The sequence below is a fragment of the Amblyomma americanum genome, chromosome 3 (genome assembly GCF_052857255.1).
Source record: "Amblyomma americanum isolate KBUSLIRL-KWMA chromosome 3, ASM5285725v1, whole genome shotgun sequence".
Classification (NCBI taxonomy): Eukaryota; Metazoa; Arthropoda; class Arachnida; order Ixodida; family Ixodidae; genus Amblyomma; species Amblyomma americanum.
Genome location: NC_135499.1, coordinates 66,547,634 through 66,618,125, shown reverse-complemented (window position 1 = coordinate 66,618,125; position 70,492 = coordinate 66,547,634). Strand labels below are relative to the sequence as shown.

At 46.3% G+C, this 70,492-nt stretch overlaps 4 protein-coding genes and 4 non-coding genes across 9 annotated transcripts; 3 read left to right on the top strand and 5 right to left on the bottom strand.

Moving 5' to 3' along the window:
- Window positions 1-3,626: 3,626 nt before the first annotated feature.
- On the top strand, window positions 3,627-5,442 carry LOC144123023 (uncharacterized). 2 transcript variants are annotated; one of them, XM_077655950.1, is made up of 4 exons: window positions 3,627-3,749; window positions 4,253-4,898; window positions 5,049-5,129; window positions 5,190-5,442. In XM_077655950.1, exons 1-2 carry the CDS (start codon window positions 3,632-3,634, stop codon window positions 4,444-4,446), a joined length of 312 nt encoding a protein of 103 aa, XP_077512076.1. In that variant the 5' UTR covers window positions 3,627-3,631; the 3' UTR covers window positions 4,447-4,898; window positions 5,049-5,129; window positions 5,190-5,442. The 2 variants fall into 2 exon arrangements, with proteins under 2 accessions (XP_077512076.1, XP_077512075.1); XM_077655949.1 differs by having other exon boundaries at window positions 5,040-5,129.
- Window positions 5,443-19,881: 14,439 nt separating this feature from the next.
- Window positions 19,882-26,146, top strand: LOC144124640 (uncharacterized). The gene is made up of 2 exons (XM_077657439.1): window positions 19,882-20,211; window positions 22,048-26,146. The coding sequence occupies exons 1-2, from the start codon at window positions 19,915-19,917 to the stop codon at window positions 23,212-23,214; spliced, it is 1,464 nt and encodes a 487-aa protein (XP_077513565.1). The 5' UTR covers window positions 19,882-19,914; the 3' UTR covers window positions 23,215-26,146.
- A 1,304-nt stretch (window positions 26,147-27,450) lies between these two features.
- On the top strand, window positions 27,451-54,280 carry LOC144124639 (uncharacterized). Its single transcript, XM_077657438.1, has 4 exons — window positions 27,451-28,415; window positions 28,500-28,677; window positions 47,798-47,969; window positions 53,363-54,280. The coding sequence occupies exons 1-4, from the start codon at window positions 28,062-28,064 to the stop codon at window positions 53,820-53,822; spliced, it is 1,164 nt and encodes a 387-aa protein (XP_077513564.1). The 5' UTR covers window positions 27,451-28,061; the 3' UTR covers window positions 53,823-54,280.
- Window positions 35,949-36,022, bottom strand: TRNAT-AGU (transfer RNA threonine (anticodon AGU)). Its single transcript has one exon. It is a non-coding gene; the product is annotated as a tRNA-Thr (tRNA).
- On the bottom strand, window positions 46,097-46,170 carry TRNAT-AGU (transfer RNA threonine (anticodon AGU)). The gene has a single exon. It is a non-coding gene; the product is annotated as a tRNA-Thr (tRNA).
- A 2,253-nt stretch (window positions 54,281-56,533) lies between the features above and the next one.
- On the bottom strand, window positions 56,534-57,358 carry LOC144123797 (uncharacterized). The gene is made up of 3 exons (XM_077656546.1): window positions 57,027-57,358; window positions 56,784-56,947; window positions 56,534-56,576 (listed from the first exon to the last, which is right to left on the bottom strand). Exons 1-3 carry the CDS (start codon window positions 57,306-57,308, stop codon window positions 56,534-56,536), a joined length of 489 nt encoding a protein of 162 aa, XP_077512672.1. The 5' UTR covers window positions 57,309-57,358.
- Window positions 57,359-57,767: 409 nt separating this feature from the next.
- TRNAT-AGU (transfer RNA threonine (anticodon AGU)) lies at window positions 57,768-57,841 on the bottom strand. Its single transcript has one exon. It is a non-coding gene; the product is annotated as a tRNA-Thr (tRNA).
- A 93-nt stretch (window positions 57,842-57,934) lies between these two features.
- Window positions 57,935-58,008, bottom strand: TRNAT-AGU (transfer RNA threonine (anticodon AGU)). Its single transcript has one exon. It is a non-coding gene; the product is annotated as a tRNA-Thr (tRNA).
- Window positions 58,009-70,492: the final 12,484 nt, after the last annotated feature.

Below are 70,492 nucleotides of genomic sequence, written 5' to 3'. Positions count from 1 at the left end.
TGCAATTATTAAGCATCTTGCCGCGCTGAATGTCCAAACAGCTTGCATTTATTCTAAAATTAAGTTGAACTTCTTTGTTCAGAATGTGTGTAACATGATGGATGTTTGTCTATGTCCCTTTTGCATAACAGGTCAAGATAGCAATTCGGCCAACACAAAGGCTGCATCTCCGTCCATTCTACTGAACTACCTGGACATAATGAGTTCGATGAAGGAAATTTTGGAAATGGGACCAACGAATGCGTAAAAAACGGTGTGCCAGGACGTGCTTAACAAAATTGTAGATCAAGGTTCGAAGGTGGCAGATGAAGAAATTTTGGAAGACCTCCTGAAATTAACGGCACGGCGGCCTGTGTACTACTGCCTGAAAGTTGTCGACAACAGTGCAACAAAAAAAAACAATCATGTGCAGGGACCGTGCAATAGAGATGAATAGCTTAGAGGCTGCTAAGTACCAAAACGACGTCGTCATCTCTTGCAGTCCCTGTAAACTGGCTGTCCTAACACAAGGCCAAGCAAAGTGTCCACGGTAAGTTATAATGGTAGTGAAGGCAATCTTTCAGCTGATTTCAAACCATTCGTTTAAAACGTGGAGGTGGCTTCAGGAACGCAGATATCGGATTAGCAGCACCAAATCACATTGTGTACGCACCAAAAGTTGTGAAGATGGCTACAGGAAAGCTGCTGAACAACTGAGGACTGCACGCTCATTCAAGAACGCTGCTATGTGTTACGGTAAGATCTAACTTCTATCTTGCACATTATGATGCAAAGCTGATGACAATGGCATGCTCTCAAGTTAAATATGAGATGTGTCGAAGGCAAAGTTGAAGCTCAAATGAGGTTCATTGAAATCAAGTGATTGACATGTGGATGAATTAAATGGAAAACTTGAATATTCAACAGGTATCAACACAGAAGCCAGAGCACGAGAGGAGCTGGAGCGGCGGCTTGAGGCATACATATTTCAGGTGCGATTTTGTGTTTGCTTTTCTAATGCGCATAATATGTGCTTCTGCCTTGCGAAGAACCTATTATTTCACAAAATCATTTTTAATTCCTTGCCTCTCCAGACAGGGATGGCAGTGCTGCCTGAGCAGCCATGGCTGTATTGTAGCCCTGATGAACTTGTGAAGCTTGAGAATGAGACAGTCTTCGTGGAGATAAAGTGCTGATTTAAATATAAAGATATATATGCCATTCATCAACTATGATGAAAAGTCTATAAAACTGCCCTACCTGGAATTCCGAAACGACCGAATTGAGCTTAGGTCCAGCCACCAATACTACACCCAAATCCAGGTACAACTGTATGTTTTGAACTTAAATAAGGCACTACTCTATGTTTTCAGTCCTCAGTAATCTATGATTGTAGCAGTAAAGAGGGATGAAGCATTTTTGACTGAGCTCATCCCAAACATGGAATACTTTTATTTCAAATTTCTCATCCCAAACCTTATCTAGATTTTAGTATATTTTTATTTTGTTTCCACTCACAAGCAAAGAGGGTTCTTGTAGGTCGGCGCTCAGTACGCCAGCAAATCAAGCTTTCTGTTTTAAGTGCAATATTTTCACTCCATCTTCTAGTCCGTAAACAATTAACAAGGTGAGAGCTTGCATCAGCAGGAAAAGGCCAAGAAGACTGGAACTGATGGCGAAGGGGGCAACAGGGTAGTGGTGGTGCCATATATCAACAAGCTGTCACACTCCCTCAAGAAGGTAGCACAAAAAGTGGGAGTGAAGGTGTATATGTCTGCACCAGAAAAATTGTCCCGCATTTGCAGAATAGTTGCACGATTCGGCATAGAAACCCTTTTGTGCAGTGTACTGAAGATATAGTCTACAGTATCCCGCTTTCATGCGGCAAGGCGTACATTGGGCAGTCAGGCAGATGCCTTAATGAGCGGTTAAGCGAGCACCATAGGGAAGTTGGGGATGGCGGTTCCAGCAATTTGGCACGGCACTGTCGTGTTCATAAATGCAAGCCTGGTTTTAAAGAATGCGAGGTGATAGCAGAACTGCCGATAGATTAACAAGGGATATTATCTAGGCTGCCGCAATCGAAAGTGCTGGACCTGAAAGCTGCGTCAGCAGTCCGTCATTGTCGCTGAAAAAGAAAGATATGGCATTTTTAGCCTCGGAGCAGTATGCCAACCGGTGAAATGTATTGCATGTGATTTTTAAGCTTTGTTCACAAAGTATCTTGTCTAATCTGACTGGTATCGTTCTTTACTTCATGTATAAATTCTGTTTGCACCAAATAAAGCCGTAGTGGAAGTTTAGCGCTTGTGTTTGTCCCCTGTATTTTTGCTGTGCTATGGATCATACCGTAAACATTGTTACTGCATTCTTACACAGCACAAGTAATCATGGCAGTTTTAGATTTTAATAATTTTGGGAGTATTAATTTATGTGTCTATGGTGAAATGCTGAACAGCGACAATAACTTATTTGAGTGACTTGGCTTTGTAAACAGCGATACTAACCGTACTCATGTTTTCAGAAATAAAAGTTTACTTTTCGCATCTCTATTGGGTACACCATATCATTTCACCATACTTAAGACCAAAACATAAAGCCTTTCATCGAGATTTATAAATCCGTTATGTCATAGAAGCAATGCTGCTTACACAAAATGAGTAAAATACACATAAGAAATGTATTTAATGCAGTTATCTACAAAAATTAAAAACAGCAGGCAACAAATACCACAACCCAAATGTTAACATAAAGTACCACACAAGGGTAGTATTGCCACTGCAAAAACATCCCATTAGGTATCATTGCAAAAAAATCTTCTGTCATTGGCATTGCACATGTGAAAGAGAACAGCAGTCAGAAAAAAAGTATGATAGCACCGCAGAGCATTGCAATAGTGGCACAGTGCATTCGTTCATTATTGTTGCACACACGACAATGCACTGGCTGGTTGTGTCAAAAGTACAACGAAGAGGTGCCAGTGCATGATACAAATATGTGAAATGCATAAATGAGCAAAACACATAAGGAATGTAAGTAATACAATTATTAGCAAATAAATAAAACTGGCAGTAGAATAACAAATACAACAACTAATATATGAGCACAGGAAAATCTTTTTCACTATCCATTGGCCTTTTCAAAGTGCATTAGGCTAGTTCGCAAGTGATTTGAATTCTTGTATTTAAGAACAGTGCATAAGCTTTCGAAAAAGATTGCCAGGTTCGAAGTCGATACGACAGTGAAGGTCTGCTCATTTGTTATTGATTCAAGGCTGAGCCACCTACTTTAAAACAATGAAGAACTGCTTAAGATCTTCGACACTAAGGTGAGAAAGGCAGAAGCATGGAGCCTTTTGAAGCAGGCTGGATTTATTAAAGCACTGAGCCAGAAAATACCATAAAATAAAATGCAAGCACCAAGCATTCAAATATCGTGCCAGAAGACAAAAGGTCTGTTCGATTCACCTGCACTCCCTGTACTAGTTCTCTTTGTGCTGCACTTTGCCATTCGTTTCATCAGTGAAGATGGCGCCCTCTGCACTACGTGGTTCGTTTCAAAAAAGTACCGACGTCGTGCAGGTCTAGTTCAGGAAAAGTTCACGAAAACTCTGCACCTCCTTGGCAGTCAGTGCCGAAATCGTGCAGCCGCCATGGATGCAGCCGCCTTGCGGGTTGTGATCGACGACCAGGAGACTAGCGTTTTCCCTATCGTCGACGAGAACGGTGCCAGAGTTCGGCAAGGGAACGGCTACGCATACTCGACACCAGGTATGCTAACTAGAAAGCAAACATGTGCATGCGGCATGATGCACGTTGTTGTAAAAACCGCGAACTTGTTTAACTTGGCGCGCAGTACACTTCAGTCAGTAAAGATCACACGTGCGATTCGCGCCAGCTGCCGCGTTGTGCACATTCATTGAGGCACCCTGGGCTGCGATGTATTGTTTTTTGACTTTATTCATCGAGACGTGGAGTACTCCTTGCGATATATTCCTTATGCAATGCCATACCTGTGTTGCCCGTGTTTGAGTCTGCACGCTCTTTTTGCCGATTCAAGGACCGATCATGTTGCGGGTGCTAGTAAGCAAGGAACAGAATATTGACTCACATCTGAATTCGTAACAGGCTGCGACCCTTTGTGCTTTCTGGAGCAAGCATGCTCGAACCAAACAAAGGAAACAATGCGAACTGCTCGACTTGTACTTCTACTGCCGCTGTGACTGCAAGCACGGTGCGGTGTTTACAGATTGGTTATTTTCACCTTTGAACAGATGGAAGTGTCGTTACCCTCGTCTTCGCCGACGATGCTAGCCCCGGCGGAGACCATACACAGCAAGATAAAGCACCAGAGATGGAAAGCAGCATCCCTGGGCCGGAGCTGTGGCCTCTGCGAAAGACTAGGTTCTTGATAGGCAAGTATAAGGAGCTGAAAGAACTAGTCGGGAAGAAAGGTGGCTTTCGGTAAGTTCTATTTTATTGCATTGTCACCGAACAATGAATACAAGTAAAAACGTGATAGTCGCAAAAGAAAAAAGAACTGTTTATACAAAACTTAGAAATGGCAGGATGGAATTATTCTGCACCAAAATAGCTATTCAAGCATCGTTTATTTTCCTGTAAGCAGTAGTATTATTTCTAAATTGGATAAAACATAAGGAAATAGATTGCTATGTTGGAAAACATTCTTGCCAGTGCCAAACTTGCACCACACATTTTTTCCCATGTTTTCCCATTTTTATTCAGCACAAAAAAGTCCCTGTGGCAGGCAATAAAAGATGCTATTATGGCAGAATTCGGAGACAGAATTACCGCCGTTCAAATCGAGAACAAATAGAAAAGCCTGCAGAGGGCATACAAAAGGGCCAAGACCAAGAATTCTGCCTCTGGCCACTCCCGTGTGTCATGCGAGCACGAAGAGTAAGCACACCAAACCTATCTGTGCAGCATTCACTCCCACATGTCATGTCAGCACCACATGTCATGCTTGGTGCACTTGCACTTGTAAGTGCACCAAAGCTATTCGTGCAACATTCCTCTACAAGTTGAATTTATTTCTAGGGAGCTCAGCACTGTCCTCGAGAGGGAGCACCACATACAACCAACGTTCCTCTTGGCACCTGGCAGAGTCATAGACCAGGAAGACGCAGGGTATGTATTTGAATTATGCATTTTGATGATTCATATAACCTAATCTTTCATTCCTGACAGCACGCCTGCCGACACAGGCAGCAGCAGCGGGCAGCAAAATGATGCTGAGTTGCCATCTAAAGCCCTCGACGAGCCAGGGCCATCAAGGACATCTGAGCCTCAACAAAGAAGAAAGCGCAAGGAAGGTGCTGCACTGCAGGCACTGCTCGATACATTTCAGGAAGCCAAGAAAGAGCGGGCCGAACGCTTTGAGCAGAAAATAGCTCTCCTTGAGCGCCTTGTAAAGGCTGTAGAGTCACAGGGTCTACAGCAAATAAACGACCATGCTGAATCCTAAAACAAATTTTAAGACTTTCCATCAGTATTACATCATAATTACTTGCATGCACCATTTAAAAATATGATGCACTCTATATGTCAAAAAGGCAATCACTAAAAATGTGTCACATGCTCAAAGTGCACATACAAAGCTAGCACACACTCAGAACTGCTTTTGGGCGATAGCGTTCCGCACTCTTTCGCACTGTTTGGTAGCGCTGCAGTCAAATTCCAGATCATTGTCCTTGTCGTTCTCCACTTCTTCCAGCTCGGGCAGCTGGCTCAGTTCATCGAAAAAATCACGCTCGTCGTTGCACATGTTGTGCAATACGCATGCGGCTATTATTATTAGGCAGCATTGTTTAATGCTTGCCGCGTCGACCAGATAGAGCCTCCTAAAACGTTGCTTCAGCAAGCCAAACGTGTTTTCAATTGCAACACGCTGTTGCGAGTGAAACTTGTTGAACTTTTTCTTCCACGCTGCAAAGCTGCTCCTGTTGTCGCGGTATAGTGTCAACAGCCATGGCAACAGCGGGTACGCCGAGTCCCCAAGGATGTAGTGTCCATCGGTGAATTTGTCGTCGGCATCTTCGAAAAATGGACTCTCTCGAAGCACCCTGGCGTCGTGGGCCGAGCCCGGGAACCCGATAAAGACATCAATTAACCTATTTCTGTCATCACAAATGCCCTGAAGAATCACTGATGGCCACTTCTTCCGATTGTAGTAAGACTGCGGTGACACATCAGGCTTGTTGATCTCAATGTGGCCGCCGTTCACGCAGCCGATTGTGTTACGTGGTCCCTTGCCACCAGATTTCGCCAAGAAGCTAGCCTTGCTGCGTTCTTGCTGTTCATGGTTCGGCCAAACGATGACGGAGGAGCTGATGCTTTTTAAAAAATCCAGCACTCTTTCGACGCAGGCATGCACCGATGACACTGAAACATCAAAGTGGTCGGCTAATGCATACATGCTACACTGTGTGCCCAGGTAACCGAGAACGACGAGGCATGTTTTTTCTGGGCTCATTTGCGGACGGCCTCCTATGGGGTGCGGGAAAAACGGCGATTGTCTAAACGACGCCACAAGAGCGTCAAACGTGCTTCGTGAGAGGAGGAAAAGACGCTTGAACTCGAAGTCAACATACCGACTCGCAACGTCCTCGCAGTACCGCGGCACACGGTTCCTGTCCAGCCTCACCAACTCAACTGCAATCATCACAACTAAGTCGTCGAACTCTTCTTCGCTATCGGAGTCCACCAGGTCCATAGCCGCTAGCATGACGGTAGGCAGTAAGCCACGGTTAATTTTTTTTTCTTCCACGCAGTAAACAGGAGAGATAAACAACGAAAGACCGTGGGACGACGCAACATCCAAGCGCAGCCAGCGCGGCAAAAGCAGAAGGCTTGCACGACATCTGCACTTTGACGTTCGTTTCTGATCGTCGCTAGTGTCGCGCTAGGTCTGCACTGCTGAACTGGCGCTGCATGGACGCGGAACTTTTTGTGAACTGAAGTGAACTGATTCACGCCGTGCAGGCCTAATCGAACAGACCTAAAGCAAAGTGAACAACTTATCAGCATGAAACCAGTGATTCCCTTCCCAACTATACCAGTTAAGCGGACATGCATTTAGCGACATAGTAATGATGCCTGCAACACATATCAAAACTTACAGAGAAGTAAAACTGAATTCAGGTCTTGAGTGTGAACTAAGTGTGCCATCATGTCGCTTGCGCAGCGTGAGAGTGGGGAGGGTTAAGGAGCAAACACAAGTTACTAACGCCCCACTTGAGATGAAGAGAAAATGGGCATGGGCAGCAAGGCATTGATTAGTAAAGGGGCTAGCTTATGGTCTCTAATGGTAACAGGCTGGATTCCAAGAGAAGGTAAACATAGCAGGGGCAACACATCTAGGTTGGGATATGACATCAGGAAGCTTGTGGAGTTAAGGAAGCCGCAGCTGGCATAAGTGGAGGGATACGGGAGAGGCCTTCTTCCTGCAGTTGGCATATTGGACCGATGATGATAGTTGCGGTGAACACACCAGCCTTATTTCTTGATGATTGGTGGCTGCATATTAACAAGAGCAGCACACACAGAAACTACTTTGTTCATGTGTCGCATAAACTTCAGAGGAATTTTGTTGCTCAGAATGCGGTAGATTTTTAGTCTCTGAATAACTCTCTCAACATGAATGCGAACGAATTCGATTTCATAAGTTTTTTCCAAGGCTTCTTGAGACAGTTTACCACCTCCTACATTAAAAGGAGGCATAAGTAAGACCGCACCTTTCCCCTCAGCAGTAGTTCTTATGCTAGGGAACCCTTTGTCACTAAGTACTAAATTACTTGGCTTTAGGAGTTCCAAGAACCCGCAATCTTGAGTTATAAAAGAATCCATCTGACGCCCACCATACACATTAGGCACAAATGCGATCATTCTATTTGGTATGATCCCAACAAGAAATTTTATAGTGTAGCTGCTCTTGTAGTTTGAATACATCGCATACTGACATTCAGGATTAGATTGTGTTTAAGTTCGTACTTCAGTGCAGTCAATTATGAATGTACAATTAGGGTAGTGTTCCCTGAATGGCGATGGCATAGACAGGCTAATCAACTCTCTTGGAGGTACAAAAATCCACTTTTCAAGGCCACACTAAGAATGTCTAAATTCTTCACAAACACATTTCATGCTGTCGTTGCTGTTACATTAAACATGACTGCCAGTGCGGCATAGGCAATCCCGAGCCGTAGCTTTGTAAGAAACAAGCACAGCTTGTCCTCAGCTGCCATATCACTTCTTCTGTACCTAGAACGGGGCATCAAGTTTAGTAGGAGGCAGCAAACCGGCAGTCTGACTCCACACAGGTCTTGCAGTGCTTCTTTGTTGTCTTTAAGAGAAGGAAATCCAGAAAACCCACAGCTTCTTTTCCACGATCCATCTGTCAGGGTCGCCTTCAAGGATGAAAATGAGTATTTAAAAACCAAGCTGAAAAGACACCTACTTAAATAGAACATTTTAAAGGTAATTAATAAAAATGACTAATGCACTGCATTAGAACACAGGTCTCTAGAACTTAACTGCAAATAAAGATTAGCCAAACCTGGTCTGTCAGTTCTGTGTGAGACACCTGGGTGGATGCTTCACTCCCATTGGTCACACACAGAAGCAGGGCCAGCCTCCCTGAAAAAGAGGGTGCTGTTTGGCAGTCCTAAAAGAATAAATTTATAGGTGTATAATCTTCAGGCACAATTATGTCGATGCTTCCCTGTACGATTCTAACCCCAGACAAAGTTCCACATCGCAAGGGCTTTTTAATCTACGGTGAACATCGCACAGACTGCAGTAGTTACAATTTCTTTATGAACACAAAAACTTACAAATTAGGTTAATATAAATTTCCACGAATCGCAGCTTTCCCCTTCCCCTAAGGCACACGTTTTCCTTACAAGCAGTTGCAACACTTTGGATTGCATTATATTTGGACAATGGTAGGTGCATGTGTTTTAAAAGTTGGGAAATTACATCATTTCAAAGCAGCATGGCTGTCATGGTACATTTGAATACGTAGTAATGAGTTGCATGGCTTATTCCTGTTATGGTAGCATATTACCTGCATTACCTTTATTTCGTTTATTGCTAAACACCAAACACAACATATCGTTTATGTATGCAAACATTTAGAGCCACACTTAAGCCGAGTGAGCAGCAGAGCATGCTGCCCCAGCCCCATTCATCACACAAGTAGAAAGAATTTCCACGTTCAGCAGGTTTTGTCTAGCAACTCAAAAACAAAACCTGCTTGAATGTCATTATCTTTGTTACAGCTTCTAGAACTGAAGGTGATAGTGAAAGTTCCCTACAATGTTTCGAAGGTGCTCTCTGGATACACTGAAGTGTCTGAAATTAAATATGTACTTACAACATCAGCATGTGTTGGGAGGGGAGCTTCAGCTGCAGTGCTGTTCATAAACGCAAGCTGCAGGTCATCCATGGAGTTCGCCGAATCAGCAGCATATGTAAGAGTGGAGTCATTGTCCGCACTTTCTGCTGCTGCTGTGATACATCAGCTTCCTCAGGTGATGATGCTGCCTGTTTAAAACGCTTCAGCCACCTGCGTTGTATAAACAAAAAAGAACTATGACTGCCATCCTCTGAAAGATGAATGAAGACATGCTTTGCACAATATCTTGATAGGATACCTACGCATCTTACCACTCTTTACAAATTGTCTGTGCCACTCGTTCATTCAGGTATACATACTGCTATGGCATTTTACATACCTTTTTGCCCTCTCTTGGTTTGGCATTTTTTTCCTGTAGACTGAAGGGAAGATGCTGGGCACATACGAAGGATGGTGACTGATATCACTCTTAGAGTTGCTCACGAAGTGGTCGCTGCGAATTCTTAATGAAGAATTTGGCTTCCATGTGGTGCCGTCGGGACTGCATAAAGAACAGTACGTAGTGTAGTGAGACACTAGGCATAAGCCATGAAAATCATAAAGAAATTGTTAAAGCTGTTTTCTATGCTTTACTGCATTTTTTAATGTAACAGCAGAACGTAGTAATATTTATTACTGGAAAAAAATCACAGTGCGAAAAAAAACTATTGAATCCTAAACCAAAGACGCTGAGCCTCCGCATTAAATGTCATTGATAAAAGTGCCTGTCAGGAGCTGTAGCCCATAAATGAGCATAATATTAATATATAGCGCAAACGTAGCGTGCCATGGTAACACTAAACAAAAAGTAGCCTTGGCAAAAGCTGTTGAGGAAATTAATAACGGATAGTTGTTCTAACTGTCCTTAAAAAGCGGCCGCCCCACCAAGGCCCTCCCTCATAAATCAGCTGACGATGGTGAATTCGCTTATCACGACACACTTACCGGGCGAAGCCAACAATCCGGTGCCTTCACGACCTGTCACTAACCGTAGCCGAAACGAAAACTGTCAAGTATCTTAGTGCCATTTCGAAAAGCACAGCGAAAAACACGAGAAGCGATACAAGCGTCTCTTTTCGTTCGGTGTTTCGTCCTTTTGCGCTGCTAATCTAGATTGGATTAAAAACCCACTCAAATCCCTAGCCTGCAAATTATGCAGAACTGTCATACTCATTACAATCTACCTGCTAAAAACGCGCGCTGCCTTAAGTGCGCGATAAACATAAGAGGCCATCCACACATACAACTGCCGTGCGCATCGGTTGCGGGCTAAGCCAGCCTTCGCGCTAGTTAGCCTCACAGGTATGACTGGGATCACTAGTATTGCTGCGCGATACAAATTAAGCTCATACTACCGCAAAGGAAACACTTACTTGATTCTGCGGACTGCTGAGATGCACGCTTGGCACCTCTGTTTCTCGTACCACTTGCCAGGGAAGTGGTAAAATCTCACCGGCGGTTCCCGGTTCTTCGTGTTGTGCAGACTGTTATGGCACTCCACAACACAACAGTAATGGCTTCGAGGTTTACGTGGACACGAAGAAGTTGATGCCATTGAAAAAACTGCAATCATATCACGCGAGATGAGCGTTTGGCACTGTTAAACGCGCCGCTGCGCTTGGTTTTCCTTGGCGTGGCACTCCCTACAACTTCGCCTCACGCCGAAGCGGCGCTGCTGTCGCGCCGTCAAACTTGAGCTTGGGAGCCCTAGTTCTTTCGAAGCGAAAAGCTTAACTACACGAGTCAGAGCCGAGCTTCGCGTGAGCCGAGCTGGTGAGTTATGCGCATGAGCGAAAACGAGTGACGTCACGCGCGGCGCAGGTGGTCGCTCCTCGCCGCTGCCGCAGTCGCCGCCGCCGCCGACTCCGTCGCCTGACCTTTCGGCGCAGCCGCTGCCTACTGCACATGTGCGTCGTGTGCATGCGCAAGGAGGCTATATATTGCGCTTGCCAGAGAATAGGCGTGCGCACTCGACATGGAAGGGAAGGAGAGTGCGGCTGCTGCTAGACTACGCAGAAAAGCTGAGAAACTAAATTCGTCCGATCCAGAAGTACTGCACAACAGCGAAAAAATTTGAAATCCAAAGCTGAACGTGCAGCCGAAACGCCTGAACAACGGGAAATACGCCTTGCTAAACGACGTCGGAAAGAAGCCAAAAAGCGTGTCTTGGCCGCATCTTCAGCCAGCAGCAGCCAAGCGAGTGAGGAAGAGGAAACAAGAGAATCGGAAGAGGAAAATCCCAAGACTCGCCATTACAAGCTTTTCGCTTCTATATCCAGGCTTAACCAGAGCTAAGCCACTGCCTAATTTTTTTCGCCTTCCAGATTTCGACGTCGACTCTGCTACCCCGGCTTCAAGACAACTCAGTGTGACGTCAGAGATTTCCGCGCCACTGTTTCTGCCGGCCGAGCTGTAAACGAGTCAGACGAGCGGCCGCGACGGTGGTGACAGGACGCCCACCTTATCCATTTCTTTTTCGCGTTCCAGGTTGGTAAAAACAAATTTTTTTCTGCTTAACGATTCGTCGGTTACCACCGCCGCTGCTGCCGTGTTGCTTACTAGGACCGTATTCTTCGCTATGCTCTCCTAGCTGGTGTTGCGCGAAAGTATTTTCTTTTGAAACGTGTATGTGCAATAGTTGTACCAAAAGCCATCATTCCTGATATGTTCCCTTCCTGCAAAAAATGCCTACGAAGTGAAGGACGCGCCATCAAGTGTGCCGAATGTGAGTGCGCGTATCATCTTGGTGATTACTCTGGAATTTCGTAGTCAGCATATAAGTCTAAAGGCGAGATTGGTCGTAAGACGTGGCGATGTCCACATTGCCGCAAAACAAAAGAATACTCTGACAAATTCAGTATGGAACCTGAACCTGCTAGCTTTTTAGCAGGTATATGTGAAAAGCTTAATGCTCTCGCTGGTCTACCTGTGGGAGTCGATGAAGTGAAGCTTTCAATTGAACTAATGTCAAAAAAGTATGATGACATACTCGAGCGACAGGTGCAACATGATAAGGAAATCTGTAGTTCGAAGAAACGTGTAAATGCGCTTGAGACGAGCTCCGATACTAATGAGATTCACTCCTTTAAAATGACAGTGCACAACCTCGAATGGCGCAGTAGAAAGCTAAGCCTTGAGTTGCACGGCATACCAGTGACTAAAGATGAAAACCTGATGGAAAAGATAAATGATGTAGCAAACTCCGTTAACGTACCAGAGCTCACACTGAGTGATGTTGAAACTATGCGCAGACTCCTGTCAAAGCCAGGAAAGGTACCCGGGATCATTGTGCATTTTTCATGATACTCAATGCGTGACGTGTGGTTTCAAAAGCGGACAGCAATAAGAGACGCCAAGTCGGAGGTTTCAGTGGCCGAGGATATGACGGTTCAAAGTCGCGAGCTGCTGCGCTGTGCAAAGAGTTGGGCAGATGACAATGGTCACAGCTTCGCTTGGCACCGGAATGGAAAGGTGTTTGCTAGAAAGAAATAACGTGATCCTGCGATTGTCATTCATTGTGAAGCAGATCTTGACAAACTGTGAAGCAAGTAATTTGTGTTGAAAAACGGTGTAACTTTTTTTCTGTGGCGTCCTTTTTTACTGATCCAGTCGATTTGTGTGAGTTCAGTAGTTACGTTAACAGTAATAACTCGCAATGTTGCACCTGCATTCATTTTAATTTGAAATCAGGTCGAAATAAGCATGATGAACTTGACTGATTTTTTTTTTTTGCTGAAGTGCAAACACGCTTTAATGTTATGTTTTCGGAAACTTGGTTTGCCTGTGTAGAGGATGTTTGTCATTCCAAAATACAAGTTTATTATGGGAACCGTCCTGCTAGAAGGGGAGGAGGTGTTTCTAGGTTAGTTTCGAATGATTTTGAATCGAAATACTTCTCGAATATTGTTGTATAACACCTTGTTATGAAGTGCTTACAGTTAGGTCTGGCACGTGGATATTTTGTGTATGCTATCGGCCACCCGGTAATAGTTTTAAGTTCTTCTCATTTTTAGATTCATTCTTAGAATTTGTCCACATGAACCAATATCAGTTAATTTTAGGTGGTGACCTTAATATTGATGCGCTAGCCAATAGTAACACCGCAATCGAATTCAAGAGCCTACTAAACGTTCGTTCCTGTGAAATTGTTATCATGTCACCCACACGAATTGCCTCAAAGTCCGAAATGCTCTTAGATCTCGTCACAAATTTTAATCCAGAAAGCCTGAAATCCGATGCTATCAATCGCGCTATTAGCGATCACTTGCAAATAGTTATATCTGTCAATATGAGTCTCAATTCTAAGCGAAAACTAGAACGATCATCTTCTCGGTTTATAAATGATCGCACATTATGTGAGTTTAAGCACCGCTCATCTATCGTTAGCTGGGAAGAGGTTTTCGCAGAAAGCGACCTTGATGAAGGATATACAATTTTTTAGAAAAATTTTGCGAAATCTACTATGTTTCTTTCCCTCTGAAAAAATTTACACAATCAAAGAAAACTAGAAACACCATGGATCGACAAAGAAATACTGCAGTTAATAAAGAAACGAGATAAATTTTACAACCTATTTATGAGAAGCAGGTGTCCTGAAGCGTTGAAAAAGTTCAAAACATTTAGGAACTTTGTCACTAAACAAATTTGCGTTGCTGAAAAGCAATATAATTTTAACTGCTTTTATTTCAAATGAGGGGCGATCTGAAAATGTGTGGAAGGTGTTAAAGTCGATGTTAAGAAACTCTCTAGGACCAACAGTGCAAATTATGCAAGATGGAAATGAGTTAAAGGTGTTTGAGTTAGCGAATGCTTTCAACGACTACTTTATTTCTTTTGCTGACTAATCAGATAGTGACGCAGATTTGTCCTACATGATTGGCCAAACCGTGAAACAATATTTTTAGAACCGGTTACAATAAATGAAGTAGTTACAACATTCTTATCGCTAAATAACAGTAAGGCTACTGACGCGTCAGGTTTGCAGATACATGGCATAAAGTTTGCTATCGATTTTCTTGCGCCTTGCCTTGCCCATATATTTAATGTGTTTGCTGTCTGGCATTTTTCCGCTTTTTATATAGACAGGGAAAGTTATAGCAGCGTTTAAAAAAGGAAACAAAAATGAATTGGGGAAACTATCGCCTTATATCTATCTTCCCTGTTTTTTTAATGGTTTGGAAAAAGTAATACTAAAACGGCTGTCGTCTTTCATTGATAGATATAACATTGTTACTACTTCTCAGTACGGCTTTTGAAAGAACAAATCTACAGAATTAGCTCTTCTTCTTCAGAAAGACTTCATACTGCAAAACTTTGAGTAAAAAAATCTGGTGCTCGGATTATTTTTAGATTTCTCAAAATCGTTTGATTAAGTTAATCATTCTATTTTGCTTGCAAAATTGGATTATTATGGCATTAGAGGCAAAGCCCACTTGTTAATTTCTTCGTATTTACGTCTTAGGTCCCAGTTCGTTAGTATAGCTGGTGAATGTTTCCAGCTGAAACCGGTAGTTTCTGGTGTTCCACAAGAGAGTATTTTGGGCACCTTTCTTTTTGTTCTTCATGTTAATGACACTGTCCACGTCGATAGAACTGCCAAGTACATAATTTATGCTGACGACACTAGTCTGTTTTTTTCTGGTATTTCAACTGCTGACCTTGGACGAAAAGAAATACGCAACAAAAAATGAAATCACAGATAAGGCCAAGGGATACTGTGACCAAAAGCCCAGATTTAATCCGGCAAGCTTTTGCAGATTACTACCGTGATTTAATTGGTCGGAAGAAAATTGTAGACAACAGATTTGACACGAATTTCTAAGCCTCATGCCGAAGTTAGATCAGGATGTGACGTCTGCGCTAGAAGAGCCAGTCACACTGGAAAAGATAAGGACAGCAATTAGCATGGGCACATCATCACGAAGGAGTTTTTTTGGTTTTACCGCGCCAATTTCTTCTTCTTTGTTTTGACGGTATGTGTTTAACAACGAGATTTCTTGATCCGACAATCAGGACTGAGAAAGAAGCTGGTTCTCTGTGTTTGGCCGTGATTTAGCATAATGCTCATGGTTGCACGCGACAATACGGGCAAGTTCTAAGGTGGCTTTCTTCAGCGTTTGATCGCATTTAGCGCGGTTGACAGAAGACAGATCTACGGCACGCTTCTTAAAAACAGTGAGACATTTAGGAGCAATGGACGCAGCTAGGTACGTCTTTACATTAGACACATGTAGATTTCAGCGGACTCTCTTTTCAACTACTTTACGAGCCCGTAGAAAATTGCTACTTATGCCAACAGAACGGGCCGTACTAGAAGAATGCTAAGGGCCTAGTCGGTTCCGTGTAGGCAACCTGGACACCTCGGCGGGGCTTGCGCACGGGTGAAGCGCTGGACCTAGAGGGGCACAGGTGGCGGCGATAGGAGCGCTAGATGACTTGTAGGAAGGGGGTCGAGTGGAGCTAGACGTTCGACGACGAGGAGAAGGGCTGAGTGGCTCAGGGCCATGGGTCGAAGTATGCTTTCCTCGCGGTCGTTTACGTGGGGGTTGGGCCGAAACTGCTTCCCACTCCAGGTTGGAAGGGCCCGCTGTAATCCACAGACGGTGACGAACATGGTGGTTCAACAGGCGCAACATTTAGGGACACACCGGGCAGTGCAGGGTTGCGTCCACTTTACAGGGAAGACCACGCCAGGCAGAGGGCCAGGATTGCGTTTAATCCAGCTGCCCATGATTGGTTGCTCCGTGTCCCAAAAGGGAACCAGGCAATGACTGAGGAGCGGTTGAGCTAGATTCATTCTCGGCAGAATTGACAAAGGCTGAGTCGCACCAAGAAGGCGAAGAGTGGTTGTTGGGCGGCACGCAGCACAGCCTAGCGGAGGTGGCTCGCAATCAGCGCTACCCTCTCGAAGCTGGGGTTGATTCCGTCAGCAGCGAGGACACGGGACGGGGGTAGCCACTCCAATCCATGGTCAACGAAGAAGACGTGTCGTGATTAGCGGCAGTGATTGCGTAGAAGGGCAATGAAGATGCATGCTTTGTTGCAACGACGAACGAAGGCTTGGTTTCGAGCCCGCCGACGTTGGTTCACAGAACTAGCCAGGATCAAACTAGCGTAGATGCGCTTGACTTCAGGGCGCTGATCCCAGATCGGTACTCGTGAAAAGCAGCACGTCCAGAACTCGGGACGATATCATTGGTGCCCACATGAAGAATTAAGGTCCTCGCGGTACATGGAATGAAGTCGAGGAGGTTTCTAACGTCGTCGATGACGGCGCCGCTTAGAGACACAAAAGCAGGTGTTGCAGGCTGACTTGCATCAAAATATTGGTGCAGATGATTTGTTTGGGAGTCACCCAAGACGAGAGTCGTTGTCGTACTCCTTGGAAATTTCGAAGTGATGTGTTTCGCCGTGATCCGTCCGGAATCCAAAGTTGGAGACATCCGAAATGAAACGGCGTTGGTTTCCGGGGTATGTAGATTATAAGAAGAGGGCACTGGCGAAAAGCACTTTAATACTAACGTTTCGGCCGGGGTCCGGCTTTCGTCAGTGACCATTATCGTTGTTGGCAGGAGGCTTTTAAGCCAGTAACTTTCAGAGTGTATATATATATATATAATATAAAATCACCAAAAATTGAAGAAACATAACAGGATTTAACTCACGACGTTTCGGCTGGAGGACCAGGCTGGTCCTCCAGCCGAAACGTCGGGAATTGAATCCTGTTATGTTTCTTCAATTTTTGGTGATTTTATATTATATTGACCAAATCAGCTGCCAGAAATCACTTTTGGTATATATATATATATATATATATATATATATATATATATATATATAGAGAGAGAGAGAGAGAGAGAGAGAGAGAGAGAGAGAGAGAGAGAGAGAGAGAGAAAGAAAAGGAAGAAACAACAGGAGACACGAATACACAAGACACAGACACAAATATGCTATAACAGTGACATATTTGTGTATGTGTCTTGTGTATTCGTGTCTCCTGTTTTTTCTTCTTTTTTATATTTCTCTCAGCTGTTGCTCTGCAGTTTTCTCTGTGCATTATTTCTTTTTTGCTTTCCTGTAATCAAGCCTTTCCATGTGGTCCTCGTATGGAAACCTCATCTGGTTTTAGCGGCTCACCTGTCACAATGTGGGCAGTCGCAGCCTGTTCTGCCTCCCTGGGCCATCATTTGGAGTCGCGCGGGGCGACACAAACGCTGCCAGAGGCGTACAGACGCCCACAATTGGCGGACACTTCTCATCTTTTGTTAAACCACCACCACGTTTTTTCTTGATTTGTTATTGCTTTTCACTATATCTTTTTTTCGAAGTAACCGCCTGCCAACCAACCCCGGCCTTTCTCTTACACCTCCTATGTGTGCAGTGAGTTGGCGCGTACGCGACGTGGCACCTTTCTTCCCTAACATTGGGTAGGTGTCTGCCGTGTTCCGCTCTCCCCCTCCTTTTTTTTATTTCTTTTCTTTTTAAGCCATCTGTGTGCTGTACTATAAGAAGACGCGTCCATGCACTGTATGGTCATTCTTCACAAAGACCAGCCCCTGGTCGAAACGTTGAATATATTCGTTACGTTTTTCAATGTCACTTCCCCAACTTACTATATCTTTAAGCAGTGGCCATGAAGAATTTCATATCACTTTATATATATATATATATATATATATATATATATATATATATATATATATATATATATATATATATATATAAATATGAAGGAAGCCAATACAAATAAAAAAAATATTCCCCTATGCACCTTGGTTTTGGTGAATGTTGGGTTATATATGTGTGTGTGTGTGAGTGGGGGGGGGCGTGCGTGCGCATAGGAACCTTTGTCAGTTAGCTCATTTATTCATGAGAGGCTGCTCGGGAAGGACAACATTGTTCTCGCAACCCAACCCAAGCAAACCAAATCACACCTATGGCAACACCTGCTTTTGAAAGGCAGTGGCGCATCTCAATTTGATCGCTGCACCACTGCTCCAGGAGTGGCAGAAGGACTCTCAGGGATCTATGAATGGACAGAAAGACCAATCCGCATATTTGGACATTAACCCATGATCGTTAGTCGATCAACTTCCATCCGTGAACACTGGATCTGAACACCAGAACAAAAGAAAAACCTAACTTCTAGCACACTTATAGTTCGCAGTTAGCCTAACTACGCAAATCGACCATCATGTGTCACCGTGGTGGCGGAGTGGTCACGGCGCTCGGCTGCTGGCCCGAAAGACGCGGGTTCGATCCCGGCCTCGGCGGTCGAATTTCGATGGAGGCGAAATTCTAGAGCCCCGTGTACTGTGCGATGTGAGTGCACGTTAAAGAACCCCAGGTGGTCAAAATTTCCCGAGCCTTTCACTACGGCGTCTTTCATAGCCTGAATCGCTTTGGGAGGTTAAACCCCCATAAACTAAAATCAAATTGACCATAGCTCTTAAAAACCTTTTTTCCTTTACACTTTTTTGATATTTTGTTTTTGTTTTCTGCAGCTTTTTAATGACACGACTATCATTAGCATACAGTCGATCAGCAAGGCGTGTTGCCGGGCTAGTTGGTTCAGCTTTTTAGAACTTGGAAAAAACACCTTGGCGCAAATAAATTCACACGGACAAAAGAGACAAGGAGACAAAGGCGCCTGTCCCTGGTCGCCTTGTCTCTTTTGTCCGTGTGAATTTATTTGCGCCAAGGTGTTTTTTCTAAGTTTCAAAAATACAGTCGTTAGACAACGCATATAGTAAGTTCACCTTTGTTCGCCAAGATGCAGCGCGATTTTGTTCAAAAGGAGTTACGTGCTTGCCTCATCATCTAAAAGCCGCGCGCTCAAATCCCCGCACCGTCGGCAGGAATTTTATCTTCCTCTGACAGCACGGTAACGTAATCTGGGGTAATTCGGGACCACTGCTACTAAGTGTCGTTGGTACCAGGTGTCGATGGTAATGTGAAATGCTTGTTAGACTTTCACAAACATTTAGTTAGTCTTTCATCGAAAAATAAAGTCTTGCACTAACATTTGCTTTGACCATGAATGGTCCAGAAAGACCGCAGTGGTGGCCAAGCGGTTGAGCATCCGCCTTGCATTCGGGAAGTTCGGGACTCGATCACCGGTGCCATCGGGTACGCACCGGTGATACAATAGGTAAAAGATTTCCTCCGGCCTGGTGCTCTGCTTATGAGAGATGAGATGCTTGGGAAAACGGGTCTTTGACCCCACCTTGAGCCGTCGCGCTCTTTGGCCATAGATGCCCTTGCGCCATAAAAATACATAGTCATCGTCATCATCAGTTGTCCCGAAAAAAGTTGCAGAAACTGTAGAGCTGACTGCCGACGCCTTTCAACGTACTGTATTCGCCTGATGCGCGACCATCCTCAAGCCACGAAGTAGAGAATGGAGATATCGGCGCGATTGTAGCTATGGCGACGCTCCGAACAGAAAGGAAAGAAGAAGCGATAGCGCGCGGTCAGGGGGCGGAAAAAGTCAGTTCGGGCAGGCAGTACAGAAGCAAGCGGATGCTGGGAGCGATGCCTCCTGGAAGTATGCAGTACACCCTTGTCGGCTTCTCCACAGAACTGGACTGGAGGCCCCTGCGCTTCGTGAAGCCCATTCCATTGTACAGCGTGTGCGGCGCCTGTGGACTGGTGCGCAAAAAGACTGCCTTGCTTCCTTGTATGCACGCACTGTGCGAGTCTTGCTACGAGCAGAGCGCCCGGGACGGTGTCCACGTGTGTCCTCTCGATGGCCATCAGTGCGAGGAGGAGGACGTCTTTCTGAAGGAGTTTCCTGTCGACGAGCTGCTCAGGAGAGAAGTAAGAGTGGGGACAAAAGAATCCGAGGGGTTATCGTTTTTATTTGTTTATTTTCAACTTCATTCTTTAGTAATTCTTAATGTGTAGACAGGCCGCGTTGTCATGACAACCGTGGTGGTGTACAGTGTACGAAAAATGACTGCACCGTTAGGGGAGGCTGCAGCAGCGCTTCTAGGATAAATATGTTTAAACGAAATATTTTCTGAAGCAATGGGGGAAAACAGAGTTAAACTCTTCATGTTGCATGTTGCGTTTGAGAGAACTTTTGGAAAATATATCTGGACGTGTTTAAGCATTCTCGAAAGACTGAGTGCGCTGCAGCCTGAGGGCGTATGTAAGAAGCCCGATTTAGATGAGGCTCCCATTGATCGAAAAGATGGAACGGGAAAAGTTAAAATAAGTGTTTGGAAGCTTAGAAGTTAGCTTTGCAGGGTATACGTACGCTGTGAAATGTATGAACACCTAAACGAAAGAAAAAGATGATGTTCGCACGTTGATGTTCGCACGGAAGTAAATAGTTATCACTAATTTGAATTTTGATGCATAGTTATTGTACCTAATGTCAAAACTTCTTCATTTGCAATTAAGGGCCACCATTCGGTCCAGTAGCACGCTTCTGCAGAGTGCGCAAGTTAACCGGGGTGTGAATTCGGAGCTTTACAATTGACACGAGCAGAGCCATTGTTCCTGTACTCTTCGAGCAAGCGCATTAAACCGCACCTGCTTCAAGTGCAGCTCAAAGTTATCAGAGAGGGCAGAGACCCCTGTTTCCTCTCCTCGTGTGATAACATATCTAGGGGGATCTCAGCAAGCCTGGCTGGCTCTAACACTTTGGCGTTGTCTTTATTCCCGCAAAGTTTCCTGCGATCTCTTACCTCCCTCGTTGCAATGAATTCCTTACAGCACTTGATCCTGGCTAAATCGTTGTCATCTTTAACCCTTATGTGCTTTTCTTTGGTGTTTTCAGCTATGTAAACGTAAAGGTTTCAAGTTTAACCCCTTTCTTTTATCATTTCCTTCATGATTTGCGGGCACTCCACTCCCGGCAGCGTGCAGTGTACGAGGGGCGTTTAGAAGTGCTCTGGGCTGCGTCGTTTGTACGCCCTTGCCAAGAATGACTGCAAAGACTTCACGATACGTAAAGTGCTAGGCACGTTCAAGGGTTCGTCACATGACCGTCCAGCTGACCAGTTAACAGCGCGGCGGCGTAGAGCTGCCCGTAAGTGGCTCTGACTGTAACGTTTAAAAGATTTTGCTGTAGAGGTGGAATGTAGAGGTAAACATTCGGAAGTTGCACACGGGCTATGAGCTGCGCTGCTGTTGGCCACTGTGTCGCATACAACAGGTGCATGAGAAAAAAAATTTGGCAGATATACTTAAGACTGCTTACGTGGTGCTTAGATCGTGAATGCTGCTTACGTGCTCATCATTAAAGTACTGATTCGTGCAACGCTGTAGAAGGAAAATATGTCATGACTATGACCCTGCGTCTTTAGAACGCATACTTTGTACGGCCTGTATGCACCTTACATTACGTAACTTGGGAAGTGCTGAGTTATGCTACGTTGCAGAATAAATTATGAGTCGTGACTATCAGAAGTCATATAGCGTTGTGTTTCATCATTCATGACTATACATGTTCGCTTAGGTGGGTTGTGAGATGGTACACCGGCCTTCTCACAAACTCCGAATTCCGTGCCATAGACGTCGGACGCCGGCTTTTGTGTTAATAGGGCATACAGTGCCTTTGCATTAAAATGGAGCGCAACTTCTTGCGCAGCCCTCGATGATGGAATCATGAGGGCTCAAAAATTGATCCGTGCTTCAATTTTGCAGGTGAAATGTTGGAACCATGGCAGTACCTGCACGGCAGTTCTCCCAGCCTCAAAAATAACCGAGCACTTCCAGCGGGAATGTCGCCACCACTCCATTCGTTGCCCTAAATGCTCGGCCATAGTTCTGTGCACAGACGTTTGTGCGCACTTGGAGTGGGAGTGTTTCACTGATGCGCCGCCTGCTGAACCGGAATACAACGAACACGCATTCAGCAGAGAAGAGACGGCGCCAGCGACGCTGCTGACGTCCTTCAGACAAATTCTAGAACAGGCCACTGAAATCAAAACACTTCTCGAGCGGCTTGTTCCTAGCAGTGGCGACTATAGAGACGGATTCAGCGAACTTGTTCACGTGGTGAACAATTGCCAAGAAGCACTGAGAGAACTACGACAAGGCATTAGTAGCGTGAAAGACACTGTGAGGCAAGAAGTAGCACGAGTGATAACAGAGCATCGTGAGAGTGCAAAGAAATGCTCGGAAGAAATAGCCGTGTTTAGCGAAGAAACGAAAAGGCATTTCACTGCAGGCGGTGATACCATGAACACCATTTCGAACAGCATGATTTCTCTGGGAAAACTACTTACAGACGAGTTGGCAAAGGTGGCCAAATTAAACTGGGGCAATGATTCAGAGGTTGCACGATTCTCCGAGGGGTCTACAAATGAAGTAGAAGACACTAGCAATGCAATGGGCATCGTGAACATGGTTGTGCCCAAACAACCTGATCCACAGACATCGGCGTGCGAATTTGTCGTAAAAGGTGTCAATTCACTCGAAGAAAAAGCGCGAAAGGAACGTCGGGCTGATTTTGATAGCGAACGTGTATACCTCCGAGGGTACTGCATGTTGCCTGGTGTCCAGCTTTACAAATCGCTAGGAAATGTGCGGCTGCATGCACTCTTCCGCCTGCACAAAGGCGACATGAACGACGTTGTTCAGTGGCCGTTCAGGCACACAATTAAGCTTCGTGTCGTCCATCCAAAGAGTGGTGAAGAACGAGAGATCGTAGCGACTCTTTCCGGTTTCTTCTCTGCGGTTAAAAGGCCGGAAAAGGGACGTGTACAAGCTGCATATTACAGTGATGAATCTCTTCTCCTCGAGCATCTCATCCGTGACGGCTATGTGGAAGACGACAACCTTCATGTGAAGTTCGAGCTTCCCTCGTGATTTAGGCTTGAATGTGGGGTGCGGCCATGCCAGGATCATCGCAATGACTGCCCGTGCACGCAGAAATTTAAGACGCTTTAAAAATAGCAATAAAAACATAAGTGCCTGCCCGTAATTATTGATTGAGTGTGGTGAGCAAAACTGTCCGAGTTCTCGAAACCATTGCACGCAGTAATTCTATAATTCTAGGAGCGTAGTTCTCCATGAATTTCGAAATTAGACCCGATTCGCTCGAAACAACAATGAAACATTCGTTGTTATGCCTGATTGAATCGTTGCGGTAAAATGATGTGTTTGGTTTTGAAACAATTAAGTATTTTTATAGTGTCTGGCAAGTCCGTGTTTCTCGTGAAGGGGACACAAAATTCAGCACATACCACATGACGACATGGCCATCCAAGCAGATCAGATATGATCAAGCACCGGAGAACTGCATGCAATCGGGGCATACGGTAGGGAAAGTGGCCTGCTTTGAGTATTGTAAAAGAGGTCGACTTATGTCTCACGCAGCTCTTAAGGCTTTGAAAACGACTGACTGGAAGTTGGCTCTGCGAAAGCATTCTCATTCCTTCTAATTCCCCAGTAGCGGCCGAGAGACATGCCTATCTATAAAAAAAGAATGTATCGATCGACCGATTGAGTGATTGTGGCTGGCAACGTTTCAGGCTTGTGGTGATCACGGACTATTCCAAGCTTCGGGAGGATTAGCATGCGCCACAGGATTCATTATCTATTTCTGCCCACTAGGGTGCCTTCCTCACCAGTTTTTATGCGCCCCTCATCGGAGCTCCCACAGAGAAACCCATGCCAAAACCGGATAAATACTGTACATAGGCCAAGTTTTTATTAACTGCGAATTGTGAAAAAAGCAAAGAAATATATTTTCAGTAAAAAGTTGTGAATGAAATTTATTCCTTGCTTAAAGAAGCACGGATTGAAGAAGGATTTTAGACAAATGATTGGCAGTGTTAAGTGAGTTAGTTAGTTATATTGATTTTAATGGCGCAAAAGCAACTGAGGCTATGATGCGCCAAACGCACGGTTAGAGCTTTTGTTAAAGGTTACGCTTTTTATATCTAAAGTTTGTAGAAAACATTGGCTTCTCTGAGAAATTTAAAAATGCTTGAAAAATCAACCAGTGCTTGATCTCCTAAAAGTAACATGGGGTGTAGTGGGATGCATTCATTGTACAATGTTGTGAAATATTTTTTCCTCAGTTGTTCCAGTTTTTTGCATACAATTAAAATGTGGTTTACCGTGAGTTCATCGCCACACATTTCGCAGAGAGGTTTGTCTTTTTTTGTCAGTAAGAAGTTGTGAGTAAGGTGTGTGTGTCCAATGCATAGTCGAAACAAAATAACTTCTATGAAACGCTCCTGATGTGTACATGATCTCCATTCTCCCAAAACAGGTTTTATAGAATGTAGTTTTTTGTTTGTTTGTTCGTCCCATGAAATCTGCCACTTATTCCTGAGTTTACTGTGCAGTAATTTAGAAAAATCCCTCTGTGGTATGTTAACTTGTTTTATATGGCCAATTCTAGCTTGTGCTGCGCAAGCATCTGCTCTCTGATTACCTAAAATTCCAACATGACTAGGGACCCAACAGAATATAATGTTATATTTTTGCTTTGTAATTTTAACTATGTTATGTATGATTTTTCCTATTATGGGTTCAGCAGCGTTTGTAGAATGCAGCGCTTTTAGCATACTCAGTGAATCGGTGTAAATGATGCTATTTTTTTATGTTTTGTTCTACTATTTGTTCTGCAGCTACAAAGATGGCATAACACTCCGCAGTAAATACCGATACATACTGTGGCAATCGTATCATTTTTTCATTTGTTCCTTGAATTACTGCACTTCCGACATGACTTTCTGTTTTTCAGCCATCAGTGTAAAATTCAGTGTAAGTGTCATATTTTTCTTGTAGTGCAAAGAACTCTTGCAGTATGTGCTCGTGGGGTATTTTCTCTTTGTTTACGTGTGTCAGTGTGAAGTCACACATCGAAGGAAGGCTGTACAATGGTGGTAGATATTCATGTCTTTGTGCAATATTAGGTGGGGCGTCCAGCACTGCTAAGCCTTCACATTTATCTTCAAAGCGCATTATTAGTGGCCTGATAAAATGTGGTTTATTATTGAATAATCTCCTAGATGGGCACTTGGTAACAATGGGATAGCAGAGATGTTTAGGGAGAGAACGGGCTTTTAGGATGTACGTGCATGTTAGTGTGACTCTTCTATCCTCTGGTGTGGGCTCGTTAGCTTCAACGTAAAGACTATTTACCGGGGATGTTCTATATGCTCCAGTTGATAGGCGCAAACCAAGATTATGAATAGGGTCCAGTCGTTTCAAGTAGGATGCTCTTGCCGAACCATATACCACACACCCGTAGTCCAGCTTGGAGCGCACCAAAGAGCGATATATTTGCAATAGGCATGCTCTATCGGACCCCCACCGTTTTCGCGAGAGTACCTTTAATACATTGAGGGCTTGGGATGCTTTCTTTTTCAGGTTGTTAATGTGTGACAGAAATGTAAGTTTCTTGTCAAAAGTGACGCCTAAAAATTTATGTTCCTGTTTGACTGGCAGTGTGGTTTGATTCAAGCACAGATTGGGATCGACCTGTAGGCCTCGTCGTAATGAGAGCAAAACAGCTACTGTTGTTTGAGGGGAGAACTTGAATCCATTTTTCTCTGCCCAAGCAGCCAGTTTATTTAGTGTGATTTTTATTTGTCTCTCGCAGGACAGTATGTTGGAAGACGTGTATGATATCTGTATGTCATCTACATAAACTGAATACATTACGGACTTAGGTATTACTTTGGCCAAAGAATTCATTTTTACTATAAAGAGTGTCGTACTTAAAATGCATCCCTGGGGTACGCCATTCTCTTGGGTGAATGTCATTGATAGAGTTGCTCCCAGACGGACTCTGAATGTGCGGTTAGTCAGGAAGTCGTTCAAGCAGTGCAGCATCCTGCCGCGGATCCCTAGCTCTGCTAGGTCATGGAGGATGCCGAACTTCCACGCGGTATCATAGGCCTTCTCTAAATTGAAGAAGACCCCGATACAGTGCTGTTTGTGGATGAACGCCTCCCGGATGGTGTTTTCTAGGCGGACAAGGTGATCAGTGGTCGAGCATGCTTTTTTAAATCCACATTGATGTAAATCTAAGAGTCGACAAGATTCAAGTGTGAAGGTCAGTCTAATGTTTATTATGCTTTCGAAAGATTTAGCGATGCAGCTGGTGAGGGCTATCGGTCTGTAATTGTTAGGACTTGTTGGTTGTTTTCCAGGTTTCAGAAAAGGTACTATTATTGCTTTCTTCCACTCCTCAGGTATATTCCCAGTTGTCCATATTTCGTTAAAGAATTTCAACAATGCCTGCACGGCAGCCTCAGAGAGATGGGCAAGCATAGCGTAATGCACATTATCTGGGTCTGTTGCTGTCTTTTTACCAGAAGATAATACCCTAATCAATTCCTGGACTGTGATGGGTTAATTGTGATCCTCGTGCATACCTGCTGCAAATGGAAGTTTTTGTTTTTCTGCTATTGCTTTGTACTTCTGGAACATGTTTGTGTAATTGGACGAACTGGAAACTTCAGCAAAATGCTCACCTAGTATGTTGGCCTGTTCTTCTAATGATGTTTGTGTCCCAGGTGTAGTCAATAGAGGAAGTGTGAAAGGGGTATGGTCACTACTGAATCTTCGAACCTTTTCCCACATTTTTTTTAGGTTATTGAGCTGTTTATTGAGGACACATATTTCTGCCACGAGGATTTCTCGACATTTCTCCGAACGAATCGCGCTCCGGCCTTGGTCCTCTTAAAGGCAATCAAGTTCTCCGCTGTGGGATACCGACGCAGAGAGCCCCAAGCTTTATTTTGTTGTTTTTTTGCCAATGTGCATTCTTGTGTCCACCATACTTTATGTTTTTTGTGTACGAGTCCTGTTGTTTGTGGTGTGGCTAGTGTAGTGGCCGATATTATGCATGTAGTAAACTTTCCATTAATTTCGTCTATGCTGAGATCTTCACAAAATTCTTTTTCTAGTGTGGCACTTGCTGTAAAAAGTGACCAGTCGGCGAGGTGAAGTTTCCAGCGCCGTGGTCTTGTGGGGATGACTGCAGTAGACGATGAGAGGCTGATGATAATAGGTAGGTGATCACTTCCCAGAGGGTCATTTAAAACATTCCATTTAAAATCGTTAAAAAGCGATGGTGATGCGAAAGCTAAATCGAGAAAGCTCATTTTTGCCGAGCTTGGGCAACAATAAGTTGCTTTTCCTGTATTTAAAAGACAGATGTTATTTGAGAGGATAAAATCTTCGATTGTTTGCCCCCTAGAGTCGCAGCGCTCGCTTCCCCAAAAAGGGGAGTGAGGGTTAAAATCCCCAACTACCAGATATGGCTCTGGAAGTTCATCTGTCAATTCTTTTAGATCATGGACTGTTAATGTAAAATGTGGAGGAATGTATACGGAACAGATTGTTAGTGTTTTATAGCTGACGATGCTGACTGCAACTGCCTCAAGTTTTGTATTGAACTTGATTTCTCGAGCAGGGACGCCGCTTTGGACGACAATTGCGACGCCTCCTGAGAGTCGATTTGCCTGCTCGCGATCGCGTCTAAAATTTTGATAATGTTTCAGGATATGCACATGTTGTGGACCAAGATTGGTCTCCTGAAGACATAAAACTATGGGTAACATTGACCCTAATATATGTGTTATGTCACTATAATTCCGCATAAGTCCTCTGCAATACCATTGAATTAAAAAAGCCATGCTTGTGTTTTTGAGAGAAAATGAAAGGGGATTTACTTATGTGGTAGGCCCGTTATGAGGGGCCTGCCTTTTTTTCGCTCAAGAGAGCTGTTCCGCCGCTGTAATGGAGGCGGAGTGGGTGTTGTACCCATCACCTCAACAGAGGTGCTGGAGGACCGCGCAGTCGCGGTTGTGTTAGTTTCAGGTTTCTCCCGACGGGGGGAGGTCCTGCGGGATGCCGACCCGTGGACCGGTGCTCTCTGCTTTGGCAAAGACAGGACAGCTTTCTCTGACCCTGCCTGGGGCATGGATGGCCCTGCCATCGGCTCGGTGGGAGCGGCCTTGGCAGGTGCCGGAGTGCTGTGTGGTGCTACGCCCCTGCGCACCACATCAGCGAAGTTTTGTTTTGCTGTGAAGGAGAATGTGTTTGTAAGCGCAAAACGCCTTCTCGCTTCTTTAAAAGAAATGTTTTCTTTTGTCTTTATGGTGATTATCTCTTTTTCTTTCTTCCAGGACGGACACGCCCTGGAGTATGCAGCATGTTCTCCTTCACAGTTTGCACAGCACAGGCCTGCGTCACATACATCAGACTGGTTATCGTTCGAGGCACATTTTGCGCACGTTTTGCGACCGCGGCAGCTCTGTGAGCCGTGGCCGAACCTTTGGCAGTTGAAACATCTGCGAGGGTTTGGTATGTATGGTCTTACATTGATTTTCAAATATCCCACGTCGATTGTGTCGGGCAGGGTGCTGGTGTTGAACGTCAGGATCATGTGTTTTGTGTCTATTGCCTTGTTGTCCTTCCGGATTTTGATTCGGTGGACATCTATGACGTCTTGGTTGATGAGCCCTTCGAGCATTTCTTTTTCAGTTATGTGAAGAAAATCATTTTTCGATATTACGCCTCGGACAGTGTTAAGTGAGCGATGAGGAGTCACGGAGACCGGGATTTCCCCTATGGACGTTAGGTTGGAGAGCATAGATTGTTCGACATTGTCACACAGTTCGAGCAATAAGTCGCCGCTGGCCATTTTTGACAGCTTATAGCCAATGCCTAAGGTTTCAGTCAAGAACTTTGACACAAGGAAGGGGGATATTATTCTTGCCTGTTTATCTTGTCCAATGTGGATCACATGATATTTGGGGAAAGTTACTTTTCTTTTTTAAAAGAAGTTGTCTGCCTCGTTCCGCCCTCTTTTGAGAGAGCGATCAGGTTTTGAAAGTTGGGGAGCCATAAAAAAATTTTGTTTTTCAGTCATGGTGCCAGCTACCCACCACGGAGTCCAACAAGGGGACGGACAGGAGCTTGATAGCAAGTCCTGCCCACGCCAACTGTACACCTCAACTATAACCAAATATGAGGCAACTCAAGGTAGTTGGTCACACAAGGTTAACCCTCGCCGCCAGGAAAAAAGGAAAAACCAAGAAGAGAGTAGGATATGGGAGAGTTGTGAGACAGAGATAGGAAAGTGAAAGATGGAGAGGAGGATAGGAAAAGGCGACTGCCGATTCCCCCCGGTCGGGTCAGGCCGGAGGTGCCGTCTGCAGGAAGCTGGGGCCAAAGTGGTGTGTTGCCTCCGCCAAGGGGCCTTAACGGTCCAAACACTCGGCATCGGCTCAACCACCAGGATCCCCTTTTCCCCGGACACGGCGATGCCACGCACGGCGAGGCGCGGGTGCTCGGGTCCGTGGTGATGCACAGTTCACCATCATCCCCTTGCGGGGATGTCCCTGCGGATGCTCGGGAACCCGCGGTGTCGCCACTCACCGTCGCGACGCCTGCAAGCTGCAGGCGCCCCGCTGCGGGGGCAGTGTTAAGTGAATTATCTTGGTTGCCATGACTATCGATAAATTGCAGGGATGTTGAAGAGCTCCGTTAGCCATGAGAGACGGAATAGACGCTTTAGAACCGTTTTAATGATTAACTATGCACTCGTTGATTCGACATCTGATCCCATTTTTGTTGTTACTTCCATAAGTCTACGGTCGCCGAGATGCTCGACAACTCAGCGTTATTGGTGTCGAACAGTTGTTAGGCAGCGCTTCCTAGTTAAGCTGCGCCATTTTGTTTGAGATATTCTCGAACCTTTAGAAGCATATGTGATCAACGCACATGTGCATCTGCTGCGTTCATTTACCTGGTTCAGCGGTTGTGTTTTGCCTTGGCTCGCATGGCAGCGAATGCCGCTGGTTTGCGCCCTCCCGATCTAAACAAGCACTCGGCCTTGCAGACAGACGCTAGTGACTCCGTTGATTGAGCTGTTTTGTACCAGCAAAATGAGGGCAAGCTACGCCCTGTCGCGTTCTCTAGCAGCATGCTCACATCGGCGGAGCGGATATAATTGTTTACCGAAAAGGGATTCTTGAATACCAAGTTCGCATTGTCAAGCACGTGCCTAGACGAAGCGGTCTTCATCGTGCAGACAGATAAAGCGGTCATTGCCACGGCTAAAAAGGCTGAAAAACCTCGCAGGCAGAGTCGCCAGATCGGTGCTCACGTTGCAAGGTGACGCGTATGCGATTGAATGCTTCCCAGATTTCCTTAGCCCCCCTAGCGTTTAACGCATGCCAAAATTTCTTTGCTGAAATATGAATATTTAATTGCACCTGCCACAATTATCATGTATAGGATTTTTGCAACACTTATCTGCTCACATTTGTGTGATTGCGACTGGACCATTATTCTGCAGATTGAAAAGCCACATTAACAAGGTTTATTTCGATTTTTGAAAACGTGTTATGCGCTATAGCACGGCGTTTAGCTCTGAAATGCTGACGTTGCGACATTTATGGAAGCCCTGCAGCGTCAATGCAGGACTTTTTTAAAGTTTGTTTATAGTTTATGAGGGTTTAATGTCCCAAATCAACTCGGGCTATGAGGTACACCGTAGTGAAGGACTCCGGAAATTTCGACTACCAAGGGTTCTTTGATGTGCACTGATATCGCACAGTGCACGGGCTTCTAGAATTTCGCCTCCATCGGAATGCGACCGCCTGAGCCGCGATTTACACCCACGTCTTTCGGATCAGCAGCCGAGCGCCATAACCACTGAGCTACCACAGTGGCATAACTTAAGTGTTTCAGAGATATCCGTTAGGTAATAATATACAGAGTACAGAACATGGCAGTTTGCTTTGTCTTCAACAAATACTGAAAAAACTTCAGTGTAACAACTGCGAAAGACAGTCTTGGCGGGGACACGCTTGAAAAACGATGAAAAATCATTCGTCTGAAATTCTTTCACAATATCTTTCATTCCAAAACAGGTATAAAACCCGATCGGCACATGCTGAGCCCCAACTACATTTTGTCGCGTGCAGATCACAGGAACAAGGTGAAAGAAATATTTTGCAGAGCAGACCTCTTCGGAATGTCAGAATGTCATTTTTTCCCTGAAGTATCATGTAATGGAATCGACTTGATAGTGCTGTTGCAACTGTCGTATCAAATGACTCTTTTGTTTCTATGCTGAATTGATTCCATTGTTGCATATTTCTGATTGTTGATGTAATTCCTGCATTTAAGCTCTCAATTGCCTTGCGTTTTCCTTCCCCTCACTGTAATGCCTTACATGCGCTGTGGGTACAGTGATAAATAAATAAATAAAATAAAAGTTACACTGTAAGCGACTGGTTTAATTCATTTTGAGGCATGAACAATGATCGCTAACGGGTGAGTTGTCGAGCCTTTCGGTGGCGGTTCACGGCCAGTGATTTTGACATCGTATACTACTGTCAACAAGAAAGTGTGAGCGGAAAGAGAAACATTTCACTGTAAACCTATACCACAGAACATATGCATGTAATCCCCACACATAATTAAATGCTTTATGTTTATTTCATGCTTTATGCTACATCACAGCTGTCATCCTCTAAATATATTTCTTGAAATTCTGCTTGTGATAACCACTAGATATGGTCCAGTGTATCCTATTTCTCTATTTATACGGAGTATTCTATCCTGTCTGTAGCCGATAGTCGCCACCATGTCAACCCACCGAGCTGATTCTGGCTTTTACTCTACCTGTGAGCCAGTTCACCAGCTCTCACATCATGCTTAAGTGGCCTATATAGCCATTTGCACAATACTAAGCAAGTAGTTTGGTCGGCTTCGCACGGGCACATTTAGAATGCTTTGGAGTCGCACAAACAGCATGCCATATTGTTTTTGCATGTGTAAACATTGAATCTGAGCACAACTCCCCATGCTTGTTCGCACTGCTGCATTTCGGCTTGTGCAATTTTCATTGCAACATGAGCTTAGGCATGACTGCTAAAATAAAGCTTTTGGACCCGATTCAATGCCGAAAAAAGAGAAAGCCATGCAATTCACCCTTGTGATGCAATGGTTTGGTCTTTTATTTGTCGCCACAGTGCGCTAGATCTATTTTGGCTTTACTAATGGACTGAGAAACATGACAAAAATCATCATTGCTTAACTCTCACTGTTCAGTGAAATGCTGAACCACCATACTTGCAACCGATCTTACATATTTAAAATTATTGCGATCTCTATAATTTTCTCATGTATATAAATTCGTATTTGACACCAGTGTGCTAAAATATGGTTATCTTGTAATGCATGATGCCGGCACACAATTCTTCTATAAATGAATAGATACGTGTCTTTTGCAATTTCTAGTTAAGTGGGGAGATAGCGAGGAGGCCTGTTTACATAACTATGACAACTAGTGCACATAGAATTATGAGAAGGCTGCAAAATGAAGGCAAGTAAATACATGTATTAAAACTGCTGTGGGATATATAATATAGCTGATGGTGCAGCCTGTACATCATCTTAGATGTTTTCATTCTTACAAAACCTGCTCAAATCCCTGCGTTACATAGGCGACACTTTCGTGGTAGGGCAACACGAAGCTGAGACCCTAAAAGCGTCCCTCTCTACCATGATTCAATCTACTTTAGCATTAAATTTACCTTCCACTACTGTAGAACGCAAGTGATTTTTTTGACACCTCTGTTCTTTGTGAAAGAGGCCATCTTCAAATCGCGCCCTGCAGGAAGCCTAGAATGACAGCAATAAACAAATTTAATTAGCCGTCTTCCTAGACACTGAAAGCAAGGCATGCTTGTAGTACGGAAAACGCATCTCTGAAGAGTGTGTACCTACAACAGCGCCTCTTTGGAACAAATTTACTCATTAATAAACGTCCCAATTGACAAAAACCATCCCCCGAGATTGCTTATATATTGATTTTCAATGAGCAATCAGTCTAAAACGAGGCGCTGTACTTAATAGGCGCCCAATAGTTCTCACTGAGTGGCCCCCTTCCTAACGTTGAGAATATTGTGCAGAAATACTGGTTTATTTGAACTGACAACGACCACCTCAAAAATAGTTTCCGATACACAAAGGGTGACATACCAACCCAACCCAAATCTGCCTGTTTCTCTAGTCCATGATAGGCTTAGTATTAAGCCCCCGCCAGTATAAGCCCATGCTCTCGGCTTAGATGTAAAACATTCAAGCATTTACAAAGATTGCTTATATAATGATTTTCAATGAGCAATCAGTCTAAAGCGAGGCGCTGTACTTAATAGGCGCCCAAAAGTTCTCACTGAGTGGCCCCCTTCCTAACGTTGAGAATATTGTGCAGAAATACTGGTTTATTTGAACTGACAACGACCACCTCAAAAATAGTTTCCGATACACCAAGGGTGACATACCAACCCAACCCAAATCTGCCCGTTTCTCTAGTCCATGATAGGCTTAGTATTAAGCCCCCGCCAGTATAAGCCCATGCTCTCGGCTTAGATGTAAAACATTCAAGCATTTACAAAGTGACGCGGCAAGCTACGTCATCTTCAAAATGAGGACTACTTTTAACTGCGCATCGGCTAATGTCATCTACATGCTTGACTGAGCGCATGACTGTGAATAGCCAACGTGCTGACTGAGGAAAAAAGAACATTATTATCAACGTGGTCATTACTTCGATATGCTAAAAGCATTCATTCTCCAATCAGGTTTGAATTCTGCAAAGAACTGAAAGCATAGAGATGCATAACTAATACAAAAATTTAAAACCTTACAACCCGCAGGATTATTATACCTCCAAAGGAAAAGAGGAAAAGTAGAATTTGTCCGGTACATTCCGGCAGTGAAGCTATCCTTAAAAAGGGCTTGCATCTGTTCAGAGCAAAACTAACGCCACAAGAGAAAGACACGCTTTAACAGCCTTTCAAGTACTACACATCTCTGTTTTAAACATGTCTTTCATCCTGCCCCCTCCCCCTTTTTATAATCTTTTATTTTTATTCATTTTGACCCTACACTCGACACCTCCTGCATTCATTCCTCAAAGACAATTGGATATTGCACTCCAAGCACCACCTCCGTTCGTTCTTTCTCTCTCTCTCTCTTCACTGTCCATTTTGTTTTTTAATGCGACAGCGTTTGAGGCCCCGTTCTCCAGAAAATCCGGTGTCGGCGTTGTTTGCGCTGTGAGCGAAATATCACGTCCATGGCTATGGCATGTGATAGCTGGCAGCTGATATGGCCGGGCACTGATTGGTCGGAGGATTGTGCGACGTCACGTGACATGGCCGATTTTGGAGAAGCTGCCAACTCGGGCTTCTCAAATCAGACGGGAGGCTGAGGGGAATCGGACCCTCCAGCATTCTTCCATTCAGAGCGGTACATGCTCCCCCTAGGCCACGTAGGAATTTTTTTTTCATTGCATGGAAATAGTGCTGAAAAGAAAAACGTAAGCATCCTTCCGCCACAAATCACCAGGCCACCATATATGGCTGGTTGCTGTCGGTGGAACGTCCATAGGCTCAGCACGAGGATGGGTGACTCTCACTGTTGAATCCTCTGGCGCTGCAGCCATATCTTTTGGAGCAACGTCAGCTTGCGCTGTAGGTCTCGCCGGCTGTCCAGGCGTGGTTCCATAACAGAGGTGCCTCGAATTATTCGGCACGAGGAAGAGTAGACGTAGTCGCCTCTGCTACTGGAACACTCGCTTCTTTCGATGCATCCTCTGCATCTGCCTCATCCACGAGAAGTGAAGACGTGTCCTCCCTGTTCACGGGCCCTGCGACGCTGGCGTGTGTCCGAGCGCACTGGTCCTCCTCATGCCCGAAGCGACGGCAAGCACCGCACCGTGGAATCCAACAATTTCGCCGAATATTTCCAGTGCCGCGGCAGTGCACGAAAAGGGGAAGCCTGCCTGACGCGACCACAAGCGCCGCCTCTCAGGCTACGCTCACCTGGTGAGGCAGGTCATCCAGCTTCACACCGGCGTTTAACTTAAGGGCCACCGGCCTCGTAGTTGAACCCTTGTCAGACACGTCTTTTACGCGCCATCGCTATCTTGAGATGTTGTTCACCTTCCCAAACGGCGCGAAGACAACCCGCACGTCTTCGTCCGGTACGCTGTGAAGCAGTCACCAGCTTCATTCGGACATCACGGCTGGCGGAATCGATCACAAGACACCGGACACTTTTCACTTTCAGCTCGCCGGCACTGACAATCTTCTACACAGCCTCAGCGTCCTTAAAGGTTACCGCCCAAACATGGCTCATGCGATAAGCACCTAGGGCGATAACTTCCGGCAGGAGCGACAGCGGAGCGAGCACATCTCGAAAATCTTCTACGCTTTAAGAGCGCACACTGATCTTCTACGCTTTAAGAGCGCACACTGATGCCCCCATGCAGAAAAACAGCATTCACAACAAAACGCCCTGTTGGCAGACCAGGATGTACGACCTGGTAATCGTTGTTCGTTGCCAAATCGCTGTTTCCGCGGCCAGCCATGGCCGCCGTAGCCGCTCCTACGGAGCCAGTCATCACACGTCCGTCACGCTCGGTGGCCGAAAGTGTAATCCCTCTAAGCCACGGTGCCGACAAGTGGCACGATGCTAAGGCTTCGTTGAAAGGCCGCGCCGCTACCGAACGGGTTTGTAAAAAGAACCTTAAGGAGCAACAAAGGAGAGGAAGACACCGGTGAGATTCGAACTCACGACCTCCTGTTTACTAGGCAGGCGCTTTAACTAACGAAGCCACGGCGCCTCTTTTTTTTTCCTTTATTGCCTCTTTCGACAGTTTACAACAGATTAAAAACAAGTTATGCGCTGCATCCTCAAACATCAAGAGCGGACATGAGTTTCGCTCACGTGATATAATCAAAACTGTTTTAAAGAACACAACCCTCCCATCAGCTCGATAACTTCATCTCCAAAACATGCGTCCTTGTACACTTCACGCAGCTTAAATATGTTTTCTTTAAAGTAATCTCGGACAGACCGCGCATTTTCATCGCAGTGTCGTACAGCGATCCTGCTTCGCCAAATGCCGTGGAGGCCAAGGAGGAAAATTTCATCGTATTTCTAAATATCCGGCTCAACGTCCAGGAATCGTATCCCATATGGCGTTAAGGGTGTCTTTTTTTATTGTGCGCTGAAGCACGTCCCAAAAAAGCTGGGCATTCCAGCAATCAATAAAGACGTATTCTGTTGACTCTGGTTTGTGACATAACAATCAGTCAGCATCCTATTATAAAAACAGTCGCTTCTCCTCCATCCTTCTTTTAACCGGCATTGTACTAGTGTGCAACTTGAAGAAAAACGTCTTCATACCCGCTGGCATGACCATTTTCTTTACTCTTTAATATATTTCCTCCTTGGCCTCCACTATACAGAGATCGATATATTGGCTCAGGGAAGACACAGTCAAGCAAATCTTATAGCAATTGCTTACGCGTGACATTTGAAAAATATTTCAAACTGAACCGAGCATTTAGAAACCGGAAAGCAAAGATTCTACTCGCACTGTATCGCATCCCGTCTACAGTGGAAATAACATAGTTTGCCACAGCTGAAGAAAGCCCCACTTGAGTAAAAGTCCGCAGGAGAGGGTCGCGTTGATCTCGCAGAAACATAAATCTTGACACCACCTGCCTCAGGTACAAGTTTGGCAAATAAAGACCGCCCTTTCTCAAATGCAGAAATTATCACGTTGGTCGGGATGAATCGGTTTCTAGACCACCTGCTGGTTATCGATTTCTGCTGCCGACGCTGCCGTCTAACGAAGGTATACGTTTGTGTGTTTTCTTGCACGGTGATACCTCCAAGCGTCCGTATCAAATAGAGGACTTTCGTCAACCATCAGAAGACGCCGGCGTCCTTGAGGAAATCAGCGGCATTAGTGCTTGCCAGATGAGCCACCTCTGGCTTGGGAGGTTCCGTACTCAGGAGGCGAAGGATGTTGTTCTTGCAGCCGGAGGCCTGAGTGTGAAAGGCGGCTACTGTGCTATTATCGACCCTTGTCGAAAGGAGATCAAGATCAAGATTCACTGGGTGCCATTTCACATATCCAGAAGGCTCTTTTGGCATGAGGAATGGAATGTTTCAGGATTTGAATCAACGGAGTCAACAACACGTGTCGCTAGAATGGTGCTTAAAGGGGGGGGGGGGGGGGGTGGGGGACGGCGGAGGAGTTACCGCATCTTTTCAAGTTCCATGTGGGCTCCAGTTTTACGGTTGTGCCCGGTAGGGCACCTGTGTCTCCGGTGTCGCAGACGCGGTCATATCCACGGCGACTGCCAGACGCCTCGCTGCACTAAGTGCCGCGCCTTTCGTCATGTCCGTGAGGACTGCATACATATGTATGCCAACGGGACAGTGGTGGTCTCAGAAGACTGTGACGATAAAGAGGACATAATGGACATCGAGGAAGCTGGAACGACGGCCCCTGCTGACCGTTGTAAGAAAGGCGCGCCCGGTGAACAAGGTAGCTTCTGTGACGGAAACATGAGAACATCGAGCGAGACGCCGAAAGAGCAAGGTGACGTGAGCAACGCGACGGAAACGCCGCTGATGAGCGATCAGGCGTCTGCGATGAACGCCGGAGCGAAGCCAGTTCAGGGTGACAGGGCATCACAAGATGACACCTTCGGCCTCGTTAAGCGTGCCAAGACGATGTTGCCACATCCTTCACAACCTTCCACCGAGGTCAGGTTACACCGTTTCGAGCGCCAGTGGCTCAGAGCCACCGGGGCCAAGGGGAAGTACGTGCGTGAGTCTCGGTCTTCGTCCGCGTCTCCTGTACGCAGCGCAAGGCGCGCGGATTAATCGCCCCTTCTTACGGGGTAAGGCGCACGCCTGGTAATCCACCTGTATCTTGTTTGTGCTCAGGACTCTCAGCATAGCTTGTCTTCCGTCAAGTTTAAAATGCGGCACGTTAAATGTGCGTGGACGAGCAGGTAGGCGTAAACAATGCCAGCTAAGGCGTCTGTTGTATGAGAAAGGCCTTGACATTCTTGCAGTACAAGAAACAAAGATAGAGAGTGAGAGCGCGACAGACGCTATGGTTGCGCAGTTGAAGTCGCGTTATAACGTTCGTGCTAGCCATGCAGTGGGAACATTAGCAGGTTGTGTTCTGTTAATTAAGAACTCTCTTGGTATCGAGGAACAGGCAGTCGTGTGTTGCACGAGGGGCAGGTTTGTGCTCTGTGATTTGTTGTACGAGGAGGAGTTTGAGAGTTATCTGTGTGTAGGCTTATACAAAACAGCGTGAACGTCTATTGTTGTTCCAGGAACTGTGTGCGTACATCTAATGCAATAGACTTGTCATTCTTTTGGTGGATTTCAATTGTGTTCTCAGTGCAAATTACCGATCAGGCTCAGCGGCTACCGAAAGCGAAAGTGCTGTTTTCGTGAAAGAAAACATTGAAAAGTATTCTCTTTAAGACCAGTTTGCAAAGGGCGGAATGAGATGTCATTATACGCATTTCCAAGAGCGCAGTCATGCTATGCTAAGTAAAGGTTACGCTTACCTTGAGCTAGCGGTGATTTGCGATAACTACATCTTCGAACCGGTTACATTTAGCGATCACTGTTGTGCCATATTCACCATGTGAAAGAACCTGACACCTCAAGCGAAATTCAGTTGGGACTTGTGGAAGCTCAACGCAAAATTAACAAAGGACGATATGTTTCTTTTAGAAACAAAAAACGTGTTAGATAAAGTTTTGTTGAGTTATGTGAAATGTTGGACAGAAAAGTGGGAGGAATTTAAAGTTGATGTCAAAATGAGGGCTATCGGAAGGTCTGTAGAAATGAAACATGCTGAAAAAGCTGGACAAAAGAACCTAAAACAGAGGTCGAAAGAATTAATTTTAGAGGAAAATAGAGCTCCGCGACTATACACTGATCTTATCAGCGAAGTTAAAGCCAAACTTGAGGCTGTCGATGTGACCATGTTTCAGGCAGCTGCAATCCAGGCACGAACGGATCGCTTGCTGGCAGATGATATGCCCAGTAGGCGGAATTTGACGCCAGAAAAACATTCCTCTAGAAGGAAAGATACCGTAGAAATTGAAAACAAAGGTACTCTGACGGTCGATCCGAAGGTTATAAGGGAGGCTTTCAGTCAGTATTACCGTGATTTGTTCGCTTCCAAATCGGCGGATGTACAGGCCTTTCAGGCTGAATTTTAAAATATATTGCCCCAACTGACCAGTGAAGGCACTGACATCCTGTCTGCCGACTTATCAACAGAGGAATTGGAATGCGCTATTGATGACCTTCACTCGGGAAAATCGCCAGGTCCTGATGGGATAACAGCGGAATTTTATAACGCGCTCAAACGCGAAATTGCTCCCATTTTACACCGCGTTTATGAAGAATCAATTAGAATGGGTTTTTTACCCCCTTCGTTTTCTCGTGCGCATACAGTACTTATACCAGAAAGTGACAATCCTGCTAAGCTTAAGCAAGTTACTGGTTATCGGCCGGTAACGCTTAGTAATGTTCATTATAAAATTTTTATGAAAGTATTAGCCAAACATTTACAGTCTGCTATGGACATCTTGGTTGCCCCCCACCAGACGTTTGGAATTCAATGGCGGACGATCTTCACGAATGTTCATGTCCCTCGAAGGATACTGGAATGTTTTGATGCTGACATTAGGCGAGTCGCAATGTTGCAGATTAATTTAGAAAAGGCCTTTAACCGTGTATGTCATGACATTCTTTTTAAAATCCTCGAACACGTCTGTGTTAGGGAAGTAAATTTAAAAGGGGTTAAAATGGCTAGTATTAACTGCACCACGTATCTAGTTGTTAACCGAGAGCTCACAGACAGAATTGCCGTGAGAGCATCCGTGCGGCAAGGCGGCCCATGGTCACTGCTTCTTTACGCTCTGTACCTAGAGCCACTTTGTCGGAATGTAATAAACAGCAGCTCCATTCGTGGTTTTTAACTAGAAGCATGTGAAATTAATGTCTTGGCTTATGCCGATGATGTGGCAATTTTTTGTCGGGGTCGCAGCAGCATAGAACATGCGATGTCGGTATTTCGCGGGTTTTGTGATGTAACCAATAGCGTTGTTAATCTGGACAAATGAGCACCAAAGGAGAGGAAGGTACCGGTAAGATTCGAACTCACGATCTCCTGTGTACTAGACAGGCGCTTTAACCAACAAAGCCACGGCGCCGACGAGTGGCACGATGCTCAGGCTTCGTTGAAAGGCCGCGCCGCTACCGAACCGGTTTGTAAAAAGAATCTTATGGAGCACCGAAGGAGAGGAAGGCACCGGTAAGATTCGAACTCACGATCTCCTGTTTACTAGACATTCGCTTTAGCCAACTGAGCCACGGCGCCGACGAGTGGCGGGATGCTCAGGCTTCGAGAAAGACCGCGCCGCTACCGAACCGGTTTGTAAAAAAAAATCTTAAGGAGCACCAAAGGAGAGGAAGGTACCGGTGAGATTCGAACTCACGATCTCCAGTTTACTAGAGAGGCGCTTTACCAGCTGAGCCACGGCTCCGACGAGTGGCAGGACGCTCAGGCTTCGTTGAAAGGCCGCGCCGCTACCGAACCGGTTTGCAAAAAGAATCCTAAGGAGTACCGAATTAGAGGAAAAGCCCCGGTGAGATTCGCACTCACGATCTCGTGTTTACTACACTTTTTTTCTTTATGGCCTGACTTCGGCAAGAACCACAATACACAAATACACTTACACGGCACAATGAACAATACTTAACACTATCCGCCTGGTGGGTTGTGGCTTCGTCATATTAAAACTCAAAACTCTCTAAGCGCCACCAAATGCTTTACTCTTTCGAGCCACTCGAGAGCCTCAGGAGCGAGCTTCTGAACTTCAGTATACTTATGCATACAGTCCTGAAAATAGATCCGTGCTGGCCGTGCATCAGGATCGCAATGATATCCTGCCATTCTGGAGCGCCAAATACAGTGGAGTCCCATTAGCATAATAAGGTCGAATGGTGTCCCATCCTCACTCTCTACAGGCAATTACCTTATTCCATGAGAGTCTAGCAGAAATCCCTTTTTTAAAGTGATTTGCAAGATGTCCCAGAGGTATACCCCCTCCCAACAATGCAAAAAAAAAAACGTGGTCTATTGTCTCCGGTTGTTTACAGATTAAACAATGTGATCGCCAAGGTAGAAATAAATGCTTCCCCTCAAAAATTTTTTTACTGGTAGTGTTCCGGTATGTAACTTAAAGAAGAATGTTTTTGCACTTGGTGGCACCTGTATCACCTTCACACGCTTAATTACGTCGCGTCTCCGGCCTCCACTGTATACGGCCCTGTACATAGGTTGTGGAAGAACTACATTGCACTGATCCCTACACAACTTCTTCCTGATAACAGAAGAAAACTACTCATACGAAAACCGAACAGATAGGAACCGAACACTCGCGACAACCTCTCTAAAGTAACCAAAAATACGTCCCGATAAACTTTCGGTTGAGACAACAAAATCCGGCAGTGCATTTCCAATCCTTAATTGGCACACAGTGCGCAAGAACGGATCACTTACGTCATGCACAAAAAAAAAAAAATCTGCTTACGACCTGCCGCAGAAATAAGTGCCCCAGACTCAGGCCACCGTCCTTCACCCGCCTAAACAAATTCGTCCGGCTGCATCGTTCCCAGCCTGCAGCCCATACAAAAACGGCAAAGATCCGGTTCACTCTCTGTACGTTCATCCTTGCACAATGCAACACTTGCATCACATACCACAGCCTAGACATACACACAGATTACACACTGTGGCCCTTGAAAAATTGACAGATGTTGCTCTTTCCACCTTTTCACGCGTGGCTTGCGTCTGTTCTCTCCAGTACGGTTCGCTCTCGCGATAACAGTCTAGAGGGACGCCCAAGTACCTTACTGGGGTCGTCACCCAGGACATGTTTTCAAAATTAATGGGGCATCGTTGGCCATTCTCCATGCCAAAGCCCCAGGGACTATGACCAATTCACTTTACTGCCTGTGATTTTGGTGAATTCTTTTACACCTGCCACGGCCTCGGTTACACCTTCCCGATTCACTGCGAACATTGCGACATTATCCACATAGGCCAGCAGCTTAACTTCTGCCGCTTGAAGCTGAAAGCCACGAATTGTTTTCATTTTTCATGATATTCAAGCACAACGCTTCGATGTAAATGCAGAATAGAAGAGGGCTAAGGGGACAACCCTCGCGCACCGAATGCTGCAGGACGATAGGGGCCCTCAAACTCTTATTCACAATTAATCTTGTCGTGCAGCTCCGATACGCCAAGGCTACTCCCTAGCGAATAATGGACCCTACATTTACATGGTCGAGTATGCAGAACAGGATTTCGTGTGAAACACAATCAAATGCTTTCTCGAGGTCTAGCTGAAGTATGGCTACACCGCTATTTGTATGATCACAACATTCAAGCACACATCTCGCTCTATGAATATTGGTAAAAATGGATCGTCCCTTGATTCCACACGTCTGGTGAGGACCGACTATACCTTGAATAACTTACTGTAGTCTACGGGCTAAAATCTTCATGAAAGCTTTAAAATCTACGTTTTTGAGTGCGATAGGACGACATGCTGTGACCTGTTGTAACTTTTTTGCTTCATCATATTTAGAATTAACACTGTGCGGGTTTTACCGTAAAACGGAGGCAATTCATTTACTTTGTAGGCTTCATTACACACTGCTTTCAGTACTGGCACTATTTCGTGTTTATATGCTTTGTAAAAAGCCGCACTTAATCCATTAGGCCCAGGAGATTTTTCAAGTTTCAAATTTTCTATCGTATGCTAGACCTCTGACGCAGTCATCGACAGCTCCAACCTTTCTTTCTGTTCGTCATCTGATCGCGGTAAAGCGCTAAGAAAGCGCTAAGCGTTCTTCTTCGAAGAGTTCAATCTTGTTATTATTTTTCTAATGTCGTCCACCCATTTTCCAGGCTCTTCGCTTCTAACCAGTAAAGGTCTTACCAGTCTAACCAGTAAAGGTCTAAAATTTTCGTCCTCACGCTTCTGCTCTTTTCGTATACAGCTTGACCTTTGGATCGCTGCTATCTTTATTTGTCGTTTGCAAAGTTCCCACTGCTGCCATACTTTCAGTTCCCCGCCCGTCTCTAATTTGCCGATTTCTCCATTTACTTTCCTGCTAAATATGTCGTCAATAATGAGCTTATTATTTAATTTCCACATCTCCCATGAAAACTGATTTCCTCTTTTCTTTGTCCCTATCCCACACTCCACTAAATAATGATCAGAAAATGATACCGGTACTACACTGTAGCCACTGCATTTTGAAATAACATCCGGCGACACATAAATGCGATCTAGCCGTGCATGGCTTGACCGCTGAAAATGTGTGAACCTCACACAACGCTCGCCTTCTAAACATTCCACCACATCATCGAGGTTGCACGTCGCTGTAACTTCTGAGCGTGCTTCAGAGCTTCTGTCTCTAAACGCCCGTGCACTGGTTTTATCACAACCTCTCAGGACGCAATTGAAGTCACCAATGACGAACAGGGATTTCTCACAAATTAAGTACTTTTGTAGGTTTTGAAAAAAAAACCGTCCTTTCATCCACCGCATTTGGAGCGTACACACAAAATGGTGCGCCAATATATTTTGTTTTACAGGAAGTCAACGAAAACACATCTGGCCGATGGACACGCCATATATCCCTGAACCTCAAGTCCCGGTAATTTCTTAACAAAAATGACACAGCCCGGAGGCGTGCCTATAGCGTGGGACACTACTGCAAAAAACCTAGACGTGGGACGTCGCACCATGTTCCCGGTCTCATCTTCCCCGCCAATTTTCGTTCCCTGCACTGCCAGGACGTCATAGTCATGCTCAGTTAAAATGCGGTATACCTGGCTCTGTTTCTTCTTGCTTGCCAGTCCCCTGATGTTAAGTGTACTGACTTCTATGGGGGACGCAGGAGCCTATTTCATACAGAAGAAAGAGGCCGGGAACATGATGCTTACCCTTCCCGTCTAGAGCGCGGCTAGACGAAGTTTTTGACACCGGAGGCATCCGGTGCGGGTCCCAGGCCTGGCTGCGAGGGCGGTTTGTCGAGGGCTCTCCTCTCCGTCGACACATTAGGTCGTGGTCGCATGGATGGCCGCCGTACTTGGGTCGTTTTTGCCGGCACCTCCTCGACACTGGGGGCTGCCGCCTTGTCTCCATCGAGCCGCCGCGGTGGCTGAGTGGTTATGGCGCTCGGCTGCCGGTCCGAAAGACGCGGGTTCGATCCCGGCCGCTGCGGTCGAATTTCGATGGAGGCGAAATTCTAGAGGCCCGTGTACTGTGCGATGTCAGTGCGCGTTAAAGATCCCCAGGTGGTCGAAATTTCCGGAGCCCTTCACTACGGCGTCTCTCATAGCCTGAGTTGCTTTGGGACGTTAAACCCCTATAAACCATAAACCAGCCTTGTCTCCATCGATTCCGGTCTGGGTGTGTGGTCGCTTCGCTGGGACAGGACCGCTGGTAGTACGGGCGCCGCTCTTGTCATGGTTCTCGTTCGGAGTCGCTGGCTCGGTTTCTTGGAGCGCGGGCACGCTTATTTCATCACTCGACGCCTCCATCCCATTTGTTGAAGATTCTGCCCCTTCAGGGTTCCGCCCAACATCGCTGCTGGAGGGTCCCGAGGAGTCCGTCGCGCCTGCGTGCTTTTCGGGCTCCCCTATGCCTTTTGCAGATTCTTTGGCCTCGGCTACGTCCATCAGGAGTTCCGCAGAGTCGTCTTTCGACACAGCTCCTGTAGCTACCGCATAAGCGCGGACACAGTCGGTTTCCGTGTGACCGTACCGCCGACATTTCGTACAGCGGGGAACTTTATATTCACGCCGCACGTGGCCCGTAGGCAGCCCAGGCACTGCATTGGACGTCCAGGCGCCACGACAAGAGCCAACTCTCCGGCGACGCGCACCTGGTGCGGCAGGTCATCCACTTTCAGACCGGGCTTCAACTTCAGTAGGACTGTTCTTGTCGTTGAGCTCTTCTTATTGACGCCTTGGATCCGCCACCGCTCTCGCGTAACGTCGGTCACTCTGCCAAATGCCGATAATGCCGTCCGGGTGTCGTCGTCGGCCACACCATGAAGCATCCATTGTAGCCGCAGATTTACCTGCTGGTCTTCCGGGTCGATGATGAGGCAGCGGCGTCTCTTAACTTGCAGCTCATTGAAGGCGAGCAGCTTCTTTCCTGCCTCCGTGCTCTGCAATGTGACCGCCCACACATGGTTGATTTGGTATGCCCCCAACGCGACCACGTCGGGGAGCGTACCGGTCTCGGCCAGGGCGTCGCCGAAATCCTCGACCCGAAACGACCTCGCTCGCACGTCTCCGTGAAGAAGAACTGTGTTGAAAACAACACGTCCTGTTGGCAGTGTCGGCAAAATGATCTGGCAATCTTTATCTTCACAGTCATCAATCCTGTTTCCGCGGCTGTCGAAGGCCGCTGTCGCCGCTCCGCTGGAGCTCATGATACTGCGACCCGATCAGCTCGGCTGCCGGAAGCAGAATCGCACTGAGCCACGGCGCCGACGAGTGAAAAGATGCTCACGCTTCGTTGAAAGGCCGCGCCGCTACCGAACTGGTTTGTTCCGGTTAACAACCGGTTTGTAAAAAGAATCCTAAGGAGCACCGAACGAGAGGAAGGTACCGGTGAGATTCGAGCTCACGATCTCCTGTTTACTAGACAGGCGCTTTAACCAACAAAGCCACGGCGCCGGCGAGTGGCACGATGCTAAGGCTTCGTTGAAATGCCGCGCCGCTACCGAACCGGTTTGTAAAAAGAATCCTAAGGAGCACCAAACGAGAGGAAGGTACCGGTGAGATTCGAACTCACGATCTCCTGTTTACTAGACAGGCGCTTTAACCAACTAAGCCACGGCGCCGGCGAGTGGCACGATGCTAAGGCCAAGGGTGTGACATTCCCGTAGAGCCAATGGGGACGATTTTGAAATGCGACGGTGGCGGTGCCTGGGAGTTGGCGGTAAAAACACAAATTGCTCAAAACTTTTTGAAACAAGCTCAGCCAAGCCAATCCAGAAAAATCCAATATGGCGGCGTTTGTTTACCCGGCTGGTTGCGGGCGGTTGCTCGCGCGTTCGTGGTGCTGGCGGCCGCTAGCTCGATGCAAGCTTCGTAAATACTGGTGACTTGCTGCTCCCGCGCTGCATTCCCGCTTGATTTCCTAAGTACTTACGACATCTGCTTACCCGCTTTTGCATTTCGATGTGTCTGTTGAGGCAGCACGGTGCATGGTGGCGAGCGGCGCGGCCAGCGCGGCTGATTAGCAGCTGCTTAGGGCGCTCGCTCGAGTACCAAAAACGTAAATAGTTTTCTCCAAAGAACAGTTTATTAAAGGAAACATCAGTAGTGACAATCGATGTACAAAAGTGATTTTAGGCATCTTGGGCATTGCAATATCAGTGACAATCGTTCTAAAAATCAAAATTAATAAATTCCATTATGGAAACCTAGAACACATGAGCCGCCAGATACCAGGATCGCTGCAATCGTTCCGACCGTGGCGACACTTACGGCGCGGACGCGCAACTTGCAACATGCCACAGCACTGCTAAGGCTTCGTTGAAAGGCCGCGCCGCTACCGAACCGGTTTGTTCCGGTTAACAACCGGTTTGTAAAAAGAATCCTAAAGGCTGTTTCACATGGTGCGATTGTTGCCGCAGCGCAGTGCGATTTCTGCCGCTGTGCGAGAGAAATGCGCGTCGTTCTTGTCGCAGGGCCACTGCGACAGACTTTCAACATGTTGGTCGCACTGTCGCAGCGTCGGTGCTGTCGCAGCGACGGCCACAGTAGTCAGCCAATAGGAGTTCAGCGACATGACAGGAAATGACGGAAGGGAAACCGTCGAAATTTGGCCGCGCGTTATTTTGACTATCCTCTGGCTGCCTGCTTCGGAAAGGCGCGCCGCGGACTTCTGCTCTGCTACGATGTCGCGCACGTTGTTTAACGAAATTTTGATAGATGAAATGGAGAAGCGACCACTTCTGTGGAACGTTTCATTGAATGAATATCGGAAGACGAACCGCAGCCACCTGTGGCAAGACGTGCTAGATGTTTTGAAGGAAATTGATCAATCAGGTATGTACTTTTGCTGTTCTCGCATGCTTAGAAATCACCGTGCGTTTCGTTTTGCAGGCGCTATCACTGTCTAGTTGGTACACGGGCAGGCGCCTTGCATTTCGCCTGCATCGAAACGCGGCCGCCACGGCCAGTATCGAACCAGTGTCCTCGGGCGCAGGCCGAGCGTCGTAAAAGTGAAGCACCGCTGCAGGCCAGCAACTGTTGTAGCGTTGCGCTAAAGCTTTCTAATCTGCCAGCATGCATGTAAAAAAGCCGTGCACTATTAAATGAAGCCGTTGTGTTCGCATTACAGTCTGATGTTTGTAGCTCTGGCATGTTATGCATGCTTTAATTGTGGCTAGTTACGGTTTTCTAAACCGAAGGAAAAATGCCTTCTCCTGAACTTTGTGTCTTGTTTTCTTTACTACGCAGTAACAGTAGACGAACTTCAAGCGCGGTGGCGCAATTTGAAAGATTCGTTCCGCCGAAAATTGAAGGATTTAAAAGACTGCACGCGGAGTGGGTCCAGCGGCGGGTCAGTGAAGAGCCGGTGGCCCTACATGGAACGAATGAGATTCATGCAAGACATCCTAGAACCACGTCGGTAAGCACCCACATACATGTACTGCCTAATGAATAACGTATGTAATGTGCAGTAGCTTTTTCTGAATCTAGCGATAATGCTACAACTTTGAACTTTAAACTTAAGGGTTCGATTAATAGCGGACAAATCACACGGGGACAAAAACTGTTCCGTCCACTTTTTCTCCCTCAATGTCCTCGAGGCACTCTTTCTGTCTCCCCCGCATGTGCACATGGTTTGATGGTCGCGTCCCCACACCTGCGCCGTGGCCGACATCTGGAGTTCGTTCGGGAAAGAGACCGCTCGCGGGCGTGCAGAGCAGAAGCGCCGTCCGTTGCCGACCGCGCGGCTCTCCCTAATGTCGCTGTCAATTAAAGGCCCCGTGCAGTTGGCGGCCTTTTCATCATCATCATCATTTATTGAACCCTTAAAGATCCCGTCTGGGACATTACATAAGGGGGGGGGAAGACAGTGATGTGAAACGGTCACACAAAGGCATGTAAGCATAAAAAAAGCATAACAAGAATAACAAGAATAACAAGTTTGACGTGAAATTAGCGTCAGGTGATTCAAATAGAACAGAATATACATGGCAAAGCAGTAGTATATAAATTACACATTAAAAAGTACGGAAATAAATAAGTGGGAAAACACTTGTGGGGGGGGGGGTGGCACAATAACACAAGCAGTTCAAATTGCACGCAGAGCATCGCGAGGGAAGTAGCTATAGTTGGATCAAGTGGTCTGTTATTAGCTGCCTAAATCAGGTGGGATTAGTTTCGATGACAACGGTTTCAGGAAGATAGTTCCATTCCTCTATGGCGATGGGAAGGAAAGATTTGTTGAAAGCGTTGTATGAACCATGCAACCGCTGAATGCTGAGGGAGTTGAATAATCGGCGAGATGAGCGTAAGGGAGTGGATAACAAAGTCTGGCGTAGTGCGGGGAAGTTAAAGTATAGTTTGTGGAAAAGACAAAGAATTGATACTTTTCTGCGGAATGCTAATGGTTCAAGGCCGAGAGACGATTTTAGGTTGGTAACGCTGTGTCGAGACGAATACTGCGACGTTATGAAGCGCGCTGCCCGATTCTGGATAGCTTCGAGCAGTTGTATTAAGTAGACCTGGTGAGAGTTCCATATTGCTGAGGCATATTCCATTTTAGCGCGAATGAATGTTTCGTATGCTTGTTGTCTGATTGGTGCAGGGGACATTGATAGTGATCTTCGGATAAAGCCAAGAGCTCTGGAAGTGCTTGCGCAAAGTTTGATAATGTGATCTGACCATGTTAATTTGTTCGTTATTTCGACGCCAAGGTACCTGTAAGAATTCGTTACTGACAGCGCCACAGAGTTCAGGGAGTACTGGAAATTAGTAATGGAACGTTTGCGTGATATGTGCATGCATTTACATTTCGAAATATTAAGCTGCATGAGCCAGTCGGAGCACCATTTCTGTATTTTATTTAGGTCGTCCTGTAATAATTCCTGGTCAGTGTTATCAGATATGCGGCGATAAATGACGCAATCATCCGCAAAAAGACGGACAGATGACGAGATTCCAGATGGCAGGTCGTTGATGAAGATTAGGAAGAGCAGCGGAGCAAGGACGGAACCCTGGGGTACACCGGAGATAACTACGGTAGTTGCAGATACGTGATTAGCGATGACGGTGAACTGCGAGCGATTAGTCAAGAAGCAGCGAATCCAGGAAAAGACTAGAGGGTCGAGTGACAGGCATGCGAGTTTACAGATGAGACGTTGGTGAGGAACGCGATCAAATGCTTTAGAGAAATCTAGGTAAATGGCGTCTGTTTGAAATAAAGAATCTAGACTTAGATGAAGATCAGTTGTGAATTCGAAGAGTTGTGTTTCACATGAGAAGCGTGCCCTGAAACCATGCTGTTTGGGAAAGAAAAAAGAGGTGATCTGCAATATTGGAGTACAGTATATGCTCAAAGAGTTTACACGAGATGCATGTTAATGAAATAGGACGATAATTCGAGGGGTCAGAGCGGTCACCGGTCTTAAAAACGGGCACAACTTTGCTTGTTTTCCAATCATCCGGAATTTGACCGGTCTTTAGGGATTGGTCGAAAATGAGCTGTAGGATTTGGCTAGACAATTCTTTGGTTCCTTTGAGGATTTTGGCAGGTATGTTGTCGGGTCCTGGGGAAGTAGACGGCTTGAGATTTTCCATGAGCTTAGAAATTCCCTCAGATGTGATGGTAACAGGTGGCATTGAATCAAAATTAAGTTGCGGTAAAGTAGTCCTGTTGTCCGGTGGTTCGTGGGTGAAGACTGAGGTGAAGTAGGAATTCATAGTATCAGAGCGTTCTGAAAGCGGAACGTGTGTGCCATCTTGTCTTCTCAAAGAAATGTTGTATGAGCTGTTTTTGTTGGGCGTTATCAGATTCCAGAATTTCTTTGGGTTAGAGCGCATTATGTCTAGGAGATCATGATTGTAGAATTTTCTTTTAGACGACCGTAATAACTGGGTGTATTCGCGAAGACTGGCGAAGTATTTGTTCCATTTGACAGATGATGTAGAATTTTTGGCATTACGGAAGAGGCGTTTTTTCTTCCGCGATAATTTGCGCAAGGCATTCGAAAACCAAGGCTTAGTGGCGTCGCCGCGGATGCATATGAGTGGTACGTAAGCGTCAATGAGCGACAAAAGTTTGTGCTTAAAAAGGCACCAGTTTTCATTAACGGATCTCGTAGACATGGATAGGAAGAAAGCAGCGAAGAATTGATCGAGGTCGGAGTTCACACTCGCTAAGTCGGCATTACGATAATCGCGGATGTATTTGACGGATGGTTGGTGGGCGGAAATTTCAATGGTTAGGTCGAAAAACAAGAGACTGTGATCACTGAGTCCACTAGATAGCGAAAGTGATTGGATTAATTCTGGACTGGAGACAAGAATGAGGTCAAGGATGTTTGAGCCCCGTGTTGGCTCATGAACTGCTTGGAAGAGGTTGAATGTAAGGACGAGTTCAAGGAAGTCTTTAGATTGGCGAGACGATGCTGTTAAAGCTTCCCAGTCGATATCCGGGTAGTTGAAATCGCCACAGAGTATAAAATTGGCGTGGGGAAGTCGAGAATGCAGGTCTTGAAGCACACAGTGAAGGTCCGTAATGAAAGATTGATCTGTGTCAGGTGCTCGATAGCATGCAATTACTAGGTTGGTACGAGACGGAAGACAGATTTTAAGGCATATTATTTCGCTGCGGCAATTAATCTCGACTAGAGCGGATGGAATGTTAGATTTGACAAGAGCAAGAATGCCCCCTCCCCTGCGACCTATTCTATCTCGCCTGTAGAAATGAAAGGACCGGTTGTCTTGCAGCAGTTCTGCGTCTTGGATATCAGGTGTTAGCCAAGATTCGGTAAATACCGCAATGTCAGTGTTATGATCTTCAAGGACGGTTTCAACTATTTCTTTTTTTGGCAGGTAACTGCGTATGTTGGTCATCAGGACAGAAGCTTTCTGATAAGTTGTGGTAGGACGCAAGCGTTTGGATGGTTGAACCTGCTGTAAAAACGGGACACATGGCGCCTTGGCTAATCGCTATGGTTTAAGTTCTACAATGGAATCCGTTTCAGCGTTGAAAGTGAACTGCCTTTTGCCGATAAGTAACTTGTCGAAGCGGATCTTAAATGAGGCGTTGTTTTGTTGGCCGTAAGAAAAAAGATTTTTCCTCGCTTGTCGAACTTTTGCGGAGTAGTCGTCACGAACTGAGAATGAGGTATCTTTAAGTTTATGCCCTGCAACAAGAATTCTTGATTTATCTTTAAAGTGTGCCAGTTTAACAATTATTGGGCGGTTTTTGTCTGTTTGGAAACGGCCCAGTCGGTGCGCGCGTTCGATGTCTTGGCTATCAATAGTAATGTCTAGGTGTTCGGAGCAGAAAGAAATAATATGTGCTTCAGACTGTGCCCAAGTTTCGCTGGGCTCATCCTGAAGACCGAGAAACAATAAGTTCGAGCGGCGTAAGCGGTTTTCAGCGTCGTCGCACTTGTTTGTTAATGCTTTTACGTTTGAAGTAAGTCTGGCCAAGTCGGTGTTATTTACAGATGCAGCAACATTTTCCGGATTAGATTCGACTGTTTTTTCCAGGGTTTCGACCCGCGCTGAAAGACGGCGGACCGAGTCTTCAATGTTTGTTTGAGCAGAACGGATCAAGGCAAGCTCTGCAATTACAGTGCTCTGAGAGGATTCAATGCGTGATATGGCTTCGGAAATTGATTCTAGAGACGGCGGAGCTTTGCTTTCGGTCGGGCCTGGGTTCAATTCGACGTCCCCAGATAACATGAACAGAAGACAAGTCAGGTGGACGTTGAGGCAGAAGGGGCAAGCAATATACAGCAACCTTTTGCAACAGTCAATGGCGTCAATGGGGCACGACACCGCTAGCAAGAACGGGTCACTAGAGCGGCAGGAAGCGGCACAGGGTGGATAACTAACCTGCAGTAGGTGAAGAAAGGGCGATTGCATGACGAGTTCCGATGCGGTGGCGTGCCCCAAATGGCCCCAGCAATACAGCGGCTTATGTAGGTGGCGGGTTCCGGTGTTCGCGCCCGGTTGCCAGATGACGGGCTGGTCCACCGCTGCAAGCAGCGGATGCAGGTCAGGGTGGTCGTTGTCGAAGAAGTCGTTGTCGGCAGGCAGCCAGGAGGACTCGGTAGCGTCATGCGTCGCGAAAAAGCCTGAGCTTTCGGTGCTGATACTTGAAGTGGCGGGAAGCCATATCAGGATAGCCTGCAGTAGGTGAAGAAAGGGCGATTGCATGACGAGTTCCGATGCGGTGGCGTGCCCCAAATGGCCCCAGCAATACAGCGGCTTATGTAGGTGGCGGGTTCCGGTGTTCGTGCCCGGTTGCCAGATGACGGGCTGGTCCACCGCTGCAAGCAGCGGATGCAGGTCAGGGTGGTCGTTGTCGAAGAAGTCGTTGTCGGCAGGCAGCCAGGAGGACTCGGTAGCGTCATGCGTCGCGAAAAAGCCTGAGCTTTCGGTGCTGATACTTGAAGTGGCGGGAAGCCATATCAGGATAGCCTGCAGTAGGTGAAGAAAGGGCGATTGCATGACGAGTTCCGATGCGGTGGCGTGCCCCCGATGCGGTGGCGTGTCCGCTCTCTTTCAAGTGCCGCGGTTCGGGTGTCTCCAAGGGCCCCCACGTTTCCGCTGCCGTCTGTTCCTGTTTGGTAGCATTTTCCCACAGCTTGTCGTTTCTTCCCGGGGAGCTGCTACCTCTGCTTCTTTGTTTCTTTACAACGTATTGCGTGACCAAGACTACAATATTCCCATTAAATAGAACCCAGTTTCATAATTTCATTTGAGCAGCTAGATCTGCTGAGCTTGATCGTATGCTTTCATTTACTTATTGCCTCTGACAACCTGCTTTACTTGCAGTAGTCATGGCAACATGCAACCAGAAAGCAGCTTCGATGAGGAGCAAGAGCCGGGGGATGATTCCCAATATGAAATGTGTCCGGGAGAGGAAGACCCGCAAGAACGAGCTTCACCCGATGAACCGGAGCCACTTGAGGCTATATTTGCTGCCCCTGGTGTGCCCCATGTGCAAAGAAGCACAAAAAAGCGCCCGCGCAGCAGTTCACAAAGGCCACATAAGCGGGCAGCTGAACTGGAGGCTGTTGATGCGAGGCTCGATGCTGTTAGAACCGCCTTTGCGGCTCAGCAGTCTATGGACGATGCAAAACACTTTTTATTGTCGCTGCACCCAGCAATGTCAAGGGTGCCACAGCAAATGCAAAGCCATCTGAGGATGGAATTGCTACACATAGTCTCAGACTATGCTAGAGGTGTATATCCTGCAAACCTGCTTGTTGCAGGTTCACAAATTGTGGATTAAGATTAGAGAGCTTTAGAATAGGAGGACTCAACCGGTTGGATGGATAAGGAAATAGCAGTGAGCCAGTGGAGAACAATTGCGGCCCTCGGTTGTTCTGCACATGCACACTGGCGCTCAGCTGTTACCCTATCCACTTAACCATTTGTGGCCTCCTATTCTAAACTCCCTATTTGCTTGAACGAAATGTGTACTGTGATAACTATGTGTTTATGTATTATTTGCCATTTATTGTTTCTTCTCCTTTTATATGTATGTATGGCATGTGTTTTTGGTACAGTTGTTGCTGTCTGTTTTTGTGGTTCATTGTTGCAGTGTTTTTTTAATCATGTTTTTTCGTGCCCATGGCAATTCACTTGTACTTCTTTTTTCTTTCTCTTTCATTGCAATACCCTCCCTCCCACTGTAATGCCATTTAAGATGCTGTGGGTGCTGTGATAAATAAATTATTTATAAAATGAGCTAGTGTGCCATTATATCAAGCAAACATGCCATTATATGAAGCAGTAAGATGTTTCTTTGTAACACACATGCTTGCCCGGTATGTCTGCTTATCTGCCTACCCACCCACAAGCAATGTATGCTTAGGTGCAGTAGGAAATGTATAGAAAAAAGAGAACAGCTATAAACAATTTTATTATAAAAATCAAGCACAAGGCTAATTATAGCTGTACGTCAGGGCAATCTTAACAGAAGTGTTTTCATGGTGAAACATTAATAAATAGTGAAGAAATATAATGCACAGTAAAATGAATTATATACGGAGAACTTTTATACAGTCAAAAATGAGGATTATTTCACTAGGATATCATATGATATGATTTATTTTCCGTCAAAGCGGTAGGGGCTCGAACAAAAGTGAAAAATAGTTCACTTGATGAGGTTCAAGCCCCTCTTTACAAGGCATACAACGGTTGCACAACGTATTTACATATGTAGTGATTTATTTTCCGGACACTCGTTACACAAAAAATAGATGTGCAAAACCACTGCACGGACTGAAGCTAAAGTAACAAAGTAAGAGTATTGCATTTTCATGACAGAAGATAGCATAAGCACAATACATATATCATCATCATCAGCCTTACTACACCCACTGCAGGGCAAAGGATCATGTCTAACTCATTGATCATATACAGAGTAGAAAAAAAAAGATACATCATCATTATACAATTCTTAATGAAGGTACCATCTCTATTATGATGAAAACAAAGGACAAAGAAGGGTACAAAACATAGGAATTGTTTCAAGTGAATTATGCACTAATTGCGCAGGCCAGCAGATGTTCGCTGCCACGGCACAGCACCACAAGGGCTTGAAAAATAACAAGAAAACAAATCCCTGGTTTCTGAAGCTGTCCGGCTGTAGTTGTGTCCACATGGTGGCTGAAGATCAAGCATACTTGATCCGCCATCTGAACACAATTGAACATTGGCTGCATCTTGAGGTTCGTCATCAGAAGTTGCAGACATGTACACGACATCGTCTCGAAGAAAGTTGTGAAGCACACAACATGCCATCACAACATAGTCGACATTGCTTGGTAGAAGGTTTATTCTGCGTCGAAAGATGCGAAACCGCGACACCATAACACCAAAGGTATTTTCCACGCACCTCCTGAAAATGAAATGGTAAACGATAACTTCACACCTGAGTATAAAAAGGACACCGCAGAGTCGCCACAATCACCTTGCTCTGCTGAGTCTGTAGTTGAAGATTCTTTTTTCTTCACTCTGGCTCCTGCCAGAATAAGGCCGGAGAAAATCCGGCCGAAGCTGAAACGCTTCGTCTCCCACAAATACATGGGGTGCTGCTGTCTGTGTGCCTGGCAGGTGTTCTGGTCCAGGCAACCCAAGACCACCTCCTTCAAGACATTTGCCAAATCGAGATATGCTGAGAGTGCCCCCATCGCTTTGCCGACCGTAAGCACCCACATCAATCATTACATATTTTAAGTTACTATCGGCAACCGCCAGCAACACAATGGAGTAGGTTCCCTGTAATGAGAATGTATTGCAAACACAGTCAAGTCTTAATATGACGCACTGCTAGCAAGAACGAGATACTTTGTAGTTGTAGTAGAGGCTGCCTGAGTGTGGAGGGGCCTGGATTTGAATGTGTTTGCCGTCTACTGCTCCGACACAATTTGGGAAGTTGCACTTCTCCTTGAAACCCCTGGCAACTTCCTCCCATTTTTCAGTTGTTGCCACCTGAAATGGAAGCTCTTTAAATTAGATACTTTTCAAAATTCAAGCACCAAACTGCTTGTTGGGACTATAGTGGAGATAAGCGGTGAAATCTGCATTCCTGCATGCAGAACTCGATCTTCAAATGCACAAAAATCTAGTTTGGCTTACTTGTGCTTAAAAATGTAGATACAATATATACCTTGAGATACAAAGGCTGCAATGTTGTCCACAGCAGTCTGCATGTCGAATGCACTGTAGCGGATACTGTAGATATCCCCACACGGAATTCCAAGGCCACGTCCTGCATGTACAGTACTCACGGATTGAAATAGGACATTCGGAGCGCGTGGCCGTCGCTTCATGGAGTGCCGCCCGTAGACGCTCATGAAACCAAGGTGGTGCATTGTGGTATGGCGCGAGAGGGAGAACATCTACAAAGCAGACTTGCTCCTTCCGGTCGCCAATGAGCCGGCCTGTGGTTTACCACATGCCGCGTGGCACTGCAAGGTTAGCGCTCCGAATGTCCTATTTCAATCCGTGAGTACTGTACATACCTGAAACCAGGTATCTGAAAAAAAAGACAATTACAAGGCTTTCACTGAAATTTATTTCCTAGATGTTAATGTTTTTAATCATTGTGCAAATTAGGGCCTAAAAGGAATCTACATCTGGGAAGAGCATAAAATTAAAAGAACACTGGAAAAGAGCAGCAAACAAAAAGAATGACATATTAAAGCAAAATAATTTCAACGTACTGATATGTTTGTGTACGTACCTGAGCGTTATTGCCAGCCGTGCTCGCGACGGCAGTGGCTCACGCACAACATAAGGCTTTGTTAGATGCTCCTCAAGGAGCGAGTGCAACCCCTCAAACTTCTCAGGCGTCATTCTATAATATTTCTTGAAGTATTCGGGGTCGCCAGACATAAGCAAAGGCATCTGCACACAGAAATTCTAGTATGAGAACACAAGCAAGACAGGAATAGCCACAAAATGAATTTTGACAGTATGAACTCACCACTGTGTAGAACACTGACTCTTCCTTGCGGTTTTGCCATATCGGCCGCGTCCACCGCCGCCTGGGCACAGGAGCGCTCAATAGAATCTTTTTCTTCTCCAGAAGGAGATACTCTTCCATTAGCAAAAGCTGCTGCGGGCTGAAATACGGTGGTAGAGCGCCCGCTCGGTCGTCTGCTAGAACCGAAACTCTCCCTGGCGTACCGCTCAGCAACAGCTTTTTCTTTTCGAGGAGGTAGTACTCCTCGAGAAGCAAAGTACTTTGCGCTACTGACAGGTCCATGCCGAAAGAAACGGAGAACGGTCCCTCTAGGGTGTCAACGGTTGAATGCTCGGTCACTCAGTGATTAGCGCGCCGGAAGTCGACCCGCGCGCAAAACTTCGCGCGCCAGCTTTGCGGCCAGATGCGCGCAGTCGCGTATCTGCTAACAAAGGCGAAAAAGAAAATCTCGAAAACGTTCTTTTTTCAACATAATAATACATTACAACTCAATATTACTACTCATGATTACGAAATCAACGCCTGCCACGATGTTTGACATTTATTGCAGCTGAAGAATCTTCAGCAACTCAAAAGGCCGCACCGACACGAGGGCGCTAGGGTGTCGACGGCACCGACAGAAATCGTTGCCATGTGAAACGGCGGCTGCGATTACCGTCGCAACGACAGTGCGACCGGGCCGTAATTTTTCGTTCGCGTCGCACCATGTGAAACAGCCTTAAGGAGCACCGAACGAGAGGAAGGTACCGGTGAGATTCGAACTCACGATCTCCTGTTTACTAGACAGGCGCTTTAACCAACAAAGCCACGGCGCCGGCGAGTGGCACGATGCTAAGGCTTCGTTGAAAGGCCGCGCCGCTACCGAACCGGTTTGCAAAAAGACTCTTAAGGAGCACCGGAGGAGAGGAAGGCACCGGTGAGATTCGAACTCACGATCTCCTGTTTACTAGACAGGCGCTTTAACCAAGTAAGCCATGGCGCCTTTTTTTTTCTTTATTGCCTGTTCTGCGGCAAACAACAATACATCTGCATACATACACAAATGAAACAATTTAAAAGCCGCTTGCCGCTCTTTGGCATGCGCCGGTGTTTAGGAGCGCTTCAAATTGACAAGAGCGTCTAACACCGGCAGCCAGTCTGGCTGCTCACTGCTTGCCTTACACACTTCGCGTATGAAAACAACACTTTCAATAAAGTACTCTCTAGCAGGCCTCGGGTTCAGATCGGCATGATGCACAGCCATCCTATTGCGCCATATACTATGGAGGCATAGGGCCGTAATCATATCATATGGCACCCCTCCTTCATTAGCGGTAGGGAGAAAGCGGATGCCGTACGGCGTGATTGGCAAGTCCTTTTTTATGGTGCGTTGCAGTATGTCTCATTAAAGACCATGTCTGAACAGTCTAGAAATATGTGGTCAATGGTCTCCGGTCTTTTGCAGTGCAAACAGCTTAGCCCACGGGACGAAGATGCCTTTTTGCTTGAGCCACGGCTTAACCGGGAGCGTCGCAGTGTGTACTTGAAAAAAGAAGCTTTTCACAGCCGGCCTAACCAGAATTCGCTTTACCCTCTTCAAAACATCCTTACCCTCTCCATATGGAAGCAATGAACGATACATTGGCACTGGCATACACATCAACGATATATTGTAGAGTTTCTTCCGCGTGACATTGCTCAGATACTATACCAAAAACGTGCTGAAGGAAGCAGAACGACGAAACGACGTCCCGTAAAAATCCGCGCACACTTGGCCCGTAGGCCAGAGTAGATGAGACAACAAAAACAGCAAATGCTTACGCAGTCTGGTTTGAATTACTGTCCGCAAAAATCCATCAGTTTGGTCTCGCACAAACAGAAGCCTGGGAACCAGTTACTTCAAAAACAGGTTGGCTAAACCCAGCCCTCCACTCTTCACTGCGCGAAACAGATTGGTGCGACTGGTGCGCTAACATGTTGAACGCCATATGTATACACCAAACACTCGGTGAAGTGTTTGTATGCTCACTCTCGGCTCACACATGACTTGCAGAACATACTAAATCTTTGCTACAAAAATAGATTGCAGACAGTTGATCTCGCAAATATAGAGAGGTCCCACTTTCCGAAATTTGCTGTTTTTTTCTTAATGCGTTCCGCTTCGTGCTTCCAGTATTCTGCGGTGTCTTTATAGCGCTGCAGAGGCACTCCGAGATACTTCGTTGGCGAGAGCGACCATTGCATATTTTCAAACACAGCTGGCATGAGGCCCCATTCACCGTGCCAGATACCGACTGATTTGCTCCAATTTTTACTACTTCCCGTCATCTTGCAGAAATTGGTTGCCACTTTTACTGAATCTGACACTGGGCTTGTCGGCGCATAAAATCACAATGTCATTCGCGTACGACAAAAGCTTAACTTCGCTTGAGCAAAAACAAAACCGGTAATAGCCATGTTCTTTATAATGCTTAAACGAAATGGCTCAAGAAACAAAGCAAATAATAAAGGTGACAAGAGACACCCTTGCCTAACAGACGATTTCACTTATATTGAAGTGGTTGTTGTCTTACTTATTATAATTCTGGCAAAATTATTAGCGTAACATAGCTCAAAACCCTCTAAAAGTATCTTGCCGACGTTGACGTGTTTCAAGACACTAAAAATGACTTTGTGGGCGACTTTATTGAAAGCTTGTTCTAAATCCAACTGAACCATTGCTACCTTCCCGCAGTGCGCATCACAGCACACTAGAACAGTTCTTGTCACGTGTATGTTCGTTTGGATAGAACGTCCTCTAATGCCGCATGTTTGGTGCGGTCCCGCTAGCGGTTGTACTACGCGCTGCAGTCTTTTACCTAATACTTTCGCAAAAATCTTATAATCTGTGTTAGCCAGCGTTATCGGTCGGTACGCACGCACAGACAACAGTGCAGTAGGGTCATCAGATTTGGGAATAAGCACCACTTGGCTATGTCTAAAAGACGGAGGCAATTCTCTTGTGTGGCATGCATCGTCTATCACACGTTGTAGGACCATTGCCACCTTGTCTTTAAAAGCTTTATAAAATTCCGAACCGAACCCGTCCGGTTCTAATGCTTTTCCGGTTCTTCATTTATCAATAACACTTTCTATTTCCGTTAGCGTAATTGGTGCCTCTAAGCTTTCTTTCACTTCTTGTTCTAGCTTTGGCATGAGCTTCAAGAACTCTGTTTCACATCCTTCTACGTGTTCTGGTTCCCGGCCAATCAGTTCGCAGTAATCATCTACGAAAGCGCACTTAATTCGCTGTCTCGCACAACTGTGTCTCTGAACGTTATCGCTCTTATTTCGTTGCGTGCAGCATAGTTCCTTTCGTCTAACATGGATCGTCGAGTCGGGGCTTCCCCCATGTACAGTCTTTCAGCACGCGCGCTTATCGCCGCTCCTCGGTATCTGTCTACATCGATTATCTCAAGTTCGCTATTCACTTCTTTTACTTCTTTATCGAACCGACCCGGCGACGAAATTTCTTCGCTCAAATAGCAGTCCAAATTTTTTTTTCAGTTCATTTCCTTTTTTCCTCTTATTCTTTCGCAGTACGCTGGCTCTTTCTATGGCAGTTATTTTCGCTTCTTGTTTGAATAGTACCCACGCCTCAGTGTAGCTTTGCTTCTTGCATGCAAGCATGTCGTTCATTTTGTCTTGCATTTTCTGTATAAAATAATAACCATCAAGAATCTGAACATTGAACTTCCACAGATCCCAGTTACATTTAGGTGTTTTTTTTTTTTGGACCCAACGTTAGAGTGACCAAACTGTGATCAATAAAAGATATGTTTTTAACATCACAATTGGCACACGCAGGCACCAGTGTTTTCGAAACGTAAATTCGGTCTAATCTATCGAGGCTGCCTCGCTGCGGATGGGTAAAGTGTTGTAGCGTTGGATTCCACATAATTTAACCCACATCTGCTTGTGCTCGGTCTTCTACACACTCGCTCTGAAACTCTGAACTCGCGCCTCTGACAGGTGCCTGTCTCGCTCGATCTTTTGATCTGCACACACTGTTAAAATCTCCCAACATGACAATGAACCTTTCACCACTCTTTAGGCGTCGATCAACACTTTCAAAAACATGTTTCGTTCAATTGCGCTATGTGGAGCATATAAAAAATAACTCGGGACTTATTTATAAGGAGAACAAAGTCACATACAATGAGGCGGCCACTGTCAGAGGCGTAAACACTTTCTATAAACGCTTCAAGGAAATTTTTAACAAATAACGCAAACCCACTTGCTGTGCCAATAGCATGAGAAATGCACACATTATACCGCGCTCTGAATGGTTCCACCAAGCGATTCGTTGCCTCTTCGCTTTGAACTTTCGTTTCTTCAATAGTAATTATACATCTAAGTCATGTTCCATAAAAAGCCGGCTAAGTTGGTATTGTTTCCTACGATTAGACAAGCCGCGCACGTTGAGCGTGCCCACGTGTAAACTTGTTCCTAGGCTGACTGCCATTTTTTAAAGAAGCACCCGAACTACACAGTGTCACCTTCACTGTTGGAATGCATCCTCGAAGTCGCATTTCCAACTAACTGCACAGTCGCTTGCGCCCTTCGGATGATTGAGGCGGCGCATCTTATGTCACCGCAAGAAAGTGCCTGTACCTTAGCCATTGTCGCCCGCCGGCGGGTTCGACACACTCACTTTGCGTCGGGTCACGTCGGCGGCAGCGCCGACGTCTTCCGCTCGGGCCGAGGCTCAGGCGGAATTTTGGGGGCCGGTTTCAATGCCGATCTTCGGGTGGGCGTAGTTTTCACAGGTGGCTCCCCGCCGACTTCTTTGCGTGTGTCGTGAATCTCGTTGCCGCTCTCGTCGTGATGTCGCTTCGCCGCGGTGGCCCCGACGCTCGACATCACGTCTTTAGTTCCCTGTTGCGTGACGGTCGCAGTATCCGACGTGTTAGTCATTTTTTCGTCATTCTTTTCAGGGTAGTCGTTGGAGGACGTTGTCTTACCCTCCTTTGTTGGTGCGCTCTGTGCCTCTTCCTCCACAGGAGTAAGCGGCCTAATCGCGTCTTGAGCTGGCAGTACTGCCGCACCATCACCTGCTTCTTCTTTGTCGGCCTGATCCATGAGGTGCTCAGCTTGGACTTCATTGCTTGCGCCGAGTCCTCTTACATTGGCGTACGTTAGAGTACACTTGCTCTCATCATTGCTTGCACAGGGTACAGCGCGAAACTTCGCACTTTCACCCAATGTGCCTCCACTGTTACACCTTAGGCAATAACGGCGGGCGACCTGGTAAGATTAATAGGGCAGTACTTCCGGCAATACGTACTTGAAGTGGCACACCCTGGAGAGTCAGTCCGGGCTTCAGTTTAAGAACGACTGTGCGGGTAGAAGAGCCCTTGTCAGCAATGCCTTGAACGCGCCAGCATTCCCGAGAGAAGTCAGTTACTTTCCCATACGGGGCCAGCGCAGAGCGAATATCATCGTCTAGGCCGTTATGCAGCACCCAATGCAGTTACAACCGCACATCCTGGTTGGTCGGGTCAATGACAAGGCATTATGTTTCCTTAACTTTCACTTCGCCAGCTCCCAGAATTTTCTTCGTCGCTTCTGGGCTACTGAAGGTGGCCGCCCACGCGTGGTTCATCTGAAACGCCCCCAGAGCTAACACTTCGGGGAGCATCTCCAGGCGAACCAACGTGTCCCGAAAGCCTTCAACACGAAAAGGCCTAGCTTTCGAATTACCATGAAGAACGACGGTATTTAAAACGGACGCACCTGTTGGTAATTGCGGCAGCACAACTTGATAATCCTGGGCATCTTGAGCAAAAAACCTGTTCCGCGGCCCTACTGGGCTGCTGACACCGGTCCGGCGGAGCTCATGATAACGCGTCCGGTCGCTAACGCGGCCGGAAGCAGAATTCTTCGGCCACGACAGCCGGCGTTCTCGTAACAGAACATTTGTTCTCTTCTTTGTACTATGACCTGCACGCGAATAAAAAGTAGCGAGCCCCTGTAGCCAGTACACGCAGCCGACATGTGCGGGGAGCCCCTATGAATTTCGAGTCCACCGCCTTAACCACTCGGCCACACCTGCTTTCTTTTTTCTTCATTGCCGACTTCGACACCCAAAACAGACAGGGTGAACGATAAAAACGTTTCAGCACACCTTTGCCTGACACGGTATGTTACAATTTTTTCAGTCTTACCAAACCGTCAAGCACATCAATCCATTTTGGCTGTTCAGGGAGGGCCTTCTACACTTTCCTGAACCGCAAAACGTTTTGAATGAAATGTTCCAGTACAGGTTTGACTTGTTCGTCTGCATTGTTAAACTCAATTTTGGTTTTCCACAAGATGTGAAGTCCCAGGAGCATTACTACATCAAATGTAAAATCATCTGTTTTGTGAAAGTGTAAAAATTTTTGTCGTATGCATCTAGTGGTAGTTCTTTTTTTAAATATCTGTGAAGGACATCGCAGAAAAAAATGTGATCCCAACAGTTCAAAAACGCATGTTCAATGGTTTCAGGCTTGTGGCACAGGAAACAGTTTGTTCACCAAGGGACGAAAAGGCCTTTATCGAGCATGCTTGTTTTCACTGATAAAGTATTATAGTGGATTTTAAAGAAAAATGGTGTGATCGTTGGTAATATTGGCTTCTTCTTAACTCTTTTAAGTACATTGACTCCGGGGCCTGCACTGTGTGGCAAACGATATACCGGTAGAGGAAGCATTGTGTCCACAAAATCCACGTACAATTTTTTTTTTCTTCACATTACAGAAATAGTCCATGGAAAACCGAACATGCAGCATTCTGTACGTGAACACAACTCCTTGCAGGTACCATCTAATCGCAGCATTTACATTTAGAGAAGAACTTACAAGGAAGTCGGGGAGAAGTCGACAAATCCGAATTTGCGTTCCGTTCCGGTAGAAGACATCATTTTGATCCCGAAGGTATATGAAACGCGAGACAACTTGTCTCAAACATAAATGCGCCAGGCAAAGCCAACCTTTCCTCGCAGAAATATACAAGTTTCTTCGACTCGTCTTTTCCCAGGTTGAAGCCCAAATAAGAACGGTAAAAACACAATGAAGTTTTGAACGCTTGCCCGGGAAGCACTCAGCACATTCATCACATACCACACTTTAGCAGCAAGGAACATATAGTGGCACGCGGAAAGATCGATAATTGTCTTCCTTGCCATGCTTCAGTTCTCTCCTTGGCCCTCGATGCTTGGTCTTGCAAGTACGGATCTGGGTCCCGGTAAGAGTCAAGGGATACTCCTAAATACAACGCTGGAGTGGTGGACCAGCGCATTCTAGAATAGTGTTCAGGCGTGAACTCCCAGCTACAATGCCAGAACCCGTTGTTGTTTTTTTCAGTTGATCTGGGCTCCAGTGCAGCTACAAACTTTGTGTACTACATTCGTTAGTTCAAAAATACTTTGTGTATTTGCACAAAAGATGGCGATGTCGGCGATGCCATCGGAATGAGCCAAGATTTTTACGTGCGCTGATTGTAGCCTGAAACCCATAATACATTCTTTATTCCGGATGGCAAAGCAAACTGGCTCAAGGTAGGCCGCGACTAGCAATGATATGATATGCAATGATATGCTTTGATATGACTGCCATCCCTGCCCGGAATGTTCAAGCCACAATTGATCACGCTCTTGGCTCTTCGAACTACTGCGGATTTGTCGTCCATCGCCCATCGAACACCATCACAGTAAACTTGTCATCCTTGATGGACGCCCAGAAACTTTGCGCAGTTACGCGGATCCCCCTGGATGACAGCAAGCATGTCCCGGTGCAAATATATTTTGAATCTTGTCCTGACACACTCCGCTGCATGGTTTATCATGTCGACAGCACGAGCCCTCCCGAGGAGGTGCGCGCAAATATTCGCTGCTCAACTCACGTTGTACTGCAAGCACGGCCTATGGGTCGCCGGGGCTCATACCTGCTCATCCTGCAAGGCCCGTTGACTCTCCCGAAGTACCTCACCTACTACGGTGCGATCGTCAAACCACAGCCATTCCGACCTCGTCATATTTTTTGTTATCACTGCCACAAAGAAGGACATATGCAAAATACCTGCCCTAATCCAGCAGCTGTGGCCGACATGAATGAACCAACAGTTCCCTTGTGCCCTGTGAAAATCGCCGGACCATGACATTCGCTTCCCCGCTTGTCCAAAGAAGGAGCCAGCGAAGAAGTTTCACAAGTCGCGTGCAAAAATGGATGTTCCTACAAGTAATCGCTTTGCAGCTCTCGCATGTGACGACAACGACTTCCCTGAACTTTCTTTATCTGAGCCCGCTGCTCACCATACGTCTCCTCACCAGCGTACATATGCACAAGCGGCTCACGTTCCCGGATCAAATGGTACGCCAAAACGTCCAGTGCATCCATCACATGTGGATACCACAGATGAAGACACAGCTTTAGACAATGCAATCGCGGAGGCTCGCCGCCGACTAGACGAACTCACCCAGCGCCGGGAACAGCGTCGTTCTCAATCCTCTCGAAGAATTCTAATAACTCGGGAGCAATCATCAGAGGAATCACCTAGGGTAAGCACTGGCCCACAATCAGGTGCCGACCACCTGTTAGCCGTGACTACCCCGACAATGGATAAAATATTAGTGCTGATGAAGCAGGTGACATCCTTCATCGTGGAAGCTCTTCGGCCTCGTCATAAATAGATCATCATCATCGGTGGTGGTGCAGTGGAACTGTCGAGGATTCGCTAATAAGGCCTCCGAAGTGAACATACGCCTTCGCGACGGAAAGCTGAGTGCATAAGCGTTCCTACCGCAAGAGCATAATGCACTCCCACGCCTTTCATGTTTCTGCGCATACCATTCACCCTCTATTCCTGGTCGCCGTTGCACCGCCTCCTCCCTCAGCCCAGGTAAATCTGCAATTTATATTCACAGTTCAGTTCCGCACACACCGTTCGACCTTTCACGGTGGTGCAACACACGTCAAGAGGTTGTCGCCCTTCTCGTAAAACCTGCACGCACACCTCTTTTCCTAGTTTCTTTTTATAGTCGTCCTGGCTCCGCATCTCCCAATCTGGGATGGGTTCGTTTTCTACGTTCTAGCAACTCGGGTATCCCTATTCTAGTTGGTGGTGACTTCAACGGCGCACACACTGCGTGGGGTTACCCATCGGATTCCTCAAGGGGTGCACACATCCAAAGGAGCATTTCGGATCATTCCTTTCAACTTTTAAACCACCCGAATACTTCTACCCGCCCACGAGGTGGCCCGTACTCACCTGATTTGACTTGGTGGTTAAGCCCCGGTAACTCTCGTTGGGCTGTTGATTCTGATACTTGGGGTAGCGATCACAGCCCTATTTTTATCTCCCTCACGCCTACGCGTCTACGGAAAATACGCCGCACTGTACGAATAACGTCTTGGGACTCTGTACGCGCAGACAATCATTTATCTACATTCAACCCCTCTTCAGCACTGTCTACTCTCTCTGCTGTTCTCGCTACTCACACTATTACCACTACTGTAAATGAAGACGACCCAAACCCGGACATACACCTCTTGAATCTGTGGGCTCTTCGTCGCCAGGCGGATCTTTACGCTACTCGTCACCCCGATGACCCATCGGCTCTTCCTACTCTTCACCGCGCTACCGCACGGGGGCGGCGCTATGCAAAGCGGCTAGGCAGGCAACGCTGGGCTGCATGGTGTGCCCGCCTGTCCTCTACGCAGGGCAATCGACATCTTTGGAGAGTGTTTCACGCCATGGAGCGCCCTTCTCAGGTTGCAGATTACACAGAGCATTCGCCTTGCGCGAAATGTGGATGAGGACACATTTGCACAACAAGCGGCCCGTCAATTTTTTTCCAAACCATGACTGCACCGCTACGTCTCCACCTGACTTCTCGGTTGCAGAGCCCTCCGATGGGATTAGTTCTGACCTCACCATGGCAGAGCTGCTGGCCTCCACTGAACGTTTAAAACTTCTACTACTCCCGGGCACGACGGCATGCCTAACTCCTTATTCCGTAACTTGGAAGGGAGTGCTTTGCAAACCCTACTTGATACTTTTAACGAAGTGTGGCTTTCTGGCGTCATGCCGGGAGACTGGAAGCACTCTATTGTGGTTCTAATACCCAAGTCAGGTCAGCCTCCACTATCTCTCTCGGCCCTTCGTCCAATTTGCCTTACGCCTACCATCTGCAAGCTTTATGAAAACATTCTAGCCGCACGCTTGTCGTGGTGGCTGGAATCCCATGATTGTTACCCAGATTCCCAAATTGGTTTCCGCCCACAAATTGGAAGGGAGGACGGCCTTGCTACTTTGGCTGCTGACGTGCTTGACCACTCTCCACAGAGTCACCTTGTACGAACCGTAATCGCTACAGACATAACAAAGGCATATGATAACATCCTTCACTCTGCCATTCTTGCCTCCCTTCAAACTCTTGGTCTCCCTCACCGGTTCCTCCTCTCTATTCACGCCTTTTTAGCAAATCGAACCTTCAGCGTGCGTGTCCACGGAAAGCCCTTTGGCAACTTCACTTCCAATAGAGGAGTGCCGCAGGGCTCCGTTCTCGCCCCCACATTATTTAATGTGGCTTTAATTCCTCTTGTTCGAGCCCTAGAGTACATCCCTTCTATCCGCGTGCTTGCGTATGCCGATGATATAACCTTGTGGTGCTGTCATCCAGACGCGTCTATTCATCAGTCGGTCCTTCAACACGCGCTGGATGTATTGACATCTCGCCTCCCACCTCTGGGTCTAACACTCTCTTCTACTAAATCATGTTTCACTAGAATTTGAAATAAAGCCGGCTTACGGAAAGCTTCCCATTTAAATTTTACGGTAAATAATTCTCTGATTCCTCAGGTAGAAACTGTTCGTATTCTTGATCTTCTCATCCATACATCTGGGACTGGCACCCCGTGGCTGACAGCCACCCGTAAATCGGCTCACGCTACTCTAGGTCTGATTCGTCGCATAGCTATGCGCTCCGGTGGCGCACGTGCTCATACGGCCCGCCAGTTTGTGCGCTCTATCCTTCAGCCACGGATAGTATATCAGGCACAATTTAAACGTCTCACCCGCAGACAGTGAGATTCCCTTGAAGCTATCAATCATGAGGCTATGCGCGTCATAACATATCTGCCTCGTTTAACACCCATACCTGTGCTACAGGAGTTCGCCCAACTTAATACACTCAGTGAAATCATCGACCAACGGGTGGCAAATAGAGCTCGAAAACAGTCTCTCAAACTTCATCGTTTAAAGACACTTCCACCGTGGTCCTATTGCCAGCTCACTGACAATCCCCCACTGTTTCCCCGTCGGTATCAGCAGCGTATCTGTCTGAAGGGTGCATATTATACACGGATGCATCACATTCTGCAGATAGGGGAGTTACTGCTGTGTATAGTCCATCTCATCCGCATCTCAACTCTCGCGCGACGTATACTGCGGATACGTGCACTCCCCTGGCATTGGAACTTCAAGCCATTTATAATGCCATTGCTTCCCTTCCGCTCGTTCACATATTTAATACAGTTCATATTTACACCGACTCCCGGCCACCCTTAAACAGCTTAAGGCAGTTCGACGAACGTTCCAGGTTTCACAATCAATTCATGTGCTCTGCACAAAGTATCCATGTCCTGTGCTCATACACTGGATTCGCGGCCATGCCCAGGATCCACATAACATTCAAGCGGATGCTATGACTCATCTTCATACATTAGTCGATCCGCCACCTTCGCCTTTTCCCCCAGCACCGTTCCTGTCCCAAGTTTCCGATTCCGAAGTTCTGCGCCAGCGAACACGCGCTCTAATTCCTCCGTGTTCGCACCCTCTCCCGCGTAGTCTTACTCGGCAGGAAGAGGTATCCGTGTGCCGGATTCGGGCAGGGGCGGCTCTGACACCATCTGTCCGTCATCGGTGGCGTGCCAAAGATCTGCCAGCACCTGAGAGGTGCCCTCACTGTAGCGCTGCACCGGACATTTGTGATGTGCGGCACTTATTGTGGACGTGCCCAGCGACGGCTGCTATCAGAAAACGGCCCCTCAGGGAGGTGGGCCTGCGGTGGAACCGCGAAAGTGACTACGTGAAGTGGACTATGGAAAACCGTTTCATTAGTAACCTGTGCGACTACCTCAGCGCAACGGTTCTTCACTCCTACTTTTAACATTCAATCCCGTGCATTCCTCCCTCCTCCTTCCTTTTTCAACTTATGCCCCATGGCGCACTTCTCGAATAAAAAAAAAAGACTAGCAATGTCGACCGGGGACAACCTTGCCTTACAGAAGATTGCACTTGCAGGCTGTCAGTGAGTTCACCGTTTACAACAATCTTAGTCGCACAGTTTGCGAATGCTTTCTAACATCCTCTATTATTATTTGGCCAACATTTGCATGTCCTAATACGGCAAAGAGGACATCGTGATAGACACGGTCGAAGGCTTTTGCTAGGTCTAGTTGTATGATCGCCACTCGATCATCAAAAGAGTCGCATCATTCTAGTGTGGGCCGTGCAATATGTATGTTAGTAGCAATACTTCGACCTTTTATGCCACACGTTTGCTGCGTGCCTACAAGCGATGTCATAATACTCTGCAATCTCTTCGCCAACACCTTTATGAAAATCTTGTACTCAATGTCGGTGAGGATTATGGGGCGGTACGACACCACCGAGCAGCTTTTCAGAATCATCGGTTTTAGGAATGAGCACTATGTGCAAAGTTGTGAAGAACAGCGGAACACATTTTTTCTCATAAATTTCAACGACAATGATTTACAGAATGTCGGCTGTGGTACTTTTGAAAGCTTTATAGAAAGCTGCTAACAGGCCGCCAGGGTCAGGAGCTTCACCGGTTGGCAATGCATCTATCGCGTCCTATATTTCTTGCACGAAAATCATCTGTTCAAGCGTGTTTTGACTTCTTCGTCAAGTTTCGGCATGAGTGGTAAGAATTCACCATGGAAGCCCCTTCCGGCTTTTCGCCAATGGCTGAGCACATCTTTGAAGTGATCCCAGATTGCGTCCTTAATTTCACTACTGTCGGCCGAAACCAGTGTTTATCTGTCGTATTTGCTTTCGGCAGGAGTATCGTTTTTCATCAGATATCGCTCGCTTTGTTGGTGTCTCCCCTGCCCGTAGCTGCTCAGTTCGCGCCCGAATAACTGCCGCAGTGTACTTATCGGCATCCATTTTTTCCTGCTCGGCTTTGACATCCCCGATTTCATTAAAGCATGTGCCTGGTTAGGCGCTTTCTATACACGTGAGATATTCAAGCTGTTCACGAAGCTGTGCTTCTTTTTGTTTCTCGGCATATTTCAACTGCGTACTTTTTTCGAACGCTCTTATTTTTACCGTTTGCTTAAACTCCTCCCACTCTGCAATGAAGCTTGACGGTTGCGCTGTAATTAGCTTCTTTAGTTCTTGCTCTTTTTCCTTATCAAATCCTACGTCCTACAACAACCTAA

Bases quoted from the DNA above. Each gene is read 5' to 3' on its own strand.
- LOC144124640 (XM_077657439.1), top strand. From the start codon at position 19,915: ATGCTGGGAGCGATGCCTCCTGGAAGTATGCAGTACACCCTTGTCGGC. The intron at 20,212-22,047 runs GTAAGAGTGGGG...TCAATTTTGCAG, and splicing joins ACGAGCTGCTCAGGAGAGAA to GTGAAATGTTGGAACCATGG.
- LOC144123023 (XM_077655950.1), top strand. From the start codon at position 3,632: ATGGATGCAGCCGCCTTGCGGGTTGTGATCGACGACCAGGAGACTAGC. The intron at 3,750-4,252 runs GTATGCTAACTA...ACCTTTGAACAG, and splicing joins CTACGCATACTCGACACCAG to ATGGAAGTGTCGTTACCCTC.
- LOC144123797 (XM_077656546.1), bottom strand. From the start codon at position 57,308: ATGGACCTGTCAGTAGCGCAAAGTACTTTGCTTCTCGAGGAGTACTAC. The intron at 56,948-57,026 runs GTGAGTTCATAC...TTCTGTGTGCAG, and splicing joins AGTCAGTGTTCTACACAGTG to ATGCCTTTGCTTATGTCTGG. The intron at 56,577-56,783 runs GTACGTACACAA...CTTTTTTTTCAG, and splicing joins CGGCTGGCAATAACGCTCAG to ATACCTGGTTTCAGGTATGT.
- LOC144124639 (XM_077657438.1), top strand. From the start codon at position 28,062: ATGAGGGGCCTGCCTTTTTTTCGCTCAAGAGAGCTGTTCCGCCGCTGT. The intron at 28,416-28,499 runs GTAAGCGCAAAA...TCTTTCTTCCAG, and splicing joins CTGTGAAGGAGAATGTGTTT to GACGGACACGCCCTGGAGTA. The intron at 28,678-47,797 runs GTATGTATGGTC...TTTACTACGCAG, and splicing joins GAAACATCTGCGAGGGTTTG to TAACAGTAGACGAACTTCAA.